The 72,089-nt window shown below is 38.6% G+C and overlaps 1 long non-coding RNA gene across 2 annotated transcripts; it reads right to left on the minus strand.

Annotated features, from left to right (window-relative positions):
- Positions 1-25,863: 25,863 nt before the first annotated feature.
- LOC140883717 (uncharacterized) lies at positions 25,864-35,587 on the minus strand. 2 transcript variants are annotated; one of them, XR_012150622.1, is made up of 3 exons: positions 35,452-35,587; positions 33,832-33,921; positions 25,864-26,025 (listed from the first exon to the last, which is right to left on the minus strand). It is a non-coding gene; the product is annotated as an uncharacterized lncRNA (long non-coding RNA). The 2 variants fall into 2 exon arrangements; XR_012150506.1 differs by lacking the exon at positions 25,864-26,025 and having other exon boundaries at positions 33,686-33,921.
- Positions 35,588-72,089: the final 36,502 nt, after the last annotated feature.

Raw genomic sequence — 72,089 nt, forward strand, 5'->3', positions numbered from 1 at the left:
GATTAAGCGTGTTTTTTTAGTACATATGTACTATGATGATTTGAATTTTCCATGAATTGACACGTGTCAATAAATCAGAGGCTATTTTAAATATTCAAAATAAAGTACACCAACTGGTTTCTAAAAAGAGAAACTGAAAATAAATAATAACTTAAAATAAAATTTGAAAGGTTGTCAAATTAATCTAGTCACAGTATTTTATTTTTTTAAAAGTGAACAAAGACTAAGTAAAACTTGGTCAACTATATGATAAGATCAGTTGAGTCAAGAGTTTAGAAGAATTGGTCATTCGAGCTCAAGGGAAACTAAATATAGTTTTATTATTTGTCGTTAAAAAAAACTCAGTGTTCCCCTTAAATGAATGTATTTAATGCATATCAATAAGTCATAAAACATTTCTAAAGTAAGATAACTTAGTCTCGGTGAGTGTCTTGGTAAAAATATCTGTTGCTTGTTGATTAGTTGATATGTATTCTAGTCAAATGTCATTCTTCAATGCATGATCTCTGATGAATTGATGTCTGAAATCAATATTCTTGGTCCTAGAGTGAAGAATTGGAGTGTAGGTTATAATTATTGCGCTTGTGTTGTCACAAAATATTTGTGACTCACTGGCCTCAATCTCATAGTCTCTCACTTGTTTTTGAATCAAGAGCAGTTGAGCACACCACCTCCCAGCGGCTAAGTACTCTGCCTTAATCGTAGAAGTAGCAATGATTTATGCTTCTTGCTAAAACATGAGATCAATCGATCTCCAAGAAATTGACAAGATCCACTTGTGGTTTTCCTATCTAACTTATAGCCAACATATTCTGCATCTAAGTATCCAACTAGATTGAATGAATTTTCCTTTGCATACCATATCCCAACATTTTGGGTGTCTTTAAAATACTTTAATATGCGTTTGGCGGCTAAGTAGTGAGATGCTTCGGATCAGCCTGAAATTTTGCACACAAGCAAACAACAAACACAATATCTGGTCTAATAATAGTTAGATATAACAAAGAGCCTATGACACCTCGATAAATGTTACCTCAACTAGATTTTCCTTTCATCTTTATCAAGCTTAACTGATGAGCTCATTGGGGTAGTTGCAACTGAGCAATTTTTCATACCAAACTTATTGACAGTTCTTTGGTATACTTGGTTTGACTAATAAAAATACCATTATCCAGTTTCTTCACTTGAAGTCCAAGAAAAAATGTTAGTTCACCCATCATGCCCATCTAAAATTATCCTGCATCAACTTATCAAACTTCTTGCATAGCTCGGGATTAGTTGACCCAAAAATTATATCATTAACATAAATTTGAACAAGTGGTGTGGGTTCATCTTTAGTGAACTTGAACAGAGTCTTGTCCACTATGCCTATTGTGAACTTGTGATCAATTAATAATTTGGAAAGAGTTTCATACCAAGATATTAGAGCCTGTTTCAGTTCATATAGAGCTTTATTTAGATGATAAACATTGTCTAGAAATTGATGATTGATGAAACTAGGAGGCTGCTCAACATATACTTCTTGTAGTTGTTCATTTAAGAATGCACTCTTCACATCTATTTGATATATTTTAAAGTTCTTGAAAGATGTATAAGTAAGAAACATTTGTATGGCCTCCAGTCGTGCCACTGGATCATAGGTTTCATCGAAGTCAATTCCTTCTTCTTGTCAAAATCCTTGAGCAGCTAGTCATTGATAGGAGTCATTTTCGAGTGTTTTATTGCTTGTTTCTTTGTGTTTTGCTTTCGTTTATGTCAATTTGTTCGTTTTAATCTAATTTTGTTTGCATTTAGTGTCTTCCATTGTGTTTTGTTCACTCCTATTGATTTATGGTTGACTTGGCATTAAAATGAGAAGAATCAATATTTTTGGGAATCAACAGGGTGCGCTCGAGCTGCAAGATTTGGCAGCTCGAGCGTAGGCATACTCAAGAAACCAGTAGAGAGGCAGACAATGAGCGACCGAGCGGTAATTTATTATCGCTCGAGCGCATGATCGAGAAACAGAGGCAGTAAGGTGGAGGAATTCTGAGCGCCCGAGCTGCAACTTTCTACCGCTCGGGCACTCCCGCGTAATTTTGGAAATCTTTATTCCGGGTGTTTCAGAAGGAAAGGACTCTGAGAGCAATATAAATAGAAGATTTTCAGACTTTAGGAGGGTTGGACACACAAAAGAACAAGGACGACGGCTGTGAAGAGTTGGAAGATCGTTCGGCTTGTTTTGAGTTTTTTTGAAACGACCCTAACTACTCGCTACTAGACTATAATTAAAATAAAGGAAAATTACGGATTTTTAAAAATTTTGCCATGACCTATTTGTAAAACAAATAAGCCATCAAGACTCAAACAGCAATTTAAATAAGGAAAGAAAATTGACTTCAAAACTTAAGTGCGTTAAACATAAACATGCAATCCTAGTAACCACCTCTCGGTTACAGCATAAAGTAAACTTAAGCATTTAAAATTAATTCCAACGATAATCATAAACTTGCAAAAGCGGAAAACGTACTTCAAAACATAAGCTGTAGCACAGGGAATGCACATCCTGGCTATAAATACTACAAGATCTCAAATAATACTTCATTATTACAAATTCGATAACTGTGCGGAAAAACATAAACTAAAAGGAAGCAACGGTCACTGGGCCTCGCACTACCGATGGCCTCATCCCAGTAGATCACGCCCCTCCGTCTCCTCCACAAAATCCTCACCTGCAAACATTCAAGCATAGTGAGTCTAAAGACTCAACAAGCATAACTAGGATAATAACAAGGGTTTAAAATACGTGATGCAAAAACTCAACTTAAACTATAATATGCATGAAACTAGAAAGATATAGAAATCATGCATTAATGAACTCACACTATGATAAACTTTAACTTTCATAACATTCAACTTAGACTCATGCATAACTGAAAGACTGACATCAATGCAAAACGAGTCAACTAAAATTGGGAAACTTTAACTTTTAAACTTTTCTTTACTTTTTCCTCTTAGAAATCCGATCCCTGATTTGTGACCCTCTGTTTCGATCATGATCATGGCTGCAGTGCACTATGCCGGCAAGACGACGAGATTTCTCCCGACGAACTTAACCCCTCTATGGCAAGGTGACCAAGATGCCTCCCGATCCCACATTGCCCCTCTGTGGCAAGGGTAAACAAGATGTCTCTTGCTCCTTGTCTAACCTATATAACCTCTTGGTGAGTAGACCGAGGCATCCCCCGGCCTAGCAACACCCCTCTTGTCACAAACAGATCACTTCATTCAAAAATATTTGCTTTCTTTTCCCTTTTCATTTATAAAGACTCAACTCATACATTAAATGGCATGCAAACAAGTAAACTTCCTTTTTCTTTATTAAACTCAAGAACACGTCAAATGCACACGAATAAGCAATCTTTAAGACATGAGACTCGACTCGAAAATGTGAGTTTAAGGTGGATGAGTGGCTGCCCCTAAGTCCAAAGAAGACAACTTACCCAACAAAATCCTCAAACATGACTTAACTCGAGCAAGTAAACCGAAAAGCCCTTAACTTTGTCATGCCTTATCCAAAACCCGTCCCGCTTGAACCGACACTCAACAAACACTCCAAATCATCCCAAGGAATAGGTGGTATCATCAAAAGATCAAAAGAGCAAATTTTCAAAACACAAAAATCGGACAGCCCCTATTCAAAGGAAAAATCTGCACTTACACCCAATTTTGAAAAATCCATAACTCACTCAATTCTTATCCGAATCGAGCCTATTTTATATCGACGCGACCAAAACGACACGAACTTTACTATGGTTTAGACCAAACACTGCCCAGACCTCTGACCAGCCCTGCCCTGCCCCGTGAACAGTACTGCCCTGCACCTCACACACCTCCAATTCCAACAATTCAAACACTTAGCCCACTTTCCTCAACTTATCTCCACACCAAACACCCAAAATAACCTCTCTTAGGACTTTTCCCAAACACTTGGGCTACACTCAATCCACACTTTCACAACACATATCAAGAACATCAAGAATTAACCATCAAAACTCCAAAATGTTGAACAATCAATCAAGACCAATGCAAGACCATTAAATACTTCAACATCAATTAAATTTCAGCCCCTACACATGCAAAATTTCAAAATTTAGGTCCTTATACATTCTGAAAATTCTAATTTTGGCAAGAACATCCATATAAATCCATGTCATTGCACATATACTCAACATTAAATCACATAAACTCAACACCATAACACATTTAGCAAAATCAGCCCCTTAAATGCCCAAATTCGAAACCCTAACATCACAACATCATGCATTTTCGAAATTATTGCAAGAAGTCTTAAGGGTGGGGGTAGATATTGCTTGAATGTTAGCCCAAAGAAATAGTTACACTTGCCTTCACCAATCTACCAACAAATTTCGAACAAGAAGAGGAGATGAGAGTGGAACTTCAACCAAACACCAAGCTAAGAACCTAGGGGAGCTTCTCCGGTGGCTGGGACGGCGGCAGGCGGCGGCAGGAGGGGTTGGACGGCTTCTTCAAGGGAGAGGGGAGAAGTGGGCGGCTAGGGCTAGGGTTTGGGAGTTAGGGTTTGTGTCTTGATTTTAATTGAAATGTTTTAATGATAGTGTAAATTAAAAGTGTAGTGTATTGTGTGTAGTGTTTTAAAATTTCACTTGTACTAGCAAAAGTACTACTTGTACTATTAAAACTTTTTACCTCAAACTTTTTGCTATTTTCAAACTTCTAAATTTAAAATTTCAACTCTCAACACTTTAATTGAAATTTCACTAACCCGGATTTAATAAAATCCTATTTTATGGAAAAATTTAGGAAATAACCCAAGAAAATGATAAAATTGCTTTTTGACCCCTAAAAATTCAAAATTTGCATTTTTGGCCAAAACCCCTATTTTACCTCTAACTTAAAATCTTAAAATTAAAAATCTTGAAAATAAACCACCGAAGCCCACCGTCGTCGCCTGCCTGGATAAAAATTACTAACTAAACAGTTCAAGGCATTTAATTCAAATAAGTCAAGCAAGACTAACTTTAACTGAAACTTAAACAATTAACTTCAAGAAATTAAAATATAAATACTGAAAATAATTTTTAGGCATGATTTTCAAATTTTAGAAGTTCTTGGTGCTACATTTTTTCTCTTCCAAACTTTGAATTTTTATGTTGAAAACAGTTTTAGATTGATTTTTATTATGAGTTGTAGTAGCTAAACTCTCTTTTGTTGGAATTTAGGGGATCCAAACCCCAAAACATGTTTGTGTGATTGAATTTGTTGGACTAATTGAGTTTACTTTATACTATTATATGATTTTGTCTGGGTTTATTATTTTATGTGAAGGAGTAGCTAACTTTAGCATAGATTCGTTGATTGTGAATTGTTATCGAGAGATAATTTCATGATTAGGACGAATGACACAATCCATGGAATTAAAATATGCATAGAGATATGATATTTAGTACATGTTGATAACCATAGACCACTAGGTTGAAAGTTGTAAGAATTCAAAGAACGCAAAACAATCAGTAATGATAAATAATTAAAGAGATTTAATTGTTTCATTAACTTGAATTAGATTGACATAAACTCGAGAGAGAGTGTTGATATTTCAGGAATTCCTGTCGAATTTATGTGTATTAAAGTAAATTTTAATCGTTCAGTTCAATTAGGGGGAAGGTGAACCAAGATTCCAACAAAATATTCTCATATTATATTTCTCTATTCTAAAAAGTTCCCTTTTTTATTTATTTTATTTTCAAGTATTTTAAGTTGAATTCATTAATTTATAATTTTAGTATGATCAATCATAAAATCTTTGTTACTTTGGGTAAAGGAATAAAATAATCAAATTATTGTGACATAGTCCCTGAGGATGATACTTCTACTCCGTACACTTTTCTATAACTTCATTCGTGCACTTGCGATAATTTTGAGCATAATTGAGAGATATTTGGGTTGATTTTCTGTGGTTGTATTTGCTCGATCAAGTTTTTGGCGCCACTGCCGGGGACTATTGATTACTTTAATTTGATTTTATTTACATTTCTTTATACCAATTTTAATCACTTTTTCCATCTGTGAACTGCAGGATTCTCTTGCATTGCATGCAACATTCACCTGATTCGGAACTTGTAACTTTTGACCCAAAAATCGAAAGAACTTTTCTGATAGGTTACACCTAAAAATTCAACTGGGCCTGAGCTCAATCATGAAGGTCCACTCCAAATTTTTTTGAGGTCCAAGCTTATTTAAATATTATATATATTTAATTCAAATAGACCTCGCGTTCTACAAAAGCCCATAAGAGGCTAAAGCCCGTGAAACTCTCCGAATATCTATAAATAGCTCAAGTCACCTCATTATTAAGGTACACACTTTTTTTAGCACTATAACGCTCTACTCTTGATTATTATTCCTTGAGTAATCACTGACTTGAGCATCGGAGTGCCTTCACCGGGAACCCTCCCGGCACCTCTGACTTTGTTTTGTGACGTATGAACAACCCACTGAAGATCTCCACCGAGAACATACAAGGATTCGTTGATACTCCGGACTTTGCGGAAGCAATGTGTCATATATAAGTGATTTTTGGCTACATCAGCTACAAAAAGAAGCAATGGCAGACAAAGAACGACTACGTTTAGATGGAGATGCAGAGAATAATGCACCACCTGTCTATAGATCAATGATGGATAGCGCCTTGCCATCCATAAAAAATGCCAGATCAAGCATCATCAGGCCAACTATAGCAGCGAATCATTTTGAAATAAAGTATGCTATGATTCAAATGGTGCAAAACACAGTCCAATTTGGTGGGATGACGATCGATGTCCCATATGCTCACCTGACAAATTTTATAGAAATTTGTGATACTTTCAAGATGCAGGGAGTTTCTGATGATGCTATTCGTTTGCATTTATTCCCTTTTTTATTAAGAGATAAGGCTAAAGCATGGCTAACGAGTCTACCTGCAGGTTCCATCACCATTTGGGATGATCTCGCGAAAGCTTTCCTCACCAAATACTTCCCACCATCTAAATCGATGAAGCTAAGAGCTGACATCACAACATTTGCTCAAGGAGAGCAAGAAACACTCTGTGAAGCATGTGAGCGCTATAAAGATCTATTGAGGAGATGCCTACACCACCAATTACCAGACGATCTTGTGGTACAAACTTTTTATTATAGTCTTCCTCACTCTAATCGCACCATGCTAGATGCAGCTGCAGGTGGTAATTTATTACGAAAATCACCAGATGATGGATATGATTTAATTTAAGAGATGGCATCTAGTAGTTAGCACCCTCAGTCTGAGAGAAGTGCACCCAGGAGATCCGCAAGAATTCATCAAGTTGATGCATTCACCTCAAGAAGTGTGGTGTGATAAGTGTGGATATGAGTTAATTGAGGAGATGACATCTAGTAGTTAAACACTCGATCCCCATTCCTATTTCATTCAATCTCTTTCCTTCTATCACTCTAAACCCTACGCCTCTTTCCCATTTATCTCAATCTCACCTTTTCTCCTCACAATCGCAGGTAATCCTCCTAAATCTCTCAAATCCAAGTCAACATGGCACCAAAGAAAGCAAAAATCGCCTCTTCCCGGGCCTCCTCTTCCTCCTCCAACATTATAGATGGGAAATTCATCTCAGAGGAAGCCAAGGCACGTTATGAAGCAGGCAAGATCAACCGGAATACGATTCTCGAGAGAGGAATCAAGTTAGAAATGGACCGTACCACCGCCCTCGACATAATTCAACGTGGCTGGACCGAATTTTGTCGCCAACCTCAAGCCGCCGTCGTACCTTTGGTGAGGGAGTTTTACTCCAACGCCCCAGAGCGCACCGATAGCAAAGCTTTTGTCAGGGTTAAGTTGGTTCCTTTTGACCCCGACACAATTAACACATTGTTGCAAACACCTGTGGTTGACGATAGCCAATTCAACCAGATTTAAATCTTGTAACTGCTGAATTGTTCTATGATGCAAATGTGTGGAAAGACTCGGTGAAGTTTTTGTCATTTAAAGAAAAAGTTTTGAGGATGGCACCGACACTATGGTATGCCTTTGTCACTCATAGATTGATGCCGGTCTCCCACACGAATGACGTGGTGACTAGCTGTGCGTTGTTGTTATTTTCCTTGCACAATCACTGGTCGATAAATGTCGGTAAACTCATCAATAGGGAGCTTTATACGTCCATACGCTCACCAAACATTGGCATGTTTTTCTCGTCCATTGTTTCCACACTTTGTGTTCAAGCTGGCGTGGTTGTTAGAGACGATGAAGAATGGCAACATCCTATGCAAGACATGGATGGTTCCATTGTGCGGACGAAAAGGACTGTCAGAAAAAGAGCGTTCACATCGAGCGGAAAGGCAAGTTCTGGGGCCGGTTAATCTTCGAGGCATGTACCAAAACCTCCACCCATTCGTTGCTCCCGCACTGAGACGGTCAATGAATTATCTGTCTGGGCTCAATATCAAAATGAATGCCAGAACATTACTTTTTCCCATCTGGAGTCGACGAACTGAAACGTCCTAAAACTTCTACTGGAAATTTTTTTTACTCTCTAATTATAAAATAATGAATATAAAAATATATATGCCCATAAAAATATATATACATATCATACTTTAAAATAACTTTATTAAATTTAATATACATACACAATAAATATGATAAGAGTATACACATTCAATTAAATACTTAAAATTAATTACTAAATAATCAAATATAAATATTCCATAATAAAATTCCTAAATAATAATTTTTTCACAAAGATCCATGCAAACTTAGAAAATAAATACTTAAATCTAAAATCCATGCAAATACTAAAAAACTAAAGAAATAAAACATACGCGGAAATGAGTGTTCTAAATCTAAACATAAAATTTATCATAGAGCGATGGTCACGGGTTCTAGCCGCTTGGATACTCATACGCCCTCGCCGCCAGTCGGAAAACACATTAACTTCATTAACATTCGGCTCACCTGTACCATTTAAATCTAGTGAGCCTAGAGGCTCAGCACGTTCTATCCTTACATAACAAAATGAAACCACACACAAGCACACATCATATAAAATACGTGAATATAAATATACGTGCATGATCTTAAAAAATATATGCATATAAACATAAATAAATAATTATATTGCATCATCATCATGCTAAACATAAACATCATATTTAATGGATCTCATAAAATGACTTATCAAGTTTTTCTTAGTTCTCAACAGGTCGTATCCATGTCGGTGGCCTCATACTAAGCGATTGATCAATCTAAAAACCAACGTACGTGGCGGTGGGGTTTCCACCTCTGTGCTGCCACTTCACCATCCCTCTCACCTGGATCCATAAGCTCATCATACATAAACATAATTAGGAAGGTCACCGGGCCCAGGTATCCCGACCTCCAACCACATCACTTTCCACCTTCACTTCAACTTCCATAAAAATATATTTTTCTTAACATGCATTTAAACTTATCATAAAAATTCTTACATGATGCATGAACTTGAAAATTCTCACTTATTCCTCTATTTAATAAAAATTTGCCCGTAAATATATATTTAATTTATTTTCTTAAAAATCATACTTATATATCTAATAAAAATGCATGCATGAATTAAATATATATTTACGTATATTTATTAATTTTGTTTTCCAAGTACTTGTTCGAGCTGCTGACCACTTAACTTAAACCCATAAATTCCTAAACTGACTCAAAAACCCAAAAGTCCAACCTGACCTGGCCCATTAAGTTTCATGGGGCCCCAGGCCCATGAAAAACTAATGGGCTCACTTAAAAATAATTTAGGCCCATCAACTTATTAACTTAAATTAATAAAATTATTAACTAACCATTAACTTATAAATTTGACCAATAAAATTACTAAACCCGACACAACTTGGCCCAATAATTCTCATGGATCACACGGCCCATGACAAATTAGTGGGCTCACCTCAATAATTATTAAAGCCCATTAAATTAGCCTAATTAATTAATTTAATCAAGCCCAACTCATTAATTTACTAACTTAAACTCTTAATTAATTAAAATAAAATAACCAAGCCTAATTAATAAAAATCTAGACCCGCACTAAAATTAATTTGACCCATGAAGACGTGACCCGACCCGGACCCGGACCCAAGACCCATGCCCGGCCCGCCTAAAAAACCCATAACCCGATATTAAAAAAGAAACCCAATTTCCCAAACCCATCACACGTACAGACTTCCCCCCATGTAATTCTTTACTCTCGGCCATGTAGCAGTAGGCTTTATGGCCTGCTTCCGGCCAACTCCGGCCACCGACCGGCCAAAGCTCCATCGCCCAGACGTAGCCCACGTCTGGGCGGTTCCAACGATCCATGCCTCGCTTTAAACCGATACCTATACAGCCCTAGCGAACCATGTTTCCGAGAATCCCGAAACTGCCGCGCAGCCTGTGCAGCCCGAGTTCTCTTGCCTTTCCCGACTAGGTCCGGCCACCACAGGCCAGAGCTCCAACACCTAAACCACCCCATGGTCCAGACGCAACCCTGGGACCATGCCTGAACCGAGCCAATCCTTTCATGGCTCGGTCAAAGCCCCCCAAACCTCATGCAAAAACTTGTGCGCCCAGCCCTACATGGCTCCTGTTCAGCCTATAACCAGCCACTTCTAGATGCAAAATACCCCTCAAACCTGACCCTAAGGAACCCTAGATTGACCCCCCCTAACATGGATCAGCAAGCTTGAACAAGGCCAAGTCACAAACAACTCCAAACGTGGGTCATATGCATCAAAAACGTGAAATCTTGCTTGAATTATGAAATTTATCCTTCAAATCTGAATAACACAGGCATTCACAAATCATTCATGTTACAATCGGTGTATATGATCTAAATGGTGTTCAAGAATAGAAATCAAAAGTGCCTTGATGAATATTTGCAAGAAACGTCTAAATCGCGCGTATGGCTTTTCGGGACTAACGGATCTTCAAACTAATTTAAAAACCTTGAATAATCGGCTATGGGGGCTAGTGTTGCTTCTGTAAAAATGTGGGAGAGGATAAGGAAGAAGGTGGAGGCGGCTAGGTAAAGATAAATGTGAATATGGTAGATTTTAAAAATAATCTAGGTTTACTAAATAAATAGATAATTAGGATAATTAAATACTCAATTTTTAAACTTTAAAAATACATTCTAATCTTCTAAAACGAAGTAAATCCCGAAATTATAATTAATTTGATTTTTAAAGCTTAATACAAGTCATTAAAATGAATTATTTTGGGTAAAAACGGACATATAAATATACATATATATAAATACCATAATTTTCTTCAAATTATACCTTAAAATAATATTTTAAGGCTCCTAAAAATCTCATAAAGTATTTTGGGTGAAAACAACATCTCGTCCGTCCACGGTCCCGCCTACGCGATCATAAAATAAACTTTCTCAAATAAATTCATAAATCACATCATACAAATTTAAATGCCGAAGAAAAATATTTAAAACATGCAAATAAATAACATAATTCACATAATAACTCATAAAACAATTTAACCCATTTTCACATTATTTTAAAATTATAAAATCCCCTAGTTATGCATGCGAATTTACGTGACGAATTTCTGGGCGTTACACGAACGCTATGCTGCGAGGATTGCTCTCTAACGCCGGTTTGGATCCCGCGAACTTTCCAGCACCACCACCGTATCCACCGCTGTTTCGCTTCTAATATGCTGCACCCATCCGTGATCTCTCTGATCATTCAGATGAAGAGCCTGCTGGAGAAGCCGAGGACCACTGATCAGGGTAGTTTTTGTTTTGTTTTTCTTGGTTTATGTTTGTTTTGTGTGTTTTGCTTTTTTTCGTTCTGTTTTTCATTATCCGTGTTTTTAGGATTTTATTTTGGGTTATTTAGCATTGAGGACCATGCTCGGTTTTAAGTTTGTGTAGGGTGTCTTTTATGTTTTCTTGCATTCTATCTGTTTCCGGTGTTTTTGTGTTGTGTAATGCTTGTTGTCTATGGATGAATTCATAAAAGCCAGTGATGATGCGCAGGAATAAAGTTTTAAATTATAGCCTTAAAATAATAGACATTTAGATTGATTGTGAACATTCATTTGCACTATAGTTCCACCGGTGAAATGTATTAAGAAATATTAAGTTTCAGTGGCTAGATCATTGCACGACACTAAAGGTTCATTGAACTCAAATGAATACTTTGTGATTTCAGTTAACTCTACGAATGCACTGATGAGTTTGGAAAATTGAATGATTCATAGCGCACCCGTAAAAAAAAAATTTATATGTTCCATCCGGACTTTGATTAGGGATTGAAATCCTAATACCTAAATCATAGCCAAGTTTGCGGATATAACGGGGCATAAAAAATTGTTTTCTTGCAAAAGAAATCCAATTTTTTTTTTAAAAAAGATACTCCATCCGGGATATAGACAAGGGGATTGAAATCCGAATCCTATCAAAGTTATAGCTAAGTCTGCGGGTTAAATGGGGTATGAAAATAATTTTTAAAATTCCATCCGGGCTTGATTTGGGATTGAAATTCTAATCTCTAAATCATAGCTAAGTTTGCGGATCAAATGTGATTAAAAAATCATTGGATGTAAAATCCAGTGGTGTGTAATTAATATCAATGGATCATTCATTGTTAACTAGTTCTTTTGGAAATTCCAAAGGAGGTGAAAATGTGGAGGACTTAACTGAGAGAACGGGTGTTTAAGGGGTAGATTTACCTTGATGTGTCATTTAGATCTTATAGCCCAAGTGAATTGAGTCTCTTCGAGGTGCATAACACTGGAGCCACTATCCACACACTCAAGTTCACATGTAATCTGGAGGGCACACGACAATTTTTAATGCAAGGCAATGAAATATCTGAGGCTTGGAAAATATGAGTTTATCCATTTTTGTTGCGTTTTGTTTCTGTTTTGTGTTTTGGGTACATTCTTATTGTCACATATTTTGCTCGAGGGCGAGCAAAAGGTTAGTTTTGGGAGGTTGATAGAAGTCATTTTTGCGTGTTTTATTGCTTGGTTTCTTTATGTTTTGCTTTCGTTTATGTCAATTTGTTTGTTTTAATCTAATTTTGTTTGCATTTAGAGTCTTTCATTGTGTTTTGTTCACTCCTATTGATTTATGGTTGACTTGGCAGGAAAATGAGAAGAATCAATATTTTTGAGAATCAACAGGGTGCGCTCGAGCTACAAGATTTGGCAGCTCGAGTGTATGCGTACTCAAGAAACCAGTAGAGAGGCAGACAATGAGTGCCTAAATTACCGCTCGAGCGCATGCTCGAGAAACAGAGGCAGTAAGGTGGAGGAATTCTGAGCGCCCGATCTGCAACTTTCTACCGCTCGGGCGCTCCCGCGTAATTTTGGAAATCTTTATTCCGGGTGTTTCAGAAGGAAAGGACTCTGAGAGCAATATAAATAGAAGATTTTCAGACTTTAGGAGGGTGGGACACACAGAAGAACAAGGACGGCGGCTGTGAAGAGTTGAAAGACCGTTTGGCTTGTTTTGAGTTTTAGATTGATTTTTATTATGATTTGTAGTAGCTAAACTCTCTTTTGTTGGAATTTAGGGGATCCGATCCCCGAAATATGTTTGTGTGATTGAATTTATTGGACGAATTGAGTTTAGTATATACTATTATTTGATTCTGTCAGGGTTTATTATTCTATGTTAAGGAGTAGCTAAATTTAGCATAGATTCGTAGATTGTGAATTGTTATAAAGAGATAAATTCATTATTAGGACGAATGACACAATCCATGGACTTAAAATATGTATAGAGATATGATATTTAGTACATGTTGATAACCATAGACCACCAGGTTGAATGTTGTAGGAATTCAAAGAACGCAAAGCAATCAGTAATGATAAATAATTAAAAAGATTTAATTGTTTCATTAATTTGAATTAGATTGACATAAACTCGAGAGAGAGTGTTGATATTTCAGGAATTTCTGTCAAATTTATGTGTATAAAAGTAAATGTTAATCGTCCAGTTCAATTAGGGGGAAGGTGAACCGAGATTCCAACAAAATATTCTCATATTATATTTCTCTATTCTAAAAAGTTGCCTTTGTTATTTATTTTATTTTCAAGTATTTTAAGTTGAATTCATTAATTTATAATTTTAGTATGATCAATCATCAAATCTTCATTACTTTGGATAGAGGAATAAAATAATCGAATTGTTGTGACATAGTCTCGGGAGTTTCTCTATCCCTTGCGATGTTAATGATGTAACTTTTCAAAAAGATTTGTGTGATTAGGTGCTAGCATAAATCTCATGTCTTATTCTGTTTTCAGGAAATTGGGTTTGGGGGAGCAAAAACCCACCAGAATGTCATTGTAGTTAGCTGACAGATCTATGAAGTATCCACGAGGGATAATAGAAGATGTACTGGTGAAAGTAGACAAATTCATCTTTCCGGTGGATATTGTCGTACTTGACATGGAAGAGGATTTAGATATGCCGCTGATTCTGGGAAGACGTTTCTTAGCAACCGAAAAAGCAATGATTGATGTCCAAAAAAGGAAGTTGTCCTTGAGAGTAGGAGAGGAAGAAATCACATTTGAAGTCTTTGATGCAATCAAATATTCTATACATGATCATGATTGTTATAGAATAGATTCATTGGATTCACTTGCGTATAACTTTTTGCAGGGAGAGTTAAAGGATCCAGTTGAGGCCGCACTCACCAGTAGTGGAAGCGAGGACATAATAGATGACGAGATAGTAGATATCATAGCATACCTCAATGAAAGTTCTCCAGCAAAGAAGTCAATGAGGCTCCGATTGGAAGATTTGGGAGAAAGGAAGGATCTATCTCCTCAGAATCCTAGTCTTGAAACACCACCGATTCTCGAATTAAAAACCTTACTTTCACATTTAAAATAGGTTTATTTGGGCAAAGATAATAACTTACCTGTTATTATCTCATCTTTGTTGACAGATGACATGGAGGACAAATTGGTGGAAGTACTTAGGGAACATGAATGAGCATTTGCTTGGAATGTGGCGGACATCAAGGGAATCAATCCATCAGTTTGAATGAAAAATTATGATGGAAGAGAAGTATACACCATTGGTTCAACCACAGAGGAGACTTAACCCGAAGATGCAAGAGGTAGTGAAAGCTGAGACCATCAAACTTATAGATGCAGACATTATTTATCCTATTTCTGACAGTGCATGGGTTAGTCCAATTCAATGTGTTCCTAAGAAGGGGGGTATGACTGTGGTGAAAAATGAGAAAAATAAACTGATACCCACAAGAACTATGACGGGATGGCGCGTGTGCATTGATTATAGGAAGTTAAATGATGCCACCTGTAAGGACCATTTTTCCCTTCCCTTCATAGATCAAATGCTTGAGAGATTAGTGGGTCATGAATTTTATTGCTTTTTAAATGGGTATTCGGGATATAACCAGATTATGATTGCGCCTGAGGATCAAGAGAAAACCACTTTCACTTGTCCTTATGGCACTTTTGCTTATAGACGAATGCCATTTGGATTATGTAACGCACCAGCTACTTTTCAAAGGTGCAGGAATGCAATTTTTCATGACATGATTGAGAATTTTCTAGAGATCTTTATGGATGAATTTTCTATATTTGGATCTTCTTTTGATGTCTGTCTAGAAAATTTTCATTTGGTTTTGTTGCAATGCGAAGAAACTAACTTGGTGTTGAATTGGGAAAAGCATCACTTCATGGTGCAGGAGGGTATTGTGCTTGGGCACAAGATTTCTGAACAGGGCTTGGAAGTGGACAGAGCGAAGGTAGAGGTCATAAAAAATTTTCCACCACCGACATCAGTGAAGGGAGTTAGAAGTTTTTAGGCCATTCTGGATTCTACCGGCGATTTATTAAAGATTTTTCAAAAATTGCTAAACCTTTATCTTCCTTGTTAATGAAAGATGCGCCATTTGATTTTAACTTTGATTGTCTGCAGGCATTTGAAGTACTGAAAGAGCGACTGGTGACAGCTCCGATTTTGGTAGCTCCTGATTGGAATCTCCCTTTTGAGATAATGTGCGACGCAAGTGACACATCGGTAGGTGTTGTTCTGGGAAAAAAGAAAAACAAGGTATTTCACACTATCTACTATGAAAGTAAGACTCTAGATGAGGCTCAACTGAATTATGCAACCACTGAAAAGGAGTTGCTAGTTGTTGTCTTTGCACTTGACATGTTTCACTCATACATTGTGCTTTCAAAAATCACTGTTTTCACTGATCACTCTGCAATAAGACACTTATTGGCTAATAAATATGCAAAACCTCGGTTAATTAGGTGGATACTACTCTTACAAGAATTTGATTTAGAAATAAAAGATAAGAAGGGAGTGGAAAATGTTATAGCAGATCACTTGTCTAGACTAGAATGCATTCCTGAGTGTTCACAGAATAATGCTGAGGAAATAGATGATTGGTTTCTGATAAGTGTATTTTATACACTTAATTTATATATGCTTTTAATTGTTAATTGCTTGTTTCGAGCAAATTTATGTGGGTATTTTGTTGTTTTTGTGTTTGTAGGAAATTATGGAATTTATGTGAAAAAGGAGGAAAAATGAGACAAATGAGATTTGAGAGAAAAGAATTAAAAGAATAAAAGGGAAGAAGAAAGAAGAAGAGTAAAGAAACGTGCAGACAAAAGAAAGGAATAGTGATGGGCCATATTATTGGGCCTAAGTTCAGCGCTTCCCATTAGCGCTCAAAGAAGAGCTATCGCTCAAGTTTTTGGGAAGGCGAGAAAATTGAGAACAGAGAGTTATACGCGGGCGCGTGATTTCTGAAGCGGACGCGCGTCGCTAAATTCTGAACTTGGAAATTTTTATTCGGAAGGAAACTTCTATATTTTGTGGGCTTTTGAGTGGGCTTTGGGAGACGATATAAAAGGCAATTTTTCATCAGACTAAGAGAGGGGAGCCGCCACAACAATTACACAGAAATCAGAGGTTTGATCGAGAGATTTTTCTTGAAGGATTTCTGGAAGTTTATCGTGAAGAACGAAGACGGAGTTTGATAGACCGGACACGGCGTCGACGACGGATTTGTTTCTTTTATCTTTTATTCAATTCTGAACATGTTTGGATTTATTATTTATTGTTTTCAGAATTTTATTATGAACTAATTTTTATAGTCTAGAGGTCGGATAGAACCTGGTGCAGACGCTTTCTTGAATTCTTGATTTTATTGAATTGAATTTCTTCTAGATTAATTGTTTTTTCTAGAATTGATTGTCTTTTCAATTATCTGATCAATAATTGATTTGTAATATTTATTTGAAATCTGGCACTCGGGAGAGGAGATTTTGAATAGGACCATTGGAAAATACACTGTTAATTGTTTATCTGACTCGGGAGAGCTTATAATTTTAACAGAGTTTTTAAAGAGAACATAGTTTTGAATTGATCACTGCAAGTAGATTTTTAATAGGGATATTGGAATTGAACTGTAGTTGATATATTTTATTCGGCACTCGGGAGAGGAAATAATACACGTAAGTGTTCTTGGCTATTAATTGACTGAAATTCATGAAGATTAATTAATTAGGATTGATTGTTGTTCAAACCAGGTGAAATCTATACCTCTAGACCATTTTCTCTGATTGATTATTCCTGAAAGTTGTTTGCGTGCTATCTAAGATCAACTGATTATTTATTTTAATTGCAAAATTCTTGATTATTGATTTTCTAGATAAAGTTTGGACTATTCTAATTACAAGCACTATTATTTTCATTTTACTCCCTGAGGGATCGATACTTGATTTTATCACTATATTAAAACTTGACACTCGTACGCTTGCGAGGAATTTTCACAACAGTTTCCTGATGAACAATTGTTTGCCGTAGAAAACACACCATGGTATGCTAATTTTGCAAATTACTTGGTCACGGGCACACTTTCACATAACTTATATTTTCATCAAAAGAAAAAGTTTGTGTCAGATGTCAAACATTATTTTTGGGAAGAGCTCTTTTTGTTTAAAGTTTGTGCTGACTCTATGATACGGAGATGTGTGGCGAAAGCTGAAATGAGAAGTATATATCCTCAGTCATTGTCATGACCGTGAGGTAGGAGGCCACAATGGGCCAATCAAGACAGCAGCAAAGGTACTTGAATGTGGCTTTTATTGGACAAATATTTTTAAGGATGCTCGTGCTTATGTCCTTTCTTGTGATAGATCTCAGCGTACAGGTAATATCTCAAACTGTCATGAAATGCCATTGAATAATATTATTGAGTGTGAGATATTTGATGTATGGGGAATCGACTTTATGGGACCATTTCCGAATTCCTTTACAAAAAAATACATTTTTGTCGCAGTCGATTATGTTTCTAAATGGGTAGAGGGTGAAGATTTTGCAACTAATGATGCACGGGTGGTCATAAAATTTTTGAAGAAAAACATTTTTAACCGATTTGGTACACCCCAGACAATTATTAGTGATGGTGGCACCCACTTTTGCAACAAAATCTTTGAAAAACTTTTGAAGAAATATGGTGTCAAGCACAAGGTTTCTATGCCCTATCGTCCTCAAAACAGTGGCCAAGTAGAAGTGTCCAATTGATAAATTAAACATTTGTAAAAGATTGTGAGTACAAACAGAAAATATTGGGCACTTCGACTTGATGATGCTTTATGGGCCTATAGAACAACATTTAAAACTCCTATCGGCACTTCACCATATAGTCTGTTGTTTGGTAAGACATGTCATTTTCCAGTTGAGTTAGAGCATAGAGCATATTGGGCTATGAAAGCATTAAATTTTGAATTTTCTGCTGCAGGTGAGAAGAGATTTCTTGAGCTGAACCAATTAGAGGAGTTTCGAGATCATGCATACGATATGGCGATATCTTACAAGGAGCGGACTAAGAGGATACAAGACAGATGCATTCGCCATCGTGAATTCAAAGAAGGAGACGATGTCCTGTTATTTAACTCCCGGTTGAGGCTCTTTCTAGAAAAATTGAAGTCTAGGTGGTCTGGCCCCTACAAAATCACCAGGGTGTATCCATCGGGGGCCATTGAGATAAAAGATGCAAGAAACGAGTCTTTCACAGTCAGTTCTCAGATGCTAAATCATTATGTGTGAGGTGATGTTGATTCCATGCCAGTCATCACCATACTGACTGATCAAGACTAGTTTGGGGAGAGAACAGTCGAGCTCTAGACTCTAAATTGAGAACTACTCTCTTAACTCTCTTTTATTTACTTCATTTTTGCTCGAGACATTTTTCTTCCTTCTGTTCATTCAATTTTTAGCCTTTTTTGTTTTTCTTATTTCGAAAAAAATAAGTAGGCTCGGGCGGTTTATTATTTCCGCCCGAGCGAGAAAGTGCACTGGTTTCACATTTTGTTTCAAACAGGTGTGCGTTCGGGCTGCTAAATCTTGCAACACGAGCGCCCAAAGTCACTGCCCCGCACTGTTTACTTCAAAAGGGAGTGCGCTCGGGCTGCAAAATATTGCAGCCCGAGCACCTGACCAGCTAAATCGATGTGATATAAATCTACTGGCAAGCGTACCAGGTCAAGTAATATTAAAGTGGACACAGAGTCCAAGTATCGATCCCACAGGGATTGTATAATTATTAATACCAAAATATGATTATTTCTACTTAATCTAAACTAATCAAAAAGGGCGATTTTATATTTTAACTAGTAACTAAAATTTAAAATAAAATAAATCACTAAAATGCAACACAGATTAAAGGTTGAATTCAATTTGGAAAAAGCTCGATCAAGGACACACGTAGGTACCAGACAATTCATGTAACAAGTAGTCGATTTAAGATTTAGACTTAGTCTTAATTCAAGGGAATTTTCCTAATTTGTTCAAAGGACTATTTCTAGAACAATCAAACCTATTCAAATATTGACGGATTAATCTTTCGTAATTCTAATCAAATTTGAATGCATGAAAACGGTGAAAATTCATTTTACATCGAAACCGCATAATGAAACCAAATTTTATTTCTAGTTGGTTTTACAATATGTTAATTATCGAAGTGATGAAAATCGAAACCTCCTCTATCGAATTGGAATCAGTTAACATGCAAGCAAATAACTGGCCAGAAAATTCACAAGACAAATATAAATTCGATAATCAATTAAGTAAAATCAAGTCTGAAAATTCTCAAATAAACAATCAAGTTTTCTACATAAATTGTCTGGCCCAATCACGTGGCCTTGATCGATGAAAAACTACTACTCCCTAATAAACATAATTAATAAAACAAAGTATAAAACCATAAACTAAAAAATACGAGAATAAAAGAAAAACTGGAAGATTGTTCAAGAGCCGCCTTCAGTTTTTGCGTCCAAAAGTCCAAAAAATAATAATAATACTTCTATTTATAGAGTCCGCACCAATTAGATTCCTTTTCAACCTAGGATTTCACGAATAATCAGCATCCCGAACTCGCGCCTGGAAGAGGTCTTGCGCGCGCGCAGGTCTTGAAATCTGAGTCTTGAACCTCCTCTCGTGCGCACGCGAGATATGCGCTCGCTCGCGCGCAAACTAAATACAACGTTGCTGGAAATTCCTTATGCGCTTGCGCGAGATATGGGTCTGCCCGCGCGCGTCTTGAATCTTCGTGGTACTGGAATTTGCTATGGCGCACGCGTGAGATGGTGGTCCGCCCGCGCGCGAGTCTTTATCTCAGATTTCTTCTAAAAGCTCCCTTAACCTACAAAAATCAAGCAGGAGATTAAAATTCATACACAATAAATAAAATATAAATAAAACACATGATATAAAATAAATGCATGCAAAATAACCATAAAAGTGACACAAAATAATGCATACACAATGCACTTATCAACAACCCCATACTTAACTCTTGCTCGCCCTCGAGCAAGACATGCAAAAACAACATGCAAACAAAAACATAAGTGTGGACGAATCATGAATGTGCACAGCCTCCAAAAAGTTCAATCACAAAACAAAATCACCGATGCTCTCAACTTTTCATAATACACATTCGGTTTAACGTGAACGTACGTGTGTGCCATGTAATTCCAGTTTCATGCAACTTAAAAAGAATCTGTCCTAAGAATGCGCAGCGACCTATGACAATTCAGTGCAAGTGTCACAATCCAGCACTCCTTCATCCCAACAATCCCAAGCAAAAATATGCACTGTCTTGAGATTAATTACGCACCGCCGGATTTTGCACCCGGTTTTTCTTAAGCCCCAATAATTACCCTCAAACTTAGCTATAACTAAGATAGGATTCGAATTTTAATCCCCTCGTCTATAGCCCAGATGAAGCGACAATCCCATTCAACCCGCAAACTTAGCCATGGAAAAATTAATTATGATTTCAATCATTTTTCAAGCCCAGATGAAATTATTATTTTAAAATTTTCAAAATTTTTAACCCCATGGAATCCGCATACTTAGTCAAGAACAGGGGATTAGGATTTCAATCCCTTGCTCGTAACCCGGATGGAGTTAATTTAAGTTTCAACCAAAATTTTTCAAAAAATTTTATAGGTACGCCCAAGATCATACATGCAATGTCTAACAATCATCGGGAATCCAAAGACACTATCATGATCAACAAAGACCTATTGCCGTGCAATGGTAAAAAAGACAGAATCTTCATCAAATCTTTCGTTACAGTCCACTGGTCTAACATGAGTGCTTAAAATTATTCACCGCTCAACCTACAGTTTCTCATGTCAAGTCAAGAGCAATGTTTTTCAAAAATCCAATTTTTTCAAATAAACTTCATCATCATTGGCTATTATGACTCATCCTACTCATGCAAGACAAAACAAACAACAACAAAAACAGAATAGATGCAAACAAACACAAAACATTACTAATGCAACATAAACACAACAAACAATAAAATAAACTAGTCTACCCCCCTACTTATCCAAAGCATTGCCCTCAATGCTTCAGAAATAATGAACAGAATGCATGAACAAACACACAAATGCAAGACGAACAAAAAAAACAGAATGAAACTAAAAAATGGAACTCTCCTGGTTAAGTCGTTGGCATCTCCATCATTCTCTTCCTCATCACACTCTAGCAGCGACATCTTTTGGGGTAAGAGTAGCAGACTGGGTATAGCGGCATTCACGGAAAACTGGCACGGGAAAGAAACAAAAATCAAATAAAGAAAAAATAAAAATAAAAATACGCAAAAAGAAACTAAAAAGAAAAGTAAAGAACACTGGGTTGCCTCCCAGTCAGCGCTAAATTTATAGTCTATAGCCCGACTATATTCCTCTCTTGAGTGGCGACATTCAAGGTGGCTTATGCACCGTCTTGGAAAAATTCAGCCCAGTCCTGCAACTACATGTTTCACCTCTATAGAAATTTTGCAAGGGACCTTTTTCTTCAGAGAGCTGAACCTGATGGCATTCCCCAACATCATGAATCACATCAATAAAATTTACAGCAGAGCAAGATTTTAAATTTGGGCTATCGCTAGCCGACTTAAACATATTAAACACAACTTGCTCATCATTCACTCTCAACACTAACTCTCCTTTTTCCACATCAATTAAGGCCCTATTAGCAGCAAGAAACGGACGTCCTAGAATCAGTGGAACCTCATAATTCTCATCCATATCAAGAATAACAAAATCAACTGGATAAATAAAGTGATCTATTTTGACTAGGACATTCTCCACTACCCCTCTCGGATATTTAATAGATCCATCAGCAAATTTGAGAGAGATAGAGACATGTTCAATATTTTTTATACCTAACTTTTGAGTAAGTGAATAAGGCATTAAATTTATGCTCGATCCTAAATCACACAGAACATTCTTCAATGATAAATTTCCAATTTGGAAAGGTATAGAAAAACTCCCTGGATCTTGAGATTTTGGTGGAAGCCTATTCTGCAGCACTGCCGAGAACTCCTCATTCATTGTTGCTTGCGCTAGATCATTCAGCTTTTTTTTATTATTCAGCAAGTCCTTCAGAAATTTTGCATAGTTTGGCATCTTAGCTAAAGCGTCTGCAAAAGTATGTTAATATGTAGTTTCTTCAAAATTTCAAGAAACTTTTTAAATTAAGAATCAAATAACAGTTGCTTAGCTCTATGAGGGAAAGGTAAGGTAGAAATATCACCATCATTATTAACTTCAAATTTTGAAGTCTTACCTTTCTTACCTGTCGTTGAGGAATTTTCAGCATGCATATCCTCCTTGGAATTTGAATTTTTTGGCCCCTCCATCATCTTCTCTTCGTCCCTCTGCTGCTCCTCAGACTGTGTTCGAGTCACGACCATGAGAGCATTCATGCCTCTAGGGTTTGTTTTAGTGCTACTTGGTAAAGCTCCAGCAGGGCGAGTTGACAATTGGGTTGCGATCTGACCCATCTGAATTTCTAACTTCTGCAGTATACTTTCCTGATTCTGTAAGCGAGCCTCAATACCAGCCACATATTTCATCATGATCTCAGCAAAACTCGGCTTCTTCTCCTCTTGCTTGGGCTGCCAGTTCTGATTATAGTTGTTGTTGTAGGATTTGTACGGCTGCCGTCCTTGATTTCTTGCAAAATTAGCCGCTTCAACTTCAAACAACTGCTACTCTTCCTGCAGATTCCCTTGTACATGATTTACTGGCGCTGCTTTCATAAGTGCCACTTGGTGTGTCAGAGAGTCAATCTTTGCATTCAGGGCCATTAAAGCATCAACCTCTAGAATTTCAGCCTTCTTCTCCTTCTTCACATCAGGCCATCCAATGTTGCTTTCAGCCATGTTTCCAATGATTTCCCATGCCTCTGCTGGTGTCTTCCTGAATAGGCTTCCGTTAGCAGCAGCATCCAACATGGATCGAACAGATTGATTAGCCCCATTGTAGAAGGTCTAAGTCTGCTGGCTCTGCGTAAGATTATGTTGAGGACACATCCTCAATATCTTTTTGAATCGGGTCCAAGCCGCATGAAGAGATTCCCCCTCCTTCTGTTTGAATGAGATAATATCAGAGAACAACTTTGTCATCTTCGTAGGAGGGAAATACTTGTTAAAAAAAATTTGAACAAGCTGGGTCCAAGTAGTGATGGAACCCGTAGGCAGATCATCTAGCCACTCCATAGCTTTGCCTTGTAGAGAGAATGGGAATAACCGCAGTCGCACTGCATCAGATGTTACCCCATTAACCTTGAACGTGTCGCAGATCGACAGAAAATGCTCCGGATGAGCATAGGGGTCTTCCACAGATGTACCCCCAAATCTTGCTTGCAGTTGGATCAGCTGAATAGTAGAGGGTTTCAGCTCAAAATTGTTTGCCTCAACAGCGGGGCAAACTATGCTAGATCCATAACCTTCAACTGGCGGCCTAATCAGATCCCAAACAGTACGGTTGTCCGCCATCTCTTCTTCTGACTCTGAATCGAGTTCCAGATTAATATCTCTCCTAGCTCTTCGAATCCTGCTATGCGTGCGTTCTATCTCCAAGTCGAGTGGTAGAAGAATTTTGAACAGTCGAGATCGGCGCATGCAATAGCAGATGAGTACTTGAAAATCACAAAGAAAAGAAGAAAATTTCAGAATTTAAAAAAATAAAAACAGACTAATCTCAAGCGAAATAAAAATTCTGATATCAAACAGTCCCCGGCAACGGCGCCAAAAACTTGATCGGCTAAATCAGTGTGATATAAATCTACTGGCGCGTACCAGGTCAAGAAATAGTAAGTGGACAGAGAGTCCAAGTATCGATCCCACGGGGACTGTATAATTATGAATACCAGAATATGATTATTTCTACTTAATCTAAACTAATCAAAAAGGGCGATTTTAGATTTTAACTAGTAACTAAAATTGCAAATAAAATAAATTCACTAAAACGCAGCAGAGATTAAAGGTTGAATTCAATTTGGAAAAAGCTTGATCAAGGACACACGTAGGTAACAGACAATTCATGTAACAAGTAGTCGATTTAAGACTCAGACTTAGTATTAATTCACGTGAATTTTCCTAATTTGTTCAAAGGAATATTTCTAGAACAATCAAACCTATTCAAATATTGACAGATTAATCTTTCGTAATTCTAATCAAATTTGAATGCATGAATAACGGTGAAAATTCAGTTTACACCAAAACCGCATAATGAAACCAAATTCTATCTCTAGTTAGTTATACAATATGCTAATTATCGAAGTGATCAAAATTGAAACCTCCTCTATCGAATTGGAATCAATTAACATGCAAGCAAATAACTGGCGAGGAAATTCACAAGACAAATATAAATTCGATAATCAATAAAATAAAATCAAGTTTGAAAATTCTCAAATAAAAAATCAAGTTTTCTACAAGTATTCATCGTTCATAACTCGAAACTTGTGCAGTTGAGAAGTCTCTTGAAGGGTGATTCCCAAGCCTTTGAGGAGTCTACTAATTTGATAAACATATCCCGAATATTATTTGGAAGTAGTCATCATCTGAGCAAAGATTCTGAAAAGAAGATAACCCCAGTTAATCTTAATGCCCTTCATAATAGCTGTCATCACCTTGAATTTTTCAACTGTCGGTTTAGCAAAAGATCCTCCTTTTGCGAAAAGGCTCTTTGAAATCATGTCGCCGAGAAGTTGATATTCCAGTTTCAAGTCTCTTTTAAATGCGGAGAGAGATAGCTTGATTTGAGCTTGAGAAGGTACTTTGAATTTCTGTAAGATCAGTTGCAAAGATAGTATTAAAGTCGATAATACCCGAAGTTGGTAAACTGAAGGTTTCCGCAAAATGTTCTTCACTGATTGCGACGAGATGTCCTCCAACAGAGTGTAAGAGTTTGCCATCTTTTGCTAAAGTGCATTTGTGATATAGAGAGACTAGATCCTTTTGATAAAAATTCAGAGATTTTTTGTCAAGAAATGAGCGAAGACTAGATTGATCGAGTGCTTGACAAATCTCGGTTATCCCCTGCTTGTTTATCCCATAAAGTGATTCAAAATCAATGATAAGAGCGTTGAGGATGTATACTGCGGATGAAGTTGCCATTTGCAGTGAATTCTGTAACACAATTGAGAAAATTAGCTTACGAGAGTAAATGTTAGGGTTTGAAGAAGGTAAATTGATATACAATAGAATGTGTAACTTGGAAAAGACGATAAGTTTAAGTGACGTGGCACATCAAATTTGAAAAAAATACTAGTACACATAGGAGGGAAAAGGTACACATGTTTCCCTCGTATTTTCGGCTAATTTTATCTATAAATATCAAAATAAAAACACACAAGTTTCAACGAATTTGAGACTAAGGCAAAAGAAATGGATAGCAGAGTTCCTCTCTTTGGTATGGTCAAAATCCATATGTAGCTTGTGAGGCCTGCAAAGAAATATATTTTGAGATAAAGAAAAAGAAAATCGAGGAGAGAGTTTTGGACAAGGTTATGAAAGTGTGGTTGAAGATTGAGAAGCTGCATATGTATCACCATACTCAGTTGCCACTAAGAAAGTTTGAAGAGGCTGAAGAGATAGCTCAAAGAGAAGAGTTTTATTTGATTGTGCTTGATGCAGTTGATCCTAAGCACATATACACTGATCAAAATGTTCTTTACTTGATGCTCAGTAAATATCTTAGAACACTCATTCGCATAGTTTCTGATGAGCTTATGGATCCTGTTGTAGCTCCTCTTCGAGCATGGGTGATGGACTAGAGTCAAGAAGTTTTTCATAAGATGAGAAATCATAGGGAATTGTAATTGTACTTCTCAGTTTCCTATGAATGAAATAAAATAATGTTATTAAACTGAGTGTTGCAATGACAATTAAATGAATCCTAAACTGGTCTAATGCTTATAAAGAACCTTTTTAAAGCTAAACTATTAGCACAGTGTCATGCAAGTTTAACAGTGTTATCAAGAAATCATTATATTTAGACATATCATATAGTTTTAAACGGCGTCTCCTTCCGTGAAATACACGTAGGAGACTCTTCATATTTCCTAATAAAATTAATGGCAGACTCTTCGATATCTGTAAGTGAGAACTATAAAAGCATATATCAGAATGTAAAATTTATTTCTCAAAGAAAAAAATGGAAGAGTTGAAAAGAGCTTATGAGGATCTTTTTGTTCGAAAGGTTGCTCTGCTGAAGTCAAAAATTATCTCTATTCAATCTCGAGGAATAGAGTTCCTCAGTCCCGTTGATGCCCGTCGCCAGGAGAAATACAAACAAGTGCTGGGAAACAACGACCCTGCTTATGTCCTCAGCAGAGAGGGCATTAAACTGCTGCTCCTGAAGAAGGAGTTGAGGATGGTGTCACTCCTTGCTGCTTTTGAAGAAAGTGATGATTGCAAGCTGGCTGAGCACATGTATTATTGGCAAATGGCAATGGAATTTGAGATAGACATTGTACTCAACCACTATTAAATAAAATTTTCTTTATCTCGCTTATTTAGTTTCTTTCGGCATTTTTTGTGACGCCTAGAATTTTCATGCTTAAATTAGTCTTTAATATTTATTATTTTTATTATTTTAATTTTTTTTGTTTAATTGGCTAAATATTATATTCTTCCGCACATTGAAATTTATTATTTTTAACTTTTGCGAAAATTAGCATTTTTAATTCCCGGACTAGTAAAATCAAATTTAATATTTTAAATTAGGATTTTTAAGCTTCTATTTTTATTTAGTGCGATTTAATTTGTAGTCCTAGTTTCTTTATTGGTTTGGCATTTTCTTTTAGTGTATAGCACTTTTCCCTAAATTTCATAACACTTCCATTTTTCTAGGGTTTATCTACATGTACACTTGAAATCAAGATTCAATCCTAGCCACACATCCACACACTTACACTCACACAAAACTCACGCACTCACACACTCAAGTACACAAGAGCCGATCCTTGCCCTGTTCTTCAAGAGGGACGTCGGCTCCTTCATTTCTTCTCCACAAAGTCCTTTAATCTTCATTTCTTCTCCGGCAAATCATTCCTAGGAAAGCTGGTCGTGATTCTTGAGCTCGATTTCAACTCCCTCCATCTCGAGCAGTCCATTTCCGCTGTTTTAATATTTCTACTCCGGGCCCTTATTACATTCGATTCTCTTGTGATAGGCAAGGATATGGTTCTATTGTTTTCCCCTTGTAGTTATTATGTATTATGTGTTGCATACATGAAACTTTCGAATGGTTTATGTGTTATTTTTGCCCTGTTCGAAGCTCTCCATTTAGCCAAGAGGTTTTGTCTGTTACATTTTTTTTTCTTTCCGTCGCATTCGTGCTTGGATTCAAACCATGTTCTTCGATGATTTTTAAGTATATTTAAGATTGTATTGTGAATGCATTGTAGACATGATTCTTCGAAAGTTTCAAGATTCATATGCCTTGAGGATTTCAAAATTTTGTTCAGCTTGTTAGCATGTGGTTTCGAAACTGTCCTGTTTCCCTTTTGACTGTGTTGTGATGATTTGGATGGTGATTGAGGAGCTACCACGGTTTATATGTAGTACACGTGGTAGCTTTTAGGAAGGAATGGAGTTGTGCTTAGTGTTGGTTTGGAGTAAGCATTCGAATTCGTGAGGTAAGGGGGCAGTTTTGATAAGAGGATTGGTGCTGTATTTGAGTTGAGTTTAAGGCAATCCAAGTTGTGTAGTAAGGGCTGGTATTGAGGTTGAACATTGGTCTTGGCCCTAGGATTAGAGTCACGGGATATTGGGAGAAATATAGCAAATTTTGGGTTAAGTTTGAATCGGTAACTACAGCAGAATTTCGAATGTGGAGTGGGCTGTTCGGAAGCTGTTTTTCAGCTGGGTTTAAACTTGAGTTTTGGGTAAGGGCTCGGGTTTAGAATTGGTCTAGGATGTTTGGAATATGACGGTTCAAGAGAGAATTAATTCGGTTAAGATTTGGTCGAGATCTAGACATTTATAGGAAGGTGTGCAGAATTTTGGGAGTTATAGGGGGAGGGCTGTCCAGGAATGGAATTCTTGTAAAATGGTTGTCTTAGAAGTAAATTCAGAGGATGATTTCCTACTTATTTCTAAGTGTCGTGGTGTAGTGGTTTCAAGCGGAATCCTTTTTGGTTAGGAAACGAGAAAGTTATTAATTTTACGGGCAAACCGCTTGATTTTTGTCGTAAGTGCAATTTATGGGTTAAATTTTCCATCCTTTGGTTTAGTTCCTAAATCACCATCCCAATCATCCTTGTGTGAGTCATATGCATGATTATTGAGTAATATTTACATTCACGTACTATCTACATATGCATGATAAGTCCATATTCAAGTGTGAAAGGAAATTACTTTTTACGAACGAAGTGAGATGATTGTGACTACATTTATTCACGTGTATGTGTGGGGCCGGGAGACGTTTTGGATTACCTTACCAAATTATGGGTTTCCTTACCTTAGCATGTGTTTGTGTGGGGCTGAGAGATATCTTGGCCTCCCTTACCAATTCAGGGCAAGATTGGGTTGGGTTTCATCCTGACTTCCTTGCGGCATAAGCACTGCAGCCATGATCATGATCGAAATCACAGAGTCACAATTCAAGGATCTAAATTCAATATTTATGACTATGTTAAGATCAGTTTATTCAATTATTTATGTTTGACTTAGCCATGCATATGTGTCATTCATGTTCACACATTTCATTTAGAAATCATTAATTTTAAGTTAAGGGCACAAAATTATTTTACTAAAAATTATTTTTAATCTGCTTGTGCTTGTATTTACGTAGTACTCGTTTTTCCCCCCCCCCCCCCCCCATATTCTTGTTGAATCTTTTAGAATCACTCCACTTATTTGTTTTCAGGTGATGACTTCTAATTTGAGGCTGATGGGCAGGATCCCCAGGGGGAAGTCACCGGTGGTGCAGGCCCTTGACCGACGTGTTTTTAGTTGTTCTGCAAACTTTGATGTTTTCATTTATGAGACGTAGTATTTCATACCCTGACAGTCATTTGCAGGAGGTGTTTTCCCTGCTTTAGAATATTTGGCATGTAAACTTATCAGTTTGTTATTTCCCTACTGGGTGGGATAAACTCCCTTTTCTAGATTTTTATGATTATCGTATTTGGATTAAATTTACCAGGCGTTTATTTCATTTGTTGAACTGATGTCTGTGACAGGTTGGCTTTTATTAGTTTTTAAAATGAGTCATGGCAAATTTTTTGAAAAAACCCGTATTTTCTTTATTAAATTAAATAATTATATTAGAGGTATCTAGTCGTTTCAGTTGGTATCAGAGCACGGCCTTGGTTTGGGCTGTGCTTACTACTGGTAGCCGAAATTCGAAGGGATCTCGCCTCAAAGTTTGTAAGATTTAAGTGCATTTATTGATATTTGTTTAAGTTTGTTTTCGCTAATCCATTAAATTTTCGAGCTTGTAAAAGTTTAAGGAAAATCTTTTTATTAAGGCATGAAATTTGAATGTGGGAATTTGAACTTGCGTACAGATGACCACTCGTCGTGGACGTGCTTTGCAGCCACCACCTCCTCCTCCGCCACCTCCACCAGCTGCGGATGTTGGGACGCAGGTGCTAGCTGGATTAGACCGTATCCTAGAGCGTCATGTGGACTCTTCGAGGGCTGGGCTTGGGACTATTTATGAGCAGTTTAGGAAGATGAATCCAAAGGACTTTGCTGGCACCACTGATCCACTAGTAGCGGAGGGACGGATCTGTTCGCTTGAGGTGATCTTCCATTATATGCAGTTGGGAGATCCGGATCGAGTCCGCTGTGCTGTCTTCCACCTTCAGGATGATGCTGCCCTTTGGTGGGATGGAGTAGAGAAGACTGTGGACACGACTACCCTACCTTGGACTGAGTTTAAGAGGCTTTTCTTTGAAAAGTATTTTACTGCTGATGTGAGGGCCCATTTGAAGACGGTGTTCCTGAGCCTGAGACAGGGGGACCTATCAGTGGCTGAGTTCGTGGTGAAATTTGAGCGAGGTTCTGAGAAGCTCCAGCACTTTATTGTTGGGCTACAACCCACTATCCGACGAGATGTGCTCATGGCGGAGCCAGCTGATTATGCTTCGGCGCTCAGACGAGCTTTGAGGTCCGAGCAAACTTTGAGGGACATCAGCGCTGAGGCACAGAGTAAGAGGCCGCTACCATATCATGGTACGCAGCAGCAGGATGGGAAGAGGCCATTCACTGGGCCACAGTGTCAGCAGGGATCCTTCAGACCTCTGGGGCATCTGGCCCATAGGCCCCAAGGGCATCATGTTCAGCGACTCCAGGGCCAGCAGGAACCAAGACCCGCTCCTCCCAAGACTGAGGAGAGACCCTTATGCCCGAGTTGCCATCGTGATCATCATGGTCAGTGTCTGGCAGGTGCCGGAGTCTGTTATCGGTGCAAGAAGCCAAGACACGTGGTTTCAGATTGTCCATTGCGCAAGACACCGACTCAGGGGAGAGTTTATGTGATGCAGGCCAAGGAGGCCAACCCTGATACCACGCTCATCACAGGTAATATTTAGAGCATTTAATTGAAGGTGATTTAATTGGTTTATATATGCAATTTTGATTATGAGTTTTTCTTTGGAGAATGAGAACTTGTTTTAGGTTGCATGCTTTGTGTTAATCGGTTGTGTTGACTTGAATAATTCTGAAATTGGGAATTCGATGACTTATAATGAACCTAAGTAGGACTTGCCTTAATTGGTTTCAATATTTTCGTGGTCGTAATCACCTTTAATGCAGGTAGAATTTTAGTAGCCGGAGTAACCACTAGAGCTTTGCTAGACTCGGGGGCTACTCATTCTTTTATTTCAGAGACCTTTGCCCGTAAGCGGGGTATTTATTGTGAAGAGCTGATTGGTGGATTCACAGTGACCATCCCATCAGGGGAAGAGCTGTCTAAGAGGAATATAGTGAAGAATCTTGAGATTTTATTGCAATGGCAATCAGTGAGTGCAGATTTGATAGTGTTGCCCATGCCTGTGTTTGAATTGATCCTTGGGATGGATTGGATGACGAAGAATGCCGTGGTGATTGACTTCCAGCAGCGATCAGTGATGGTCCGATCGGAAGGAGAAGAACCGTTTTGGTTTGAGGCTACTAGGAGTTCGAGGAGGGCCCAGATTATATCTTTCATGCAAGCTAAGCAGTTGGTGCATGATGGATGTGAGGCATTCTTAGCCAGTTTATCTTTGACGTAGTTGTCGACACGTCCAGATATTTCAGACGTGGACGTCGTCAGAGATTTTGAGGATGTGTTTCCAGGCGAGGTTGCAGGCATCCCACCTGATAGAGAAGTTGAGTTCTCTATCGACTTGGTACCCGGTACTGTGCCAATTTCTAAGGCACTGTATAGATTGGCTCTACGGAAATGAAAAAACTGAAAGAACAGATTCAAGAGTTGCTTGACAAAGGGTTCATATGCCCTAGCTTCTCTCCGTGGGGCGCACCGGTACTTTTTATGAAGAAGAAGGACGGGAGTCTAAGGTTGTGCATGGACTACCGAGAATTGAATGGAGTGACGGTAAAGAATAAGTACCCACTTTCCAGAATTGAGGATTTTTTTGATCAGTTGCAAGGAGCCTCTGTATTTTCGAAAATTGATCTCCGTTCCGGCTATCATCAGTTGAAAGTTAAGGAGTCAGATGTGTTCAAGATAGCTTTTAGGACTCGCTATGGCCACTACGAGTTTCTTGTGATTCCGTTCGGGTTGACGAATGCGCCCGCGGTCTTCATGGATCTTATGAACCGCGTTTTCCAACCGTATTTGGATCAGTTTGTCATTGTTTTCATTGATGATATCCTCATTTACTCAAAATATAGAGTGAAGCATTCGCAGCATTTGAGGACGGTTCTAGAGGTGCTCCGAGAGCGGAAGCTATTTGCTAATTTCGAGAAATCTGAATTTTGGCTGGAGAAAGTAGCATTCTTGGGTCATATTATTTCCGAGAGCGATGTTGAGGAAGACCCCTCCAAAGTTCAAGCAGTTAAGGAGTGGTCTGTACCTAGAAATGCATCGGAGATTCGCAGTTTTCTCGGATTGGCCGGTTACTATAGGAAGTTTATCAAGGGCTTTTCATCTATTGCAGTGCCTTTAACAGCATTGACCAAGAAGAATGCTAGGTTTGTTTGGAGCCCGCAGTGCCAGGAGAGCTTTGATGTGTTGAAGGAAGCTCTTACGTCGGCGCAAGTGTTAGCCATGCCATCAGGGCAAGGGGATTTTGTGGTTTACACTGATGCTTCCAAGTTGGGATTGGGAGCAATTCTTATGCAGCGGGATAGAGTTATTGCTTATGCTTCAAGGCAGTTGAAGGAGCATGAGAAGAACTATCCTACTCATGATTTAGAGTTGGCAGCAGTGGTTTTTGCACTCAAGATTTGGAGGCACTATCTATATGGAGAGAAGTGTAAGATATTCACAAACCATAAGAGCCTCAAGTACTTCTTCACCCAGAAGGAGTTGAATATGAGGCAGCGGAGATGGCTTGAGTTGGTGAAAGACTATGATTGCGACATTAGTTACCATCCTTGTAAGGCTAATGTCGTCGCAGATGCTTTGAGCAGGAAGACAACTGAAACGACCGAAAACTCGAGGGATTTTTTATATATATAAAAATTTAAACACCACATATATGCCCATACATATATGTGCCACTACTCAAAATAGTTTTTATTTCACGTAATGAAATATATGATAAATTGGTTGATCTCTAGAAAATTTTAAAACGCCTATATAATTTAAAGGAAATGCAAGCGCGCGAAATACGATATCGCAAAATGCGAAAATACATAGTTTAAAATATCCAAACATAGTCAAATCATAGCATGAGTAGTAAAAAGACAAACATGCACTGAAAATAACTTAATACAGTCTTCAGTCAAATCTAAGAGAAATGCGAAAGTAAATACTGCAATGGTCACGGGCAAGCAAGCTAGAAGTGGATGCTCAAAGGTCCTCGTCGCCAGTCGGGATCACATCGGCTACGGAATCAAACTCACCTGCACCATTTAGATCTAGTGAGCCTAGAGGCTCAACATGCTCTATAATATACATAACGAATACTACTAAATAAAACCACATGCAAGCACGACGCGTATAAAAATAACCTGAGGATTTAATGCATGCATTAACGTAAAATCATATGCGAAATAATAAATCGTAACATAATCATATCATAACCACATAACATAAATATGGCATGTCATAGTCATAAAAATCTTTGCTGTGGGTCATATCAATGAAGTGTAACCTAATTTGATTGATCAATCTAAATCCATCGTACGTGGTGGCGGCCTGTGGGGTGTGACCCCTAATGCCCTATGCCACTTCACCCAACCTTTGGGGATCCATAGGTTCATAATCGTAAGTGGAAAGGTCATCGGGCCATGTATCCCGACCTCAAGTCCCGTGTTTGTCACAAACCACATCAATTATCCCAAAAATTATTTTTCTTCACATGCCATCAATTTAACGTAAATCATATGCATGAATCGTGAATTAAAATATTAATTTTCCTTGAAAACTTTGCCCGTAAAAATATATTTAATTTCTTTTTATAAAAATAATTTTTATATCAAAATATTACATATACGTCTATTAAATATATATTTACAGACCATTTAATTTGCCACGGCCGGTTCGAGTTGCTTTCCTTTAACTTAAATCCTTAACTAAGTCTGGCCCAATTACACTTATTTATTTTCCTCAGAAGCCCAAAGTCCTAATATTATCCTAAGCCCAAGTATTTATTTAAGCCCACTATGATACTATAGGACCAAGTAATAATTTCAACTCAATTACAACTTAAGCCCAGATAATAATAATTAAGCCCAGTTTCACAACTTGAGCACAAATAATAATAATTAAGCCCAGTTTAACATCTTGGTCCCCTAACTAAATTGTTAGCCCAAAATAAAATAAACTGACCCGGACCCGACCCAAACCTATGACCCGAATCACTAACCCAGACCCGGACCTGACTCGGACCTGGCCCAACAACTCACAACCCACACACGCAGCCCACTTCCTCTCCCCGCCCTTCCTCGCCCGACTCGTCCTTACCCAGCTCCATACTTCACCCCTCGGCTAACCAGCTCCGGCCACCCGCCGGAGCCGCGCCGGCAGGACCATCCCAAGGTCCTGCCGGATCTCCTAACACCAGCCCTGGCTCGAGCCATGGCCATCTTGGCTCGGCCAAGGGCCTTTCTCCAGCCCCTGCGCACCTCACCCGTATTTCAAACACAAACCATCGGCTAGCACTAACCCACCAAATCTCCAGACCGATTCTTCACCTTCTAATGACTCTAAGGATCCTTCCTAACCACTAAACCAGGAAATCCAACCAGCCGACCCATCCATGACCGAACACCAGCAACACCGAGCCATCTATGGCCAAAAACGTGAATAATGTATGCTATTTTCAACACCATGAACATCACAACCACAAGCAAATGCATAAACACGATTTTAACCTCAATCACAACACATATATCGATCTAAATGGTTAGAGGAGAGAAAATCGAACATGCCTTAAATACAAAGATAAGGGTATGGAAATGAAGGCGGTGACGAGGCAATCGTTAAAATGTAAAAATCTTAAAAAAAGAGGAAGATTTGCGTGTAGTGTGTGCAATGTGTGAGGCGGCACAAGGGTTCTTGTTTTCTTAGAGGAAGTCACGAAGGAAGAAGACGAGAAGGGATTTTTACGGGTTTTTAAAATGCAAGATCATGAGCCAAACCAATTATTTGTTATGGGCCTCTCAACATTTTAAGAAACCTAGCCCTACACCCATACTTGGACCATTAAAATGTTAATTTTCGAAATAATAACGCCCAAAAATTTTAAAGTCCCCTTAAAGCCTACAAAATGGTCCAATAAGGTGAAAAATGAACTTTTAAAATATTTATATATATAAAAACCTAAATTTTCCAATGAGATAAACCTTAAAATAATTATTAAAGGCTCTTTAAAAAAAATCCTAGTTAAATTTAAAACATCTAATCATTATAAATAAAAGTCATTTAAACCTTGAATTTATTCTATTATTAATAAATTTTATTTAAAATATTTAAACCTCATAATTATGCATTACGGTTAATGTACAGAAATTCTAGGTGTTACAACTCTCTCCCCCTTAAAAGAAATTTCGTCCTCGAAATTGAGATACGTACCGAAAAGATCCGGATAACGCGTCCGCATATCGGTCTCAGCCTCCCAGGTGGCCTCCTCCTCAGAATGATTTTGCCACTGGACCAAGACCATGGGAATAACTCGCGTCCTCAGTCTCCGCTCCTCACGCGCCAAAATCTGCATCGGTCGCTCCTCGAACGTCAAATCTGACGCCAGCCGTAGAGGCTCAAAATCCAGAATATGCGATGGGTTGGAGATATACTTTCTCGGAATCGAGACATGGAATACATTGTGTACCGCTGCAAGACTAGGAGGCAGCGCTACACGATAAGCCAAGGTACCAATCCTGTCCAAAATCTCAAATGGACCGATAAACCTCGGACTGAGCTTGCCTCTCTTACCAAAACGCATCACGCCTTTCATGGGCGTGACTCTCACAAATACATGGTCTACTACGACAAACTAGAGGTCGCGTCGTCTTCGATCAGCATAACTCTTCTAACGACTCTGTGCGGTCCTCATCCTGTCTCGAATCCGCAACACAATATCTGCAGTTTGCTGCACCAACTCTGGCCCTAAGAGAATCCTCTCGCCAACCTCATCCCAGTGTATGGGAGATCTACACCTTCTCCCATAAAAAGCCTCATAAGGAGCCATACCTATAGACTCTTGATAACTATTGTTATAGGTAAACTCTACTAGAGGTAGCCTCGACTCCCATGAGCCCTGAAAGTCAGTCACACAGGCTCTCAACAAATCCTCAAGGACCTGAATAACCCGCTCCGACTGTCCATCAGTCTGGGGGTGAAAAGCAATACTGAACTGCAGCTTCGTCCCTAAAGCTGCATGAAGACTCTTCCAGAAAGAAGAAGTAAACCTCGGGTCTCTGTCTGACACAATCGAGACTGGAATCTCATGAAGTCTGAAAATCTCTCGGATATACAGCTCTGCATACTGAATCATGGTGAAATTAGTCCTCACCGGCAAAAAATTCGCCGACTTGGTGAGTCTATCTACAATCACCCAGATCGCGCTGCATCCTCTGGCGCTCCTTGGCAATCCAACCACAAAATCCATAGTAATGTATAAAGTAGACCTCCCTTGGCCTCATCCCTCTGCCTCATAAGAACCAACTTCTCATCAGAAAACTGTCCATCTCTAATCCTATCTCGTAAGATAGGATGTACCATCAAAGCGGACAAACTCGACGTGAGACCACACGAGTAGATCTCCAAATCAAACCTCACTATCTCAGCCTGGAGAGGCCGCTGCACAAAAAAACAAGCCACTACTGAAGTTTTCCGACTCAATGCATCAGCCACCACATTAGCCTTACCTGGGTGGTAGCTAATGTCACAGTCATAGTCCTTCACCAGCTCCAACCATATGCGCTACCTCATATTCAACTCCTTCTATGTGAAGAAGTACTTGAGGCTCTTCTGATCAGTGAAAATCTTACACTTCTCACCATACAAGTAGTGCCTCCATATCTTGAGTTCAAATACTACTGCAGCAAGCTCTAAATCATGCGTCGGATAATTCTGCTCATGAATCTTCAGCTGTCTCGATGCATAGGCAATCACCCTGTCGCACTGCATCAAAACAGCGCCTAAACCCAACTTAGACGCATCGGTGTAAACCACGAACTCCTCATGATCCACCGGCATTGCCAAAACTGGCGCTGAAGTAAGTGCTTCCTTAAACCGATCAAAGCTCCGCTGACACTCCGAGCTCCAAACATACTTCGCATTCTTCCTGGTCAAAGTAGTCAAGGGCCCTGAAATAGAAGAAAAGCCCTTGATGAATTTCCGGTAATAACCCGCTAGACCCAAGAAACTGCGAATCTCCCAAGTATTCTTTGGAATCCTCCAATTCTGCACGGCTTCCACCTTGGACGGATCAACAGCTATCCCATCTCTAGAAACAATGTGACCTAAAAACGCCACACTATCCAGCCAAAACTGACACTTACTGAACTTGTCATACAACTGCCGCTCCCTCAAAATCTGCAAGGCTGTCTGCAAATGCTGCCTATGATCTTCCATGCTCCTTGAGTAGATCAAAATATCGTCGATGAAGACAATAACAAACTGATCAAGATACGGCTGAAACACTCGGTTCATGAGATCCATGAAAACCACTGGAGCATTCGTCAAACCGAAATGCATCACCATAAACTCATAATGGTCGTATCGTGTCCTAAATGCAGTCATGGACACGTCCTCCTCCCTGACCCTCAACTGATGGTATCCAGACCACAGATCGATCTTAGAGAATAATGAAGCTCCCTGTAACTGATCAAACAGATCATCAATCCTCGGCAACGGATACTTGTTCTTCACCGTCACCCGATTGAGCTCACGATAGTCAATGTAAAGTCTCATACTTCCATCCTTCTTCTTTTCAAAGAGCACAGGTGCACCCCAAGGTGAGAAACTAGGGAGAATGAAGCCCTTCTCAAGCAATTCCTGAATCTGCTCCTTCAATTCTTTCATCTCGGTAGGAGCAAGATGATACGGTGCCTTAGAGATAGGCACGGTACCTGGCAGTAACTCAATGCCGAATTCAACCTCTCGGACTGGCGGAATCCCGGCAACATCCTCTGGGAAAACATCCGGAAAGTCACGGACCACATCTACATCCTCCACTGATCACAAAGATGGCTCTGCCACTGCAACCACACTAGCTAGAAATCCATGGCAACCCCTACGTAATAACTTCCTCGCACGTACGCAAGAGATAACGTACGGGACTCCACTTCTATGGGCTGCATAAAAGAAAATCGGATCCCCACTCAATGGCTTCAATGCTACTGTCCTCTCCCAAAAATTGATCGAAGCTCCATTGACCGTCAACCAATCCATACCCAAAATAAGATCAAACCCGTCATCGGCAAAACCACTAGATCAGCTCTAACCACATACCCCTCAAACTCCAACTCCAACTCCAAATCACTGATAACACTGGTGGTAGAGAGAACCTCACCAGAAGGCACGGTAATATCGTACCCTGAACTAGACACCTCGGGTACAATACCCACCCGCTCAATGAAAGACTGAGAGATAAAAGAGTGTGTTGCTCCAGAATCTAACAACGCAAATGTCGCAACACCTCTAATACTAATTTTCCTTGCACGCAGAAAAGTTCCAAAACAGATATAGATTGTACCAACTAGCATAATAATTCATCCCAGTTGCCAACAAAATCCATCTTAAATATGCAAATCCATAAATTCAGCAATTCCAATAAAGCTTAAGCATGCAGTTCTAAATCACAAGTACAAACGATAGCATATTTGCCCAAGAAAAGCATTAACTGAACAACCCAAGAGTGGCGGCTAATCATAAATGAGAATTACCTGTGATAAGCGAAGTGTCGGGATCATCCTCCTCAGCCTGCATCACAAACAGGCACCCCGTCGTCTGCTTCCTCCTCGGACAGTTCTTCGAAACGTGACCCGGCTCCCCGCAGTGATAGCACCTGCCTGAACCTGCCATACACTGACCGGAGTGGGGCCTCTGACACGCCTACAGACGGGCACTCCTCCAGGGTTAGGGGCAACCGCCCCCTGCTGCTGCTGCTGTCTGGGCTGGCCCTGAGGCCTATGCTGGGGCACCTACGGTCTCGGGGGATTTGGGCCCTTAGATGACCCAAGGTAAGATCTCTTCACGGGCTGCTGCGAATACTGTCCCCGAGATAGCTGCTGGAATTGCCTCTTCCTCTGATACTCGGCCTGTATCTCTCTCCTCCCTATCTCCGATCGATACGCCCTGTTCACCGCTGCCTTATACGTCGCCACATCGGCCATAAATACATCATGATTGATGTCGGGCCTCAAGCCGTCGGTGAAGTGTCGAAGCCTCTCTCCCTCATCCTTGGCTATCATGGGTACAAAGTGGCACCCACGCTCAAACTGCTTCACATACTCGGCCACAGAGCGGTCTCCCTGTCGGAGAGTAAGAAAATCGCGGACCAACCGACCTCGAACATCCTCCGTGAAGTACTTCTCAAATAACACGGTCCTGAAGTCCCTCCAAGTCATCCCCGCCACATCCAATCCAATCACGGCGCCCTCCCACCAAAGGGATGCATCATCTTTTAGCATTTAGATGGCGCAACAAACTTGGTCAGCATCCTGAATCCCCATATAAGAAAAGAGCGTCTCTAACGATCGGATCCACTCCTCAGCAACTAACGGATCAGTGGTCCCTGCAAACTCCTTGGGATCCTGCCTGCGGAACCTCTCAGCGATGTCCTCCTGTCCCAAAAATCCTCATGTAACCGTATTGCATAACTAAGTATTTAATTTAAGAAAACGCTTATAAAATAACTTTCAATGAAATTTAACTAATGGGTCTCGCTCAAAAGCATATACTTAAAACATTTAAACTCACAGACTGCGATGCAACTTCTGAGCTCCACGTAGCAGGCTAGCTTACCCTCCAAGAACCATGCTCTGATACCAAGTTGAAACGACCGAAAACTCGAGGGATTTTTTTTTATATATAAAAATTTAAACACCACATATATGCCCATACATATATGTGTCACTACTCAAAATAGTTTTTATTCCACGTAATGAAATATATGATAAATTGGTTGATCTCTAGCAAATTTTAAAACGCCTATATAATTTAAAGGAAATGCAAGCGCGTGAAATACGATATCGCAAAATGCAAAAATATATAGTTTAAAATATCCAAACATAGTCAAATCATAGCCTGAGTAGTAAAAAGACAAACATGCACTGAAAACAACTTAATACAATCCTCAGTCAAATCTAAGAGAAATGCGGAAGTAAATACTGCAACGGTCACGGGCAAGCAAGCTAGCAGTGGATGCTCAAAGCTCCTCACCGCAAGTCGGGATCACATCTGCTACGGAATCAAACTCACCTGCACCCTTTAGATCTAGTGAGCCTATAGGCCCAGCATGCTCTATAATAAACATAACGAATACTACTAAATAAAAATACATGCAAGCACGACGCGTATAAAAATAACTTGAGGATTTAATGCATGCATGAACGTAAAATCATATGCAAAATAATAAATCGTAACATAATCATATCATAACCACATAACATAAATATGGCATGTCATAGTCATAAAAATCTTTGTTGTGGGTCATATCAGTGAAGTGTAACCTAATTCGATTGATCAATCTAAATCCATCGTACGTGGTAGCGGCCTGTGGGGTGTGAGCCCTAACGCCCTATGCCACTTCACCCTACCTTTGGGGATCCATAGGCTCATAATCGTAAGTGGAAAGGTCATCGGGCCCGGTATCCCAACCTTCAGTCCCGTGTTTGTCACAAATCACATCAATTATCCCAAAAATTATTTTTCTTCACATGCCATCAATTTAACGTAAATCATATGCATGAATCGTGAATTAAAATATTAATTTTCCTTGAAAACTTTGCCCGTAAATATATATTTAATTTATTTTCATAAAAATAATTTTTATATCAAAATATTACATATACGTCTATTAAATATATATTTACAGACCATTTAATTTGCCACGGCTGGTTCGAGTTGCTGCCCCTTAACTTAAATCCTTAACTAAGTCTTGCCCAATTACACTTATTTATTTTCCTTAGAAGCCCCAAGTCCTAATATTATCCTAAGCTCAAGTATTTATTTAAGTTCACCATGACATTATAGGACCAAGTAATAATTTAAACCCAATTACAAATTAAGCCCAGATAATAATAATTAAGCCCAGTTTAACAACTTGAGCCCAAATAATAATAATTAAGCCCAGTTTAACATCTTGGGCCCCTAACTAAATTGTTAGCCCAAAATAAAATAAACTGACCCGGGCCCGACCCAAACCTATTACCCGAATCACTAACCCAAACCCGGACCCGACTCGGACCTGGCCTAACAACTCACAACCCACACACGCAGCCCACTTTCTCTCCCCGCCCGACTCGTCCTTACCCAGCTCCATACTTCACCCCTCGGCTAACCAGCTCCGGCCACCCATGGCCGTAGCCGCGCCAGCAGGACCATCCCAAGGTCCTTCTGGATTTCTTAACACCAGCCCTGGCTCAAGCCATGGCCATCTTGGCTCGGCCAAGGGCCTTTCTCCAGCCCCTGCGCACCTCACCCGTATTTCAAAAACAAACCATCGGCTAGCACTAACCCACCAAATCTCCAGACCGATTCTTCACCTTCTAATGACTCTAAGGATCCTGCCTAACCACTAAACCAGGAAACCCAACCAGCCGACCCAGCCTTGACCAAACACCAGCAACACCGAGCCATCTATGGCCAAAAACGTGAATAATGTATGCTATTTTCAACACCATGAACATCACAACCACAAGCAAATGCATAAACACAATTTTAACCTCAATCACAGCACATATATCGATCTAAATGGTTAGAGAAGAGAAAATCGAACATTCCTTAAATACAAAGATAAGGGTATGGAAACAAAGGCGGCGACGAGGAGATCGTTAAAATTTAAAAATCTTAAAAAAAAGAGGAAGATTTGCGTGTAGTGTGTGCAATGTGTGAGGCGGCACAAGGGTTCTTGTTTTCTGAGAGGAAGTCACGAAGGAAGAAGACGAGTAGGGATTTTTACGAGTTTTTAAAATGCAAGATCATGGGCCAAACCAATTATTTGTTATGGGACTCTCAACATTTTAAGAAACCTAGCCCTACACCCATACTTGGACCATTAAAATGTTAATTTTCGAAATAATAAGGCCCAAAAATTTTAAAGTGCCCTTAAAGTCTACAAAATGGTCCAATAAGGTGAAAAATGAACTTTTAAAATATTTATATATATAAAAACCTAAATTTTCTAATGAGATAAACCTTAAAATAATTATTAAAGGCTCTTTAAAAAAAATCCTAGTTAAATTTAAAACACCTAATCATTATAAATAAAAGTCATTTAAACCCTGAATTTATTCTATTATTAATAAATTTTATTTAAAATATTTAAACCTCCTATTTATGCATTATGGTTAATGTAAAGAAATTCTAGGTATTACAACAACGGTAATTGCCTCTATGATGGTGTCTAGACCATTGTAGGAGGAGATTCAGAGGTTTGGACTGGAGTTTTACGCAGAGGGTAGAACTCCTAGATTGTCATCTTTGACAGTGTAGACTACATTTTTTGACCATATAAGAGTTGCTCGAGCAGTTGACGAGCAGTTGGAAAAGTGGAGACAGGGAGCTAAGGAGAAAGACAGTGGTTTGTATTCAGAGGTAGATGGGATTGTGAGGTTTAGAGGTCGACTTTGGGTGCCCGCAGGAGATTCTCTGCGAGATACTATCATGGCAGAGGCACATACATCTCCATACACTATCCACCCAGGCAGTACGAAGATGTATCGGTACCTTTAGTAGTTGTATTGGTGGCCGGAAATGAAGCGTGATATCGCTCGTTTTGTGTCAGAATGCCTAACATGCCAGCAGGTCAAAGCGGAGCATCAGAGACCTGCAGGATTGCTTAAGCCACTCCCTATTCCCGAGTGGAAATGGGAGAATACCATGGATTTTGTTGTTGGCTTGCCGAGGACTGTGAGAGGTTCGAATGTTATTTGGGTTATCGTCGATCGTCTCACTAAGTCGGGGCACTTCTTGCCGGTGAAGACGACCTTCACTATGACTCAGTATGCGGAGTTGTATATCCGGGAAATAGTCAGGCTACATCGTATCCCTGTTTCCATTGTGTCTGATAGATATCCGCGGTTTACGTTGACTTTTTGGAAGAGCCTTCATGCAGCCTTGGGTACGAAGCTTTTGTTTAGTACCGCCTTTCACCCGCAGACGGATGGACAGTACGAGAGGGTGATCCAGATTCTAGAGGATCTTTTGAGAGCCTGCGTTATCGAATTCCATGATAGTTGGGAGTCGAGGTTACCGTTGGTGGAATTTGCTTATAACAACAGTTATCAGGACACCATTGGTATGGCGCCTTACGAGGCACTCTATGGGAGACCGTGTAGATCTCCGGTATTATGGATCGAGATTGGTGAGAGGTCAGAGTTGGGGCCCGAGATTGTTCAGCAGACTGCCGAAGTTGTAGCCAAGATCCGTGATAGGATGAGGACTGCACAGAGCAGGCAGAAGAGTTATGCCGATCATAGGAGGAGAGACATGGAGTTCTCGGTGGGAGACCATGTGTTTGTCTGAGTAGCTCCTATGAAGGTTGTAATGAGATTCGGAAAGAAAGGGAAACTGGCACCGAGGTTCATAAGACCCTTTGAGATATTGGACAGAGTAGGGGCATTGGCTTATAGGGTGGCCTTGCCACATAACCTGGATGAAGTCCATAATGTCTTCCACGTTTCGATGTTAAGGAAGTACATCTCAAACCCGTCCCATGTACTCAGTTTGGAACCTCTTCAGTTATCTCCTCACACGACGTATGAGGAGAGGCCCATCCGGATTCTGGATAGACAGGAGAGGAGACTCCGGAACAAGTCAATTCCGATGATAAAAGTGAGATGGTAGAACCATTCAGATGAAGAGGCCACTTGAGAAGCAGAGGCGGACATCAGGACACATTACCCAGCGCTCTTTTGTAAGTCCTGAATGTCGAGGACGAAATTCCATGTTAGGGAGGGAGGAATTGTGACGCCTAGAATTTTCTTAATTTAATTTTCATGCCTAAATTAGTCTTTAATATTTATTATTTTAATTATTTTAATTATTTTAATTTTTTGTGTTTAATTGTCAATATATTATATTCTTCCGCACATTGAAATTTATTATTTTTAACTTTTGCAAAAATCAGCATTTTTAATTCTCGGACTAGTAAAATCAAATTTAATATTTTAAATTAGGATTTTTAAGCTTGTATTTTTATTTAGTGTGATTTAATTTGTAGTCCTAGTTTCTTTATTGTTTTGGCATTTTTTTTTAGTGTATAGCACTTTTACCTAAATTTCATAACACTTCCATTTTTCTAGGGTTTATCTACATGTACACTTGAAATCAAGATTCAATCCTAGCCACACATCCACATACTCACACTCACACAAAACTCATGCACTCACACACTCAAGCACACAAGAGCCGATCCTTGCCCTGTTCTTCAATAGGGACGTTGGATCCTTCATTTCTTCTGAAAGAGTGGGTGCCCGGATAGCCAACTTGTGGCTAAGGGCTTTTATGACTCTTTGTGTAAACAATCTTTGTTTAATATAATTTACATTTTATTAATGGCAATGACTTTATCTTTCTTCATATTGTTATATTGTGATATACTATTGTTGTTTTGATAAAGACCTTGAATATACTATAGTGTATGTAAGATGTGGTAGTACATGGGGATGACTATCATGAAACACATCTTATAGTCACTGTATATTCTAAACAGTTCCTAGTCGATTGAGCCGTCTGAAAATAATGATAAGGATCGCTCGAGTTTGAGACTAGCATTTGCGATGCAGAGTACCACGTTTCATTGGTAGGGAACATAGAGATGTTCAAAGCATGCAAATGGATATTCATATGATGAATGATCGAACTACCCTATTCGGACTTTCCAAGTGGTTATCACTTATCGAGTGGATAAAGTCCGCGTTTTTGGTTGTACACCATTAGTCCTTATTACTTGAAACATCATTGAGACTTTATATGCTAGTACTGTGCTTTGACTCGTTTACCGACTCTATGGGGGTCATCAGGTGTCGGGATTGGGTACAGTTACGACGCATATAGGAGTCGATGCTTTGTTGTCAAGGATTCACCACATACTTGCGAGTGTGGATATCCTATGCGATCTGAGGAGATATTAGTGTGACGAATCTCTGGCCAGAGTACATGATGTGTTTTAGGTTAATGGTTATCCTAGTAACACATGCGATGTCACTAATAGATCTCCAAGATGTTGTGCATAGTTATCGAATCTCGAACGACTCTCGATGCACCAATGGTTGTTGATTCGATCGGGATATTTGGTTGAAGGGACCATACTGTACGCTAACCAAAATCTACTACTGGTTCTTGCAGGCACTATCAGTAATACCTAGGGAATCATGGGGCGATGTTGCTAGACGCTCTTACCATGATTCGTTGGGTAAGTCGGAAATTGTTGTTCCGAGTCACAAGGAGTTGTGAGCCCACGGCTAGCTGTATTCCTGAACTATTGAGGGTTACACAAGTAATGGATTACTAAAACCCCGTAGAGATAGTTAAATTTAAAGAGTTAAATTTAATGAAAGAGAAATTGGATTTCTCAACTAAAGGGAGTGGAATTTCCTAAAATGACATAGTGATGGGCATTTTTGGAAATCACTGAATTCGGATTCAGAAAAATTATCTTGACTCTAAAAGATGCAGAAATGGTTTCTGTGCACATTGGTGAAATCAGTTTATCAATCGGAGTCACGATGAATTTTATTAATTTCTATAACAACGGGCTTGGCTTGTTGGGCTTAAGTTATGGATTGTGGGCTTTAAGGAGTTAGAGTCCTGATACAATTATAACTAGAAATTATCTATAAATAGAGGTGTTGGGTTCGAAAATCAAACTTTTTGTGTCTTATAATTTTCGAAATTACACTCTAAATATTCTAAGGGTTTTTCGAAATCCTTGTCCCTCTCGGAGAAAATTCAGACTTGTGATTTTTGTGGAAAATTACAATTCTGAATTAACAGATCATATCTGTTTATTCTCTACGCAAAACTTCTGATTGATTTCTAGTGCAGTCAATCAGAGGGTTTCTGTTTTCTGTTTGTGGACCTTATTCCGGTGATTGATCGTGACGCCATCGGTTCCCGGGATATACAAGAAGAGCAGATTAAATTCTGTTGGTGTCCATAATCTCGCTTCGAGATTGGAGGTAAAATATTTAATTAATTATTATTTATTTTACTTGTGTGATTTAATCGTTAAACGTTTTGATACCCATGATATGAAATTGTTTCATATCAAAGAAAAATAAATTTTTAAACTTCCGCTGCACCGGGTATCGATTCAATTGATCTGAACACGGTTTTCCAACAGTGGTATCAGAGACAGGTTGCTCAGATCAAACGATTAAATTAATCGATTGTACAAAAAATTTTGGCCTCGGGTTTTTTGAAACAAAACATATTTTTAAAAAAAATCAAAAATTTTATTTTTCTGACGGGCAAGAAAAAAGGGCAGCGATTGGATCGCTGCCCAAGGGCAATGATCGTCGCTGCCCAATCGGCAGCGGCGGGCTGCCCAGCCCGCGCCCGGTCAGGGCACGGGCTGCCCGGGATTGTCATGGGCAGCCTGGAAAAATTAAAAATTGATTTTTGAAAATTTTGAATTTTTGAAATTCTAGTGTTTGATCCGATCGAAAAATGTTTTTGATAAGATCACGAGGCATCGGATCGAATTGTTCGAGTCCGAAATTTTTAAAATTGATTTTTGGATAAATTTGAATTTTTGGAAAATTTAAATATTTTATCCGTTAAATTGAATTTTGAAAATTGATTATTTTGGTACAATTGATGATAAGATGTGATCTTATGGATGGATAAGATAAAATATGATTTTATCTTTTAAATTATGATGCCACATCATGTTTATCCAATTATTTAAATTTTGAATTTAAAATTGGATAATGAGATGATCGATTGACATAACCAATTTTGTAGGTGTATGTTAGGAATTTACATTTGTCTTATTGTTGTTGGTGTTTATTAATGGGCTTGGTTTATAGCCCAATATGATTGTCATATGTAATAAAAATGGGTCTGGTTTATGGCCCGTTCCCACCCCTACAAATGTATCCCATATTTGTCATCGAAATTTATTGTAAATTTATTAGACTTAGTGGGAGACAAAAATTTGAAGAAATGGTGGGCCCAGCAGACAATGAAGACTGAAGAAATGTAAATTGGAAGCTCAATGTAATAGGATTGCATTGCATACCTGCATATTACCTAGGATTGGACTTAGACTCGTGATTGGCAACCACGGGTCGAATAGATAATGGGATCGATCATCCTTAAATAATATATGATATTATTGATGTATGCATGTTTAGAACAAATTGTATGAATCCCGCAAGCATACATAAAAATGAATGATGAGACAAATTTTCAAAATTAAAAATCCCTCATTTTAAATATGATTTAAAATTTATATCAAGATTAATAAAAGGGAATTTAAATATTGTTTAAATTTTCCTACCTTCCATCAACGATCAATGTATGAGATGCTACCCGCGGATATGGTCCGGCTCATATTATTGGGGGGGCCCGTTCGTCGGAATGCTGTACATTGGATCGACAAATGTTGTAAGTTGGGTGGAACTCCCATGGGATCGGCTCATATTATTGGGGGATCCACATGGCGACCGTCCATCACAACTTAATATTGATGGGTCATCTTGACACGTCACAATAAACGGCATCATATTATTGGGCCCTTATTGGACATGAGGTAAATACATGGGGGTTACTTTGGAAGTAATTGGGCTCTACCTTTTGAAAATTATGGTTGGCTGATATTATTCGGGACAATGATTTGTCAATTGGACTCCATGTTCTCACTAAGGAAAAAGTTTCCCGTTTTCACTAGAGGGTGGTGAAATCGTTAAAATAGTGGGAGTGTAATTCATAAAATTAAAATTTGCCATATTTTATGTCTTAGTAAATTAATTAAACAATCACTGATTATTGTCTGTTTCCTTTTCAGTATATCGTTACAATGAATTCGCGTAATCCGCTATTTGCAATTCTCGAACAAAACAAACTCACTAGCGCAAACTATACGGAATGGTTCCGTAAGTTAAAGATTATTCTCACTTCGGAAAAGGCTTTCTACGTGTTAGAGAAGCCGCCCCCGAAGGAAGCCCCGACTAATACAAGTCCGGAAGAGTTGGCCAAACTTGATTTATGGTGGGACCATGATATCAAGGCCAAATTCTACATGCAGGCTTCGATGTCTGATGAACTCCAGAGGCGATTTGAGGATGCCGTGAATGCTGCTGACATTCACAAAGCACTCAAGGAGCTATTTGGAGCTCAGTCAAGGTCGGAGAGGTATGCCACTGTCAGAGAGCTCATGACAAGCCGCATGCGAGAGGGGACTTCTGTCCGTGAGCATGGGGTGCGCATGATTGGGCTCATTGAAAAGTTGGTAACACTCGACTTGACTTTGGAGCATGAACTCAGCTCGGACTTGTTACTCCTTTCACTTCCTTCATCGTATGACGGTTTTGTGGTGAACTTCAACATGAACAAGATAGAGGCCACCCTTGAAGAGATGGTCAATATGCTTGTCACATATGAAGCCACACTAAAGAAGAATAAACCGGTACTCTTGGTTGGGTCCTCTTCTAACTCGAAGAAGGGGTCAAGTGGAAAGGGTAAGAAGCGTTCTGCCCCGCCCAAGAAGAGTGTACCGAATAAGAAGGGGAAGGCCAAGGTTTCATATGAGAAGAAGGATGAAAACGTTTGCCATTACTGCAAGAAGCCCGGTCATTGGAAACGTAACTGCAAGGAATACCTCGATCAGTTGCGAACTGAAAATGGTATATTTTACATTGAAATAAATGTTTCTCTTAATACTTCTTCTTGGGTATTGGATACCGGATGTGGATCTCACATTTGCAATGATTTGCAGGTGATGACAAGAAGTCGTAAGCTAAGGATGGGTGAGACCCAACTGAGACTCGGGAATGGTTCAAGAGTCGAAGCCAAAGCGATAGGAGACATTTATTTAATTTTGCAAAACAATTTTAAGTTATTTTTGAGAGATGTTTTGTATGTTCCGGATTTGGTCAAAAACATTATTTCTATTTCTATGCTTGATAGAGATGGTTATTCTTGCAATTTTGTGAATGGGATTTACAATATTTACAAGAATGAATGTTTGATTGGAAATGGACAACTTGAAAACGATCTATATAACTTAAAATTAAAAGACGTTTCAATGAATTATGTCGATAAACCGGTAACAACAAATAAAAGAAAAAACGATAGTCAAAACCCGGCAAATCTTTGGCATGCTAGGCTAGGTCATATTTCCTCAAGGAGGATGAACAAGCTAGTGGGAGAGGGCATGTTTGATATGTCTGATATTAACTCTCTACCTACTTGTGAATCCTGCCTAAAAGGAAAAATGACTAAATCTCCATTCAAGGGGAAACCTGAGCGTAGTCAAAATCTGTTGGATTTGATCCATACAGATGTTTGTGGTCCATTTAGAATTGGTACTCAATTTGGCCACACCTACTTCATTACCTTTACTGATGATTATTCAAGGTATGGGTATTTATATTTAATGAAATATAAGTCTGAAGCATTTGAAAAGTTCAAAGAATTCAAGGTTGAAGTAGAAAACAAACTAGGCAAAAGTATTAAGGCACTTCGATCGGATCGTGGTGGAGAATACTTAAGTGCCGAGTTTTTGGACTATCTAAAAGAGAATGGGATTCTCTCTCAGTGGACTCCTCCTATGACACCACAGCTGAATGGTGTTTCAGAGTGTCGTAATAGAACCTTGTTGGACATGGTTCGATCCATGATGAGCTTCACTGAGCTCCCACCATCGTTTTGGGGCTACGCGCTTGAAACGGCGGTTTTGTTGTTGAACAACGTTCACACTAAAGCAGTAGATAAAACACCATACGAGTTATGGAATGGCAAAGCTCCTAAGTATTCGTACTTGAGGATTTGGGGATGTCCTGCTTACGTGAAGCAGACAGTGGGAGATAAGTTGGATAGTCGATCCATCTTATGTTATTTTGTGGGGTATCCGAAGAATTCAATCGGATATTATTTCTATCATCCTGCTGAAACAAAGGTGTTTGTTTCAAGGAATGCCACCTTCTTGGAGAAGGAATTCTTATTGGATAAGAAAGGCAAGATGATGGAACTCGAAGAAATTCGAGAAGAACCCGAAATACAAATTAACGATCCTACACCTCAAGAATCATCACAAGACACGCCTATTGCTAGAAGATCCGAGAGGACTTCTAGGCCTCCTGTTAGATATGGTCTTCTTCTTGAAGGGGATCAAAGTGAACCCGATATTGGATGTGATCCAAGAAACTTCAAGGAAGCAATTTCTGATGCGGATTCTAATTTATGGCTTGAAGCAATGCAGTCGGAAATAGACTCGATGCATTCAAACCAAGTTTGGTCTTTAGTAGATCCTCCTGATGGAATTGTTCCAATAAGATGTAAATGGATTTACAAAAGAAAACTTGGGCCTGATGGCAAGGTGTTGACCTATAAGGCACGATTGGTTGCAAAAGGTTATACTCAAAGACAAGGAGTTGACTATGATGAAACCTTTTCACCAGTCGTAATGTTCAAGTCCATAAGAATCCTAATTGCCATAGCAGCATGCTATGACTATGAGATATGGCAAATGGATGTGAAGACTGCATTTCTTAATGGAAACATTAAGGAAGAAATCTATATGATGCAGCCTGAAGGATTCACCTCCATGGGAAGCGAGCATAAGGTATGCAAGCTTCAGAGATCAATTTATGGTCTAAAACAAACATCAAGAAGTTGGAACCAGAAATTTGATGAAACAATAAAGGATTTTGGTTTCATCAAGAACCCGGAGGAACCATGCGTGTACAAGAAAGTAGTTAAGGATGCGGTAACATTCTTAGTACTTTATGTTGATGACATCCTACTCATTGGGAATGACGTAGGGATGTTGCAGTCAACAAAGATATTGTTATCAGGTAGATTCTCGATGAAGGATTTGGGTGAGGCATCCTATATTCTAGGGATACAGATCTATAGAGATAGATTTAAGAGAATGATAGGACTCACTCAAGCAACCTACATCGACACTATATTGAAAAGGTTTTCAATGGATGAGTCCAAGAGAGGACATCTACCTATGTGTCATGGAGTTTCTCTATCCAAGTCTATGTGTCCCAAGACTGACGAAGAGATAGAGAAAATGTCACATATACCATATGCGTCAGCCATAGGTAGTATCATGTATAGGATGATATCTACTAGACCGGATGTGGCCTATGCTCTGAGCGTCACGAGCAGATATAGCCAATCCAGGTCAAATTCATTGGAAAGCCGTGAAGGATATTCTTAAGTACTTGAGAAGAACTAAGAATATATTCATTGTTTATGGTGGAAAAGAATTGAAGTTGGAAGGCTACACCGACTCTAGCTTCCAAAGTGACATGGATGACTCGAAATCAACCTCTGGATTTGTATTCGTGCTCAATGGCGGTGCTGTCTCTTGGAAGAGTTCCAAGCAAGACACCACAGCGGATTCCACCACTGAGGCAGAATACATTGCAGCATCAGCTGCTGCTAAAGAGGCGGTTTGGATGAGGAAATTTATCCAAGAGTTGGGTGTGATTCCAGAATCTGTTGGTCCAGTCCCGGTGTACTGCGACAACACTGGTGCCGTTGCTTAGGCAAAGGAACCAAGGTCTCATCAAAGATCCAAACACATACTGAGGAAATACCACATCATCCGGGAGATCGTGGAAAGAGGAGACATTACAGTCGAGAGAGTGGCCTCTGCAGACAATATCGCTGATCCGCTTACGAAGCCCTTGCCAGGACCATTGTTTGACAAACATCGCGAAGCAATGGGATTACGTAATATGACTAGTTTGCTTTAGGGCAAGTGGGAGATTGAAAGAGTGGGTGCCCGAATAGCCAACTTATGGCTAAGGGCTTTTATGACTCTTTGTGTAAACAATCTTTGTTTAATATAATTTATATTTTATTAATGGCAATGACTTTATCTTTCTTCATATTGTTATATTGTGATATACTATTGTTTTTTTGATAAAGACCTTGAATATACTATAGTGTATGTAAGATGTGGTAGTACATGGGGATGGCTATCATGAAACACATCTTATAGTCACTGTATATTCTAAACAGTTCCTAGTCGATTGAGCCGTCCGAAAATAAGGATAAGGATCGCTCGAGTTTGAGACTAGCATTTGCGATGCAGAGTACCACGTTTCATTGGTAGGGAACATAGAGATGTTCGAAGCATGCAAATGGATATTCATATGATGAATGATCGAACTACCCTATTCGGACTTTCCAAGTGGTTATCACTTATCGAGTGGATAAAGTCCGCGTTTTTTGTTGTACATCATTAGTCCTTATTACTTGAAACATCATTGAGACTTTATATGCTAGTACTGTGCTTTGACTCGTTTACCGACTCTATGAGGGTCATCAGGTGTCGGGATTGGGTACAGTTACGACGCATATAGGAGTCGATGCTTTGTTGTCAAGGATTCACCACATACTTGCGAGTGTGGATATCCTATGCGATCTGAGGAGATATTAGTGTGACGAATCTCTGGCCAGAGTACATGATGTGTTTTAGGTTAATGGTTATCCTAGTAACACATGCGATGTCACTAATAGATCTCCAAGATGTTGTGCATAGTTATCGAATCTCGAACGACTCTCGATGCACCAATGGTTGTTGATTCGATCGGGATATTTGGTTGAAGGGACCATACTGTACGCTAACCAAAATCTACTACTGGTTCTTGCAGGCACTATCAGTAATACCTAGGGAATCATGGGGCGATGTTGCTAGACGCTCTTACCATGATTCGTTGGGTAAGTCGGAAATTGTTGTTCCGAGTCACAAGGAGTTGTGAGCCCACGGCTAGCTGTATTCCTGAACTATTGAGGGTTACACAAGTAATGGATTACTAAAACCCCGTAGAGATAGTTAAATTTAAAGAGTTAAATTTAATGAAAGAGAAATTGGATTTCTCAACTAAAGGGAGTGGAATTTCCTAAAATGACATAGTGATGGGCATTTTTGGAAATCACTGAATTCGGATTCAGAAAAATTATCTTGACTCTAAAAGATGCAGAAATGGTTTCTGTGCACATTGGTGAAATCAGTTTATCAATCGGAGTCACGATGAATTTTATATTAATTTCTATAACAACGGGCTTGGCTTGTTGGGCTTAAGTTATGGATTGTGGGCTTTAAGGAGTTAGAGTCCTGATACAATTATAACTAGAAATTATCTATAAATAGAGGTGTTGGGTTCGAAAATCAAACTTTTTGTGTCTTATAATTTTCGAAATTACACTCTAAATATTCTAAGGGTTTTTCGAAATCCTTGTCCCTCTCGGAGAAAATTCAGACTTGTGATTTTTGTGGAAAATTACAATTCTGAATTAACAGATCATATCTGTTTATTCTCTACGCAAAACTTCTGATTGATTTCTAGTGCAGTCAATCAGAGGGTTTCTGTTTTCTGTTCGTGGACCTTATTCCGGTGATTGATCGTGACGCCATCGGTTCCCGGGATATACAAGAAGAGCAGATTAAATTCTGTTGGTGTCCATAATCTCGCTTCGAGATTGGAGGTAAAATATTTAATTAATTATTATTTATTTTACTTGTGTGATTTAATCGTTAAACGTTTTGATACCCATGATATGAAATTGTTTCATATCAAAGAAAAATAAATTTTTAAACTTCCGCTGCACCGGGTATCGATTCAATTGATCTGAACACGATTTTCCAACAGTGGTATCAGAGACAGGTTGCTCAGATCAAACGATTAAATTAATCGATTGTACAAAAAATTTTGGCCTCGGGTTTTTTGAAACAAAACATATTTTTAAAAAAAATCAAAAATTTTATTTTTCTGACGGGCAAGAAAAAAGGGCAGCGATTGGATCGCTGCCCAAGGGCAATGATCGTCGCTGCCCAATCGGCAGCGGCAGGCTGCCCAGCCCGCGCCCGGTCAGGGCGCAGGCTGCCCAGCCCGCGCCCGGTCAGGGCACGGGCTGCCCGGGATTGTCACGGGCAGCCTGGAAAAATTAAAAATTGATTTTTGAAAACTTTGAATTTTTGAAATTCTAGTGTTTGATCCGATCGAAAAATGTTTTTGATAAGATCACGAGGCATCGGATCGAATTGTTCGAGTCCGAAATTTTTAAAATTGATTTTTGGATAAATTTGAATTTTTGGAAAATTTAAATATTTTATCCGTTAAATTGAATTTTGAAAATTGATTATTTTGGTACAATTGATGATAAGATGTGATCTTATGGATGGATAAGATAAAATATGATTTTATCTTTTAAATTATGATGCCACAGCATGTTTATCCAATTATTTAAATTTTGAATTTAAAATTGGATAATGAGATGATCGATTGACATAACCAATTTTGTAGGTGTATGTTAGGAATTTACATTTGTCTTATTGTTGTTGGTGTTTATTAATGGGCTTGGTTTATAGCCCAATATGATTGTCATATGTAATAAAAATGGGTCTGGTTTATGGCCCATTCCCACCCCTACAAATGTATCCCATATTTGTCATCGAAATTTATTGTAAATTTATTAGACTTAGTGGGAGACAAAAATTTGAAGAAATGGTGGGCCCAGCAGACAATGAAGACTGAAGAAATGTAAATTGGAAGCTCAATGTAATAGGATTGCATTGCATACCTGCATATTACCTAGGATTGGACTTAGACTCGTGATTGGCAACCACGGGTCGAATAGATAATGGGATCGATCATCCTTAAATAATATATGATATTATTGATGTATGCATGTTTAGAACAAATTGTATGAATCCCGCAAGCATACATAAAAATGAATGATGAGACAAATTTTCAAAATTAAAAATCCCTCATTTTAAATATGATTTAAAATTTATATCAAGATTAATAAAAGGGAATTTAAATATTGTTTAAATTTTCCTACCTTCCATCAACGATCAATGTATGAGATGCTACCCGCGGATATGGTCCGGCTCATATTATTGGGGGGGGCCCGTTCGTCGAAAAGCTGTACATTGGATCGACAAATGTTGTAAGTTGGGTGGAACTCCCATGGGATCGGCTCATATTATTGGGGGATCCACATGGCGACCGTCCATCACAACTTAATATTGATGGGTCATCTTGACATGTCACAATAAACGGCGTCATATTATTGGGCCCTTATTGGACATGAGGTAAATACATGGGGGTTACTTTGGAAGTAATTGGGCTCTACCTTTTGAAAATTATGATTGGCTGATATTATTCGGGACTATGATTTGTCAATTGGACTCCATGTTCTCACTAAGGAAAAAGTTTCCCGTTTTCACTAGAGGGTGGTGAAATCGTTAAAATAGTGGGAGTGTAATTCATAAAATTAAAATTTGCCATATTTTATGTCTTAGTAAATTAATTAAACAATCACTGATTATTGTCTGTTTCCTTTTCAGTATATCGTTACAATGAATTCGCGTAATCCACTATTTGCAATTCTCGAACAAAACAAACTCACTGGCGCAAACTATACGGAATGGTTCCGTAAGTTAAAGATTATTCTCACTTCGGAAAAGGCTTTCTACGTGTTAGAGAAGCCGCCCCCGAAGGAAGCCCCGGCTAATACAAGTCCGGAAGAGTTGGCCAAACTTGATTTATGGTGGGACCATGATATCAAGGCCAAATTCTACATGCAGGCTTCGATGTCTGATGAACTCCAGAGGCGATTTGAGGATGCCGTGAATGCTGCTGACATTCACAAAGCACTCAAGGAGCTATTTGGAGCTCAGTCAAGGTCGGAGAGGTATGCCACTGTCAGAGAGCTCATGACAAGCCGCATGCGAGAGGGGACTTCTGTCCGTGAGCATGGGGTGCGCATGATTGGGCTCATTGAAAAGTTGGTAACACTCGACTTGACTTTGGAGCATGAACTCAGCTCGGACTTGTTACTCCTTTCACTTCCTTCATCGTATGACGGTTTTGTGGTGAACTTCAACATGAACAAGATAGAGGCCACCCTTGAAGAGATGGTCAATATGCTTGTCACATATGAAGCCACACTAAAGAAGGATAAACCGGTACTCTTGGTTGGGTCCTCTTCTAACTCGAAGAAGGGGTCAAGTGGAAAGGGTAAGAAGCGTTCTGCCCCGCCCAAGAAGAGTGTACCGAATAAGAAGGGGAAGGCCAAGGTTTCATATGAGAAGAAGGATGAAAACGTTTGTCATTACTGCAAGAAGCCCGGTCATTGGAAACGTAACTGCAAGGAATACATCGATCAGTTGCGAACTGAAAATGGTATGTTTTACATTGAAATAAATGTTTCTCTTAATACTTCTTCTTGGGTATTGGATACCGGATGTGGATCTCACATTTGCAATGATTTGCAGGTGATGACAAGAAGTCGTAAGCTAAGGATGGGTGAGACCCAACTGAGACTCGGGAATGGTTCAAGAGTCGAAGCCAAAGCGATAGGAGAAATTTATTTAATTTTGCAAAACAATTTTAAGTTATTTTTGAGAGATGTTTTGTATGTTCCGGATTTGGTCAAAAACATTATTTCTATTTCTATGCTTGATAGAGATGGTTATTCTTGCAATTTTGTGAATGAGATTTGCAATATTTACAAGAATGAATGTTTGATTGGAAATGGACAACTTGAAAACGATCTATATAACTTAAAATTAAAAGACGTTTCAATGAATTATGTCGATAAACCGGTAACAACAAATAAAAGAAAAAACGATAGTCAAAACCCGGCAAATCTTTGGCATGCTAGGCTAGGTCATATTTCCTCAAGGAGGATGAACAAGCTAGTGGGAGAGGGCATGTTTGATATGTCTGATATTAACTCTCTACCTACTTGTGAATCCTGCCTAAAAGGAAAAATGACTAAATCTCCATTCAAGGGGAAACCTGAGCGTAGTCAAAATCTGTTGGATTTGATCCATACAGATGTTTGTGGTCCATTTAGAATTGGTACTCAATTTGGCCACACCTACTTCATTACCTTTACTGATGATTATTCAAGGTATGGGTATTTATATTTAATGAAATATAAGTCTGAAGCATTTGAAAAGTTCAAAGAATTCAAGGTTGAAGTAGAAAACAAACTAGGCAAAAGTATTAAGGCACTTCGATCGGATCGTGGTGGAGAATACTTAAGTGCCGAGTTTTTGGACTATCTAAAAGAGAATGGGATTCTCTCTCAGTGGACTCCTCCTATGACACCACAGCTGAATGGTGTTTTGGAGTGTCGTAATAGAACCTTGTTGGACATGGTTCGATCCATGATGAGCTTCACTGAGCTCCCACCATCGTTTTGGGGCTACGCGCTTGAAACGGCGGTTTTGTTGTTGAACAACGTTCACACTAAAGCAGTAGATAAAACACCATACGAGTTATGGAATGGCAAAGCTCCTAAGTATTCGTACTTGAGGATTTGGGGATGTCCTGCTTACATGAAGCAGACAGTGGGAGATAAGTTGGATAGTCGATCCATCTTATGTTATTTTGTGGGGTATCCGAAGAATTCAATCGGATATTATTTCTATCATCCTGCTGAAACAAAGGTGTTTGTTTCAAGGAATGCCACCTTCTTGGAGAAGGAATTCTTATTGGATAAGAAAGGCAAGATGATGGCACTCGAAGAAATTCGAGAAGAACCCGAAATACAAATTAACGATCCTACACCTCAAGAATCATCACAAGACACGCCTATTGCTAGAAGATCCGAGAGGACTTCTAGGCCTCCTGTTAGATATGGTCTTCTTCTTGAAGGGGATCAAAGTGAACCCGATATTGGATGTGATCCAAGAAACTTCAAGGAAGCAATTTCTGATGCGGATTCTAATTTATGGCTTGAAGCAATGCAGTCGGAAATAGACTCGATGCATTCAAACCAAGTTTGGTCTTTAGTAGATCCTCCTGATGGAATTGTTCCAATAGGATGTAAATGGATTTACAAAAGAAAACTTGGGCCTGATGGCAAGGTGTTGACCTATAAGGCACGATTGGTTGCAAAAGGTTATACTCAAAGACAAGGAGTTGACTATGATGAAACCTTTTCACCAGTCGTAATGTTCAAGTCCATAAGAATCCTAATTGCCATAGCAGCATGGTATGAATATGAGATATGGCAAATGGATGTGAAGACTGCATTTCTTAATGGAAACATTAAGGAAGAAATCTATATGATGCAGCCTGAAGGATTCACCTCCATGGGAAGCGAGCATAAGGTATGCAAGCTTCAGAGATCAATTTATGGTCTAAAACAAGCATCAAAAAGTTGGAACCAGAAATTTGATGAAACAATAAAGGATTTTGGTTTCATCAAGAACCCGGAGGAACCATGCGTGTACAAAAAAGTAGTTAAGGATGCGGTAACATTCTTAGTACTTTATGTTGATGACATCCTACTCATTGGGAATGACGTAGGGATGTTGAAGTCAACAAAGATATTGTTATCAGGTAGATTCTCGATGAAGGATTTGGGTGAGGCATCCTATATTCTAGGGATACAGATCTATAGAGATAGATCTAAGAGAATGATAGGACTCACTCAAGCAACCTACATCGACACTATATTTAAAAGGTTTTCAATGGATGAGTCCAAGAGAGGACATCTACCTATGTGTCATGGAGTTTCTCTATCCAAGTCTATGTGTCCCAAGACTGACGAAGAGATAGAGAAAATGACACATATACCATATGCGTCAGCCATAGGTAGTATCATGTATGGGATGATATCTACTAGACCTGATGTGGCCTATGCTCTGAGCGTCACGAGCAGATATCAAGCCAATCCTGGTCAAATTCATTGGAAAGACGTGAAGGATATTCTTAAGTACTTGAGAAGAACTAAGAATATATTCATGGTTTATGGTGGAAGAGAATTGAAGTTGGAAGGCTACACTGTCTCTAGCTTCCAAAGTGACGTGGATGACTCGAAATCAACCTCTGGATTTGTATTCGTGCTCAATGGCGGTGCTGTCTCTTGGAAGAGTTCCAAGCAAGACACCACAGCGGATTCCACCACTGAGGCAGAATACATTGCAGCATCAGCTGCTGCTAAAGAGGCGGTTTGGATGAGGAAATTTATCCAAGAGTTGGGTGTGATTCCAGAATCTGTTGGTCCAGTCCCGGTGTACTGCGACAACACTGGTGCCATTGCTTAGGCAAAGGAACCAAGGTCTCATCAAAGATCCAAACACATACTAAGGAAATACCACATCATCCGGGAGATCGTGGAAAGAGGAGACATTACAGTCGAGAGAGTGGCCTCTGCAGACAATATCGCTGATCCGCTTACGAAGCCCTTGCCAGGACCATTGTTTGACAAACATCGCGAAGCAATGGGATTACGTAATATGACTAGTTTGCTTTAGGGCAAGTGGGAGATTGAAAGAGTGGGTGCCCGGATAGCCAACTTGTGGCTAAGGGCTTTTATGACTCTTTGTGTAAACAATCTTTGTTTAATATAATTTACATTTTATTAATGGAAATGACTATATCTTTCTTCATATTGTTATATTGTGATATACTATTGTTGTTTTGATAAAGACCTTGAATATACTATAGTGTATGTAAGATGTGGTAGTACATGGGGATGACTATCATGAAACACATCTTATAGTCACTGTATATTCTAAACAGTTCCTAGTCGATTGAGCCGTTCGAAAATAAGGATAAGGATCGCTCGAGTTTGAGACTAGCATTTGCGATGCAGAGTACCACGTTTCATTGGTAGGGAACATAGAGATGTTCGAAGCATGCAAATGGATATTCATATGATGAATGATCGAACTACCCTATTCGGACTTTCCAAGTGGTTATCACTTATCGAGTGGATAAAGTCCGCGTTTTTGGTTGTACACCATTAGTCCTTATTACTTGAAACATCTTTGAGACTTTATATGCTAGTACTGTGCTTTGACTCGTTTACCGACTCTATGGGGGTCATCAGGTATTGGGATTGGGTACAGTTACGACGCATATAGGAGTCGATGCTTTGTTGTCAAGGATTCACCACATACTTGCGAGTGTGGATATCCTATGCGATCTGAGGAGATATTAGTGTGACGAATCTCTGGCCAGAGTACATGATGTGTTTTAGGTTAATGGTTATCCTAGTAACACATGCGATGTCACTAATAGATCTCCAAGATTTTGTGCATAGTTATCGAATCTCGAACGACTCTCGATGCACCAATGGTTGTTGATTCGATCGGGATATTTGGTTGAAGGGACCGTACTGTACGCTAACCAAAATCTACTGGTTCTTGCAGGCACTATCAGTATTACCTAGGGAATCATGGGGCGATGTTGCTAGACGCTCTTACCATGATTCGTTGGGTAAGTCGGAAATTGTTGTTCCGAGTCACAAGGAGTTGTGAGCCCACGGCTAGCTGTATTCCTGAACCATTGAGGGTTACACAAGTAATGGATTACTAAAACCCCGTAGAGATAGTTAAATTTAAAGAGTTAAATTTAATGAAAGAGAAATTGGATTTCTCAACTAAAGGGAGTGAAATTTCCTAAAATGACATAGTGATGGGCATTTTTGGAAATCACTGAATTCGGATTCAGAAAAATTATCTTGACTCTAAAAGATGTAGAAATGGTTTCTGTGCACATTGGTGAAATCAGTTTATCAATCGGAGTCACGATGAATTTTATATTAATTTCTATAACAACGGGCTTGGCTTGTTGGGCTTAAGTTATGGATTGTGGGCTTTAAGGAGTTAGAGTCTTGATACAATTATAACTAGAAATTATCTATAAATAGAGGTGTTGGGTTCGAAAATCAAAATTTTTGTGTCTTATAATTTTCGAAATTACACTCTAAATATTCTAAGGGTTTTTCGAAATCCTTGTCCCTCCCGGAGAAAATTCAGACTTGTGATTTTTGTGGAAAATTACAATTCTGAATTAACAGATCATATCTGTTTATTCTCTACGCAAAACTTCTGATTGATTTCTAGTGCAGTCAATCAGAGGGTTTCTGTTTTCTGTTCGTGGACCTTATTCCGGTGATTGATCGTGACGCCATCGGTTCCCGGGATATACAAGAAGAGCAGATTAAATTCTGTTGGTGTCCATAATCTCACTTCGAGATTGGAGGTAAAATATTAATTAATTATTATTTATTTTACTTGTGTGATTTAATCGTTAAACGTTTTGATACCCATGATATGAAATTGTTTCATATCAAAGAAAAATAAATTTTTAAACTTCCGCTGCACCGGGTATCGATTCAATTGATCTGAACACGGTTTTCCAACATCTTCTCCACAAATTCCTTTAATCTTAATTTCTTCTCTGGCAAATCATTCCTAGGCAAGCTGGTCGTGATTCTTGAGCTCGATTTCAACTCCCTCCATCTCGAGCAGTCCATTTCCGCTGTTTCGATATTTCAACTCCGGGCCCTTATTACGTTCGATTCTCTTGTGATAGGAAAGGATATGGTTCTATTGTTTTCCCCTTGTAGTTATTATGTATTATGTGTTGCATACATGAAACTTTCGAATGGTTTATGTGTTTCTTTTTTGGCCCTGTTCGAAGCTCTCCATTTAGCCGAGAGGTTTTGTGTGTTACATTTTTTTTTTTCGTCGCATTCATGCTTGGATTCAAACCATGTTCTTCGATGATTTTGATGTATATTTAAGATTGGATTGTGAATGCATTGTAGACATGATTCTTTGAAAGTTTCCAGATTCATATGCCTTGAGGATTTTGAAATTTTGTTCAGCTTGTTGGCATGTACGTGGTTTCAAAACTGTCCTGTTTCCATTTTGACTGTGTTGTGATGATTTGTATGGTGATTGAGGAGCTACCACGGTTTATATGTAGTTCACGTGGTGGCTTTTAGGAAGGCATGGAGTTGTGCTTAGTGTTGGTTTGGAGTAAGCATTCGAATTCGTGAGGTGAGGGGGTAGTTTTGATAAGAGGATTGGTGCTGTCTTTGAGTTGAGTTTAAGGCAATCCAAGTTGTGTAGTAAGGGCTGGTATTGAGGTTGAACATTGTTCTTGGCCCTAGTATTAGAGTCACGGGAGATTGGGAGAAATATAGCAAATTTTGGGTTAAGTTTGAATCGGTAACTACAGCAGAATTTCGAATGTGGAGTGGGCTGTTCGGAAGCTGTTTTGCAACTGGGTTTAAACTCGGGTTTTGGGTAAGGGATCGGGTTTAGAATTGTTCTAGGATGTTTGGAATATGACGGTTCAAGCGAGAATTAATTCGGTTAAGATTTGGTCGAGATCTAGACATTTATAGGAAGGTTTGCAGAATTTTGGGAGTTATAGGGGGAGGGCTGTCCAGAAATGGAATTCTTGTAAAATGGTTGTCTTGGAAGTAAATTCAGAGGATGATTTCTCTACTTAGTTCTAAGTTTCGTGGTGTAGTGGTTTCAAGCGGAATCCTTTTTGGTTAGGAAACGAGCAAGTTATTAATTTTACGGGCAAACCGCTCGATTTTTGTCGTAAGTGCAATTTATGGGTTAAATTTTCCATCCTTTGGTTTAGTTCCTAAATCACCATTCCAATCATCCTTGTGTGAGTCATATGCATGATTATTGAGTAATATTTACATTCACGTACTATCTACATATGCATGCTAAGTCCATATTCAAGTGTGAAAGGAAATTACTTTTTACGAACGAAGTGAGATGATTGTGACTACATTTATTCACGTGTATGTGTGGGGCCGGAAGACGTTTTGGCTTTCCTTATCAAATTATGGGTTTCCTTACCTTAGCATGTGTTTGTGTGGGACTGAGAGATATCTTGGCCTCCCTTACCAATTCAGGGCAAGATTGGGTTGGGTTTCATCCTGACTTCCTTGCGGCATAAGCACTGCAGCCATGATCATGATCGAAATCACAGAGTCACAATTCAAGGATCTAAATTCAATATTTATGACTATGTTAAGATCAGTTTATTCAATTATTTATGTTTGACTTAGACATGCATATGTGTCATTCATGTTCACACCTTTCATTTAGAAATCATTAATTTTAAGTTAAGGGCACAAAATTATTTTACTACAAGTTATTTTTAATCTGCTTGTGCTTGTATTTACGTAGTACTCGTTATTACCCCCCCCCCCATATTTTTGCTGAGTCTTTTAGACTCACTCCACTTATTTGTTTTCAGGTGATGACTTCTACTTTGAGGCTGAGGGGCAGGATCCCCAGGGGAGGTCACCGGTGGTGCAGGCCCTTGACCGACGTGCTTTTAGTTGTTCTGCAAACTCTGATGTTTTCATTTATGAGACGTAGTATTTCATACCCTGAAAGTCGTTTGCAGGAGGTGTTTTTCCTGCTTTAGAATATTTGGCATGTAAACTTATCAGTTTGTTATTCCGCAACTGGGTGGGATAAACTCCCATTTCTAGATTTTTATGATTATCGTATTTGGATTAAATTTACTAGGCATTTATTTCATTTTCTGAACTGTTGTCTGTGACAGGTTGGCTTTTATTAGTTTCTAAAACGAGTCATGGAAAAAAAATTTTAAAATCTTGTATTTTCTTTATTAAATTAAATAATTATATTAGAGGTATCTAGTCGTTTCATTTTTCTTTTGTGCTTTTTAGTAAACTGCTCAACAAAGACAACAATGCAAAAGTAAATAAATTCCCCCTTAAAATGTGCCTTTTTAACAGAAACTAAATTTACGAGTTTAGAAAATTTTCAGTTTCAGTTTATCACACGAGAGTGGCTAAACTGATTCACAACTGACCAGTCTAGGGTATAAAAATTTTCCTAGTTTAATTACTCTATGCTTAGGCTAACGATAAAGAAAATGTTAATCAAGACGAGAGAGTAACTAGTTTATGGTAATTCAATAAGCCCTAAAATATTTCTAAAATAAGAAAACTTAGTCTCTGGAAGCAGTTTGGTAAAGATTCGCAGCTTGATGTTCAGTCGAGATGTGTTCCAGTCGAATGTTCTTCTTGAATGCATGATCTCGTATGAAATGATGTCTGACTTCAATATGCTTAGTTCTTGAGTGAAGAATAGGGTTGTAGGTGATTGCGATTTTACTGGTATTATCACAAAATATGGGAGATTCCTTTGCTTCGATTCCATAATCCCTTAGTTGTTGTTGCATCCAGAGCAGTTGAGCACAACAGTTTCCTGTAGCTAAATACTCTGCTTCTGTAGTAGAATTGGCTATGGATATTTGCTTTTTGCTACACCAAGAGATCAGTCTATCTTCTAGAAATTGACATGATCCACTTGTAATTTTTTTGTCCAGTTTACATCTAGCATAATCTGCATCTGAGTATCCAACTAAGTTAAAGGAATTATCCTTGGCATACCACAGTCCAACATTCTGAGTTCCTTTAAGATACTTCAAAATTCGTTTGGCCGCTATTTAGTGTGATTGCTTTGAATTTGATTGGAACCTTGCACAAAGACAAACTGCAAATACAATATCAGGTCTGCTTGTAGTTAAGTAGATTAATGACCCTATTAGACCTCGATACATAGTTGCTTCAACTAAAATTCCCCCTTCATCTTTATCAAGTTTAATTGATGAGCTCATGGGAATAGTGGCAGCTGTGCAGTTTTCCATTCCAAACTTTTTGATAAGTTCCTTGGTGTATTTGGTTTGGCTTATAAAAATTCCATTGTCCATTTTTCGAACTTGCAAGCCAAGAAAAAATTTCAGTTCACCCATCATGCTCATCTCGAACTTTTCCTGCATTAGCTTGGAGAATCTCTTGCACAGTTTGGGGTTAGTTGACCCAAAAATTATATCATCAACATAAATTTGAACAAGTAGTGTGTGATCACCTTTTGTGAATTTAAATAATGTTTTATCAACTGTGCCTATAGTAAATTCATGTTCAATAAGAAACTTGGTTAAAGTATCATACCAAGCTCTAGGAGCCTGTTTCAGTCCATATAGAGCTTTATTAAGAAGGAAAACATGGTCTGGAAACTGATGATTTATGAATCCAGATGGTTGCTCAACAAAGACTTCTTCCTAAAGTTTTCCATTTAGGAATGCACTTGTGACATCCATTTGATACACCTTGAAGTCTTTGAATGATGCATGAATGATGCATAGGCAAGGAACATCCTTATTTCTTTCAGTCTAGCTACTGGTGCATAAGTTTCATAATAGTCAATTCTTTCCTCTTGCATATACCCTTGAGCAACTAATCTTGCTTTATTCCTGATGACAGTCCCATCTTCATTTAACTTGTTTTTGAACTCCCATCGAGTTCTTATTACTGACTGGTGAGATGGTCTTGGAACAAGATCCCAGACTGAATTTCTAGTGAACTGATTTAGTTCTTCTTGCATAGCCTCTATCCAAAAACTTTCAGCTAATGCATCTTCAATTTTCTTTGGCTCTGTTTGTGATATGAAGGTTGCATGAAGAAATTATTTGATCATTTGTCCTCTTGTTCTCAAAGGTGCTATTGGATTTCCTATCACCAGATTTGGTGGATGCTTCTTTGACCATTTGAGATTGGGTCCAAGTTGTTTCCTCTTGAATTTGATCATCTAAATTTCCTTGAACATTTTCTGTATTCTCATTGAGAGAGTGATCTCCTTGAGTTTCTTGCTGATATCCTTCATCTACCTCGACTGGATGAGTTTGTTGACTATCAACTGGTTGTTCAGTTTGAGCTCTCTCAACTGCTGGTTCTATTAGTTTAGGTCCTGGAGTTTGAAGTGTTCTAATGACCATTGATGAGTCATCTTCACTATCATCTTCCAGTTGTACTTCTTGAAAGAGATCTGAGATTTGATTGACATTAGTTTAAGTTTCAGTTGACATATCTTCATCAAATACTACATGTATAGATTCTTCAACATTCAAAGTTCTTTTGTTAAAGACTCTATAAGCCTTAATGATTGAGGAATATCCAAGAAATATACCCTCATCTAACTTTGCATCAAATGCAGTCAGATGATTTTTACCGTTGTTGTGAATGTGACATTTACATCCAAAGATTTTTTAAGTAGGACGCATTGGGTTGCTTACCATTCCAGATCTCATATGGAGTTTTCAAAAATTTATTACATATCATCGATCTGTTCTGAGTATAGCAAGTAGAGTTCACAGCTTCTCCCCAAAACCTCTGAGACAATTTAGAATCAGTTACCATGGTTCTCGCAGCTTTCTTTAGAGTACGACTTCTCCTTTCTGCAACACCATTTTGCTGTGGTGTTCTAGCTGCTGAGAATTCATGTTTAATTCCATAATGCTCTAAAAAAATAAGACAAAGTTTGATTGAAAAAATCAGTTCCCCTGTCACTCCTGATTCTGTCAATTTTATTTGATTTTTCATTAAAAATTCTTTTAAAAATCTTGATTAGTTGAGAAGCAGTTTGGTCTTTGGATTTTAAAAAAATGACCTAGGTGAAACGAGAGTAGTCATCAATGATGACAAAAGTATATATCATTCCCCCCTAAACTTGTTACTGGTATAGGCCCAAACAGGTCCATATGCAAAAGTTTCAAGCATCGAGTAGATGAGTTATAACCCTTATTTTTAAAAGATGACCTAACTTGCTTCCCAAACTGACAAGCTGAGCAAACTTTGTCTTTGGAAAAACCTATTTTAGGCAGTCCTGTTACTGAAAGAGTGGGTGCCCGGTGAGCCAACTTGTGGCTAAGGGCTTTGATGACTCTTTGTATAAACAATCTTTTGTTTAATATAATTTACACTTTTATTAATGGCAATGACTTTATCTTTTTTCATATTGTTATATTGTGATATACTATTGTTGTTTTGATAAAGACCTTGAATATACTATAGTGTATGTAAGATGTGGTAGTGCATGGGGATGACTATCATGAAACACATCTTATAGTCACTGTATATTCTAAACAGTTCCTAGTCGATTGAGTCGTCCGTTAATAAGGATAAGGATCGCTCGAGATTGAGACTAGCATTTGCGATGCCGAGTATCACGTTTCATTGGTATGGAACATAGAGATGTTCAAAGCATGCAAATGGATATTCATATGATGAATGATCGAACTACCCTATCCGGACTTTCCAAGTGGTTATCACTTATCGAGTGGATAAAGTCCGCGGTTTTGGTTGTACACCATTAGTCCTTATTACTTGAAACATCATTGAGACTCTATATGCTAGTACTGTACTTTGACTCGTTTACCGACTCTATTGGGGTCATCAGGTGTCGGGATTGGGTACAGTTACGACACATATAGAAGTCGATGCTTTGTTGTCAAGGATTCACCACATACTTGCGAGTGTGGATATCCTATGCAATCTGAGGAGATATTAGTATGACGAATCTCTGGCCAGAGTACATGATGTGTTTTAAGAAATGGTTTTTTAGTAGCACATGCGATGTCACTATTTGATCTTCAAGATGTATTGCATAGTTATCGAATCTCGAACGACTCTCGATTTACCAATGGTTGTTGATTCGATCGGGATATTTGGATGAAGGGACCGTACTGTACGCTAACCAAAATCTATTGGTTCTTGCAGGCACTATCAGTGATACCTAGGGAATCATGGGGCGATGTTGCTAGGCGCTCTTACCATGATTCGATGGGCAAGTCGGAAATTGTTGTTCCGAGTCACAAGGAGTTGTGAGCCCACGGCTAGCTGTATCCCTGAACCATTGAGGGTCACACAGAGTAATGGATTTTTAATCCCCGTTGAGATAGTTAAATTTAAAGAGTTAAATTTAATGAACAAAGAAGTGGGAGAGGAGTAAGATTTCCTAAAATGACATAGGGATGGGCATTTTTTGGAAACCACTGAATTCGGATTCAGAAAATTTATCTTGACTCTAAAAGATGCAGAAATGGTTTCTGTGAACATTGGTGAAATTGGTTTATCAATCTGAGTCACGATAAATTTTATATTAATTTCTGAACATGCGGGCTTTGCTTGTCAGGCTTGAACTTATGACTAATGGGCCCTAAGCTGTTAGCAGCCCACATTATAAATAAGTTATTGCAGTACAGAAATTACACAATAGAGGCTCACAATTTTCGAAAAACCCTAGCTGTGTTTTTAAAAAGTGGCCGCCGCCCCTCCCTCTCTGCTCGGGAAAATCCAGCCTGTGAATTTTGAATTTTCAGTCTGGTTTAACGGATCAAATTCGTTAAATCTCTTCGTAGAAACTTCTGATAGATTTTCTAGTGCAATCTATCAGAGGGATTAAATCTCTGTTCGTGGACCTGATTGAAGAATTGTTCGTCCATCAGTTCCTGGGATATACAACAAGAGTAGAGTAATCTGTTGGTGTCCATAATCTCGTTTCGAGATTGGAGGTAAAAATTTAATTGTTATTTAATTTGTACACGCACAATTTAATCGTAAAGTTTTGATACCCATTATGGAATCGTTCCATATAAAAAAAAATTTTAAACTTCCGTTGCACCAGGTATCAATCCTGATTGATCTGATCACTATTCTCCAACAGTGGTATCAGAGCCAGGTTGCTCAGATCAAGCGATTAAATTAATCGATTGTACAAAAATTTTTTAAGCCTCGGTTTTTGAAACAAAATAATTTTTTTAAAATAAAATTTTTTTTTTCGGGCAAAACACGGGCAGCGATTGGATCGCTGCCCGGGGGGGCAGCGCACGGCGCTGCCCATGGGCGGCGACGTGATCGCTGCCCAGGGCAGCGATCGTCGCTGCCCGGCCCGAGCCCCTTTGGGGCGCGGGCAGCCCGGGAAAAATTATTTTTTTATTTTAAATTAAAATTTTAATATGTTAAAATTCTATTTTTGGTCCGATCGAAAAATTGTTTTTGATTAGTCCACGAGGCGTCGGATCGAATTGTTCGAGTCCGAAAATTTTAAAATTGATTTTTGGATAAATTTGAATTTTTGAAAAATTTATAGATTTATCCGTTAAATCAGATTTTATGAAATTAATTATTTTTGGTACAATTGATGATAAGATATGATCTTATGAAAATATTGAGTAAAATATGATTTTATGTATAAAATTGGATTTTATATGTAAAATATGATTTTATTTGATAAAAAGATAAAATATGATTTTGTATGTAAAATAAGATTTTATATATGGAATATGATTTTATCCTTTTAATTTAAATTGTCATTGCATGTTATCCAATAAATTAATTTTGAATTAAATATTATTGGATAAGGATGATCGATTGCCATGACCAATTTTGTAGGTGTATGTTAGGAATTTACATTTGTTTTTATTGTTGTTGGATTTATTAATGGGCCTGGTTTATGGCCGAATATGAATTGTCATATGTAATAAAAGTGGGCCTGGTTTATGGCCCGTTCCCACCCCTTAAAATGTATCCCTTACTTGTCATAGTTATTTATTGTAAATATATTAGACTTAGTGGGAGATGAAGATTTGAAGATGGAGGTGGGCCCAACAGACAATAAAGACAGAAGAAATATAAATTGGAAGCTCAATGTAATAGGATTGCATTGCATACCTTCATATTACCTAGGATTGGACTTAGACTCGTGATTGGCAACCACGGGTCGATTAGAAATGGAATCGATCATCCTATATAATATATGATATTATCGTTGTATGTATGTTTTAGACTAAATTGTATGAATCCCGCAAGCATACAAATTTTAAATGATGAGACAAATTTTCAAAATTAAAATCCCTCATTTTAAATATGATTTAAAATTGATATCAAGATAAATAAAGGAAATTTAAATATTGTTTAAATGTTCCTACCTTCCATCAACGATCAATGTATGAAATGCTACCCGCGGATACGGTCCGGCTCATATTATTGGGGGGGCCCGTTCGTCGAAAAGTTGTACATTGGATCGACACATGTTGTAAGTTGGGTGGAACTCCCATGGGATCGGCTCATATTATTGGGGGATCCACATGGCGACCGTCCATCACAACTTAATATTGATGGGTCATCTTGACATGTCACAATAAACGGCGTCATAGTATTGGGCCGTTATTGGACATGAGGTAAAAACATGGAGGTTGCTTTGCAAGAAATTGGGCTCTACCTTTTGAAAATTATGGTTGGCTGATATTATTCGGGACCATAGTTTGTCAATTGGACTCCATGTTCCCACTAAGGAAAACAGTTTCCCGTTTTCACTAGAGGGTAGTGAAATCGTTAAAATAGTGGGAGTGAGATTCATAAAATAAATTTCTCCTATTTTATGTCTTAGTAAATTAATTAAACAATCACTGATAATTGTCTGTTTCTTTTCAGTATTTCATTACTATGAATTCGCGTAATCCACTACTCTCAATTCTCGATCAAAACAAGTTGACTGGCGCTAACTATACGGAATGGTTCCGTAAGTTAAAAATCATTCTAAATTCGGAGAAGGCTTTCTACGTGTTAGAGAAGCGTCCTCCGAAGGAAGCCCCGGCTAACACTAGTCCGGAAGAGTTGAAAAAGCTTGACGATTGGTGGGACCATGATGTCAAGGCAAAGAGTTATATGCTAGCATCAATGTCTGATGAACTCCAGAGGCGATTTGAGGATGCGGTGAATGCTGCTGACATTCACAGCTCACTCAAGGAACTTTTTGGAGCTCAGTCAAGGGCAGAGAAATTTGCGACTGTCAAAGAGCTCATGACTTGCCGCATGCGAGATGGGACTTCGGTCCGTGAGCATGGGGTACACATGATTGGGCTCATTGAAAAGTTGGTAAAACTCGAACTGACATTAGAGCATGAACTCAATGTGGACTTGTTGCTTATTTCACTTCCTTCGTCGTTTTACGGCTTTGTGATGAACTTCAATATGAACAAGATAGAGGCCAACCTTGAAGACATGGTCAATATGCTTGTGACTTATGAAGCCATACTAAAGAAGGATAAACCGGTACTCTTGGTTGGCTCCTCTTCTAACTCTAAGAAAGGACCAAGTGGAAAGGGTAAGAAACGTTCTGCCCCGCCCAAGAAGATTGTACCAAATAAGAAGGGAAAGGCCAAGGCTTCAATTGAGATAAAAGATGAAAACGTTTGTCATTACTGCAAGAAACCCGGTCATTGGAAACGTAACTACAAGGAATACCTCGAACAGTTGCGAACTGCAAAGGGTATGTTTTACATTGAAATAAATGTTTCGCTTAATACTTCTTCTTGGGTATTGGATACCGGATGTGGATCTCATATTTGCAATGATTTGCAGGTAATGACAAGAAGTCGTAAGCTAAGGATGGGTGAGACCCAGCTAAGGCTCGGGAATGGTTCTAGAGTCGAAGCCAAAGCTATAGGAGACATTTATTTAGTTTTGCAGAACAATTTTAAGTTATTTTTTAGAGATGTTTTATATGTTCCGGATTTGGTCAAAAATATTATATCTATTTCTATGC

The sequence above is a fragment of the Henckelia pumila genome, chromosome 1 (genome assembly GCF_033568475.1).
Source record: "Henckelia pumila isolate YLH828 chromosome 1, ASM3356847v2, whole genome shotgun sequence".
NCBI classification, from domain to species: Eukaryota; Viridiplantae; Streptophyta; class Magnoliopsida; order Lamiales; family Gesneriaceae; genus Henckelia; species Henckelia pumila.